At 39.4% G+C, this 72,089-nt stretch overlaps 4 protein-coding genes across 5 annotated transcripts; 1 reads left to right on the top strand and 3 right to left on the bottom strand.

The window, feature by feature from the left end:
• Nucleotides 1-5,488: 5,488 nt before the first annotated feature.
• Nucleotides 5,489-13,186, bottom strand: zbtb7a (zinc finger and BTB domain containing 7a; the record flags this gene model as incomplete). Its single annotated transcript, XM_079244469.1, has 4 exons — nt 5,489-5,924; nt 7,965-8,845; nt 9,708-10,267; nt 13,150-13,186. 4 exons carry the CDS (start codon nt 13,184-13,186, stop codon nt 5,489-5,491), a joined length of 1,914 nt encoding a protein of 637 aa, XP_079100595.1.
• Nucleotides 13,187-23,090: 9,904 nt separating this feature from the next.
• Nucleotides 23,091-33,901, bottom strand: map2k2a (mitogen-activated protein kinase kinase 2a). Of its 2 annotated transcripts, XM_079244501.1 has the most exons (12): nt 33,601-33,901; nt 33,201-33,334; nt 32,662-32,872; nt 31,825-31,971; nt 31,596-31,673; nt 31,079-31,130; nt 26,800-26,924; nt 25,950-26,163; nt 25,750-25,814; nt 25,599-25,660; nt 24,770-24,815; nt 23,091-24,659 (listed from the first exon to the last, which is right to left on the bottom strand). In XM_079244501.1, the coding sequence occupies exons 2-12, from the start codon at nt 33,287-33,289 to the stop codon at nt 24,549-24,551; spliced, it is 1,200 nt and encodes a 399-aa protein (XP_079100627.1). In that variant the 5' UTR covers nt 33,290-33,334; nt 33,601-33,901; the 3' UTR covers nt 23,091-24,548. The 2 variants fall into 2 exon arrangements, with proteins under 2 accessions (XP_079100627.1, XP_079100626.1); XM_079244500.1 differs by having other exon boundaries at nt 33,201-33,901.
• Nucleotides 33,902-34,829: 928 nt separating this feature from the next.
• Nucleotides 34,830-48,832, bottom strand: pias4a (protein inhibitor of activated STAT, 4a). Its single transcript, XM_079245491.1, has 11 exons — nt 48,797-48,832; nt 46,356-46,737; nt 46,152-46,236; nt 46,001-46,042; nt 45,690-45,780; nt 41,872-42,000; nt 41,016-41,121; nt 40,794-40,867; nt 40,545-40,705; nt 38,210-38,361; nt 34,830-38,116 (listed from the first exon to the last, which is right to left on the bottom strand). The coding sequence occupies exons 1-11, from the start codon at nt 48,821-48,823 to the stop codon at nt 37,842-37,844; spliced, it is 1,524 nt and encodes a 507-aa protein (XP_079101617.1). The 5' UTR covers nt 48,824-48,832; the 3' UTR covers nt 34,830-37,841.
• A 2,896-nt stretch (nt 48,833-51,728) lies between these two features.
• On the top strand, nt 51,729-53,278 carry foxq2 (forkhead box Q2; the record flags this gene model as incomplete). The annotated part of the gene is made up of 2 exons (XM_079245670.1): nt 51,729-52,205; nt 52,901-53,278. The coding sequence occupies 2 exons, from the start codon at nt 51,729-51,731 to the stop codon at nt 53,276-53,278; spliced, it is 855 nt and encodes a 284-aa protein (XP_079101796.1).
• Nucleotides 53,279-72,089: the final 18,811 nt, after the last annotated feature.

Below are 72,089 nucleotides of genomic sequence, written 5' to 3'. Positions count from 1 at the left end.
TTAGCAACACTTTGTTGCATTTCACCACATATGTGGTAACCTCCTTCGTATTACATTTCTTATTGTGGCCATGCAATTCCTAGTTTGGCGAACCAATATTGAACCATAGCTCTGCAAACAGTCCATCACCTGGGCTTCCTTAATGCATCCCTGAAAACAACGCTAAGCCTTCCCCAACCACCCGTGTTTAATCCTCTTCCCTGTATGCCAACCTTTGTATCCCCAGAGACTGAGCAAGACTCAAAGTGCAAACTGTCCCCTCTTGGCTGAGAGCAGCTAAACAGACAGAAGCCTGCCTGTCTGAAGGACCCAGGGCTGTCTGTGTAAGTGCCAGGGCCACGCTGCGCATAGTGCCGTACTGCATATGCTGCGCTCAGCTTGCTGTGCATCAGCGGCCTGATGGAAAACGCTCAAAAGTCAGGTGTGCAGCAAAATGACAAAGCAAAGCAAGCAGCTCACTCCCGCTCCCATTGGTCCCTATCATAACAGTCAGCCCACTCTGCTTTGTTTGATTATTACTTTTATCATGCTATCTTATACTTTGTTTTTTGGCCTTCTTGGATAGTCAGAAAGAATATTTGATAGCGCAGGAAAAATAACACATCAAGGTCAGTTTGGTGGAGAAACAAATACTTGCAATGTAATTTGGAGACTGCCTCAGTGTAGCCCATGTCAGAATAACCTTGGTCTGGGGCTGGGGATACACCAGTTGTGGAGCCATGGAAGCTGATAACACACATAGCTCCCAACTACTGGTAGAAACACATTTTACATGTAATTTTCCAAGCACAGTTAAATAAAACCATTTCAGTAGTCAGCCAAATGAAAATTTTAAAAAGAAAAAATTGAAAGAAAAGAAATCTAAAAAAAAAAGGATAAAAATAAAGTGTGGCAAAAATATTTCTTATTAAAAAATAGCTGAACAAAAAGCTACAGGTTCTCTCGATCCCTAAGGCACACTGAGGCCCTTGATAATTCACCGTCCACATAGTGGGAGTGAGCCTCACCCCCACATTGCCCAATACAACTATGTGGAAACATAAAATACAACAAGCTTAGTGCCGCCCAGACAAGGCCACAAAGTCACAGTCTGTTTCAGCTTGAGATCATTTAAATTCAGAAAGTGAACTGAAATCCCGCAATTCCGCAGAGGTCCATATCTTTGACAGTCTTAGAGAGGAAAGTCCTTTTTCTACATGAGTTACCAGTCCCTAAATTTAAGAAACGCTGGAGAAACAGTAGCTCCTCACCTTCACATCACATCTCAACCATCGGACCACAAACTATTCAAATGTTTTCAGAGAAGCTTCTCTATAAGTCTAGATTTTGTATATTTGTCATGTGTCTTAATATAAAACCAAAAAATATAATTGGTTTCCTTTTGTTACAATGAGAATTTCTTCAAGAGCCTTCAGATTAAATGACAAAACTCTGGTAATCCAACATAATATTGGTAGGTAAAATGTGAGCATGTGAATGAAAGCCATTTATTTCTGCTTTGGTATCTGTTGTTGCTGGACGTTATTTTTCTTAATTTACTGTACATGATTACTTTTTCTTACAAGGGGTTGGATGGACTCTTTAAGAGACCATTGAGCATTGACCACACAGCACTGTGTACATGGAAACTCGCAGGCCCCTCTGAGGTCTCCTGTCCTTCAGGACGAGGACATTTAACATTAGTGCAAACTTTTGCTCTCTCAGCTAAAGCACCATTACCAGTGCTATCAGGCTTTTATCCATAAACCCCACCCAAGCACTCCCCTGCCTCCCCCCACCCCACCTAACACATGCACACTAGCAACACACGCAATCACCCACAATCGTTAAGAAAAAAAAACAGCTGTAGCACAAAGTGTTTTCGTAAGAAAAGCGGGCGCACACAGAACAAGCTCCATCTTCTTAAACCTTTGATTCTACTGATCGCAAAAATACAAAGAGCGAGAGGAAGCAAACTCAAGTAAATATCTGGAGGTTTCCACACGTTTCTGCATATGCATTCAAGAAGTAGGCATCAGTGTGTGGGCTAGTCAAGGATGCCCACACTGGATAAATTATAGACATACTTTCAATGTCTGTCATCTACAAAGGACTTAAGAACAACAAGCTTTGGTTAATCAATAAACAAAAAAAAAAAAAAGGGGGGGGGGGGATATTAAGGTCTAATTAAGATGGCTCACAGGTCTCATCTGGTAAAAACTGCCACATTAAGACATAGCGGGTTTAAGCAGTTCATGCTAAGTACCACGACATGAAGATCACAAACCAGCCTGACATTAGCTGACAGAACTCACACTGGTTTAAAAGTGGGAGTCAAATTGGACAACATCCCTTGTCTTTGTTGTAACGGCAAAGGAAAAACATAAAAATAAAGACCTAGCCAACCTCTGACATTGACCAACAATGGTAAACAAAGATGCAAACCTGCATCAAGAGAGCTCTGAAGTAAACACACAAGTGTCCAACGCGTTGTTTTACAATATGGGTGATACGGTGCACCCATTAGAACAGTTGTTCCACAGAGAACACGCAGGTTTGAGAGTAGCTGGCGAGCAGATGGGGTAAATGCAAAGTTTGTTTATCCAGGCTTGTCCTGAGACCCTCTAGCCTGCCAGCCAGCAGTGCATGCTGTAGACACACACACACACACACACACACACACACACACACACACACACACACACACACACACACACACACACACACACACACACACACAAAAAAAAATCATGCATGTATACACATACAAAGTGCCCTTTCTTCCACATCCATCTCCTTCCATCCCCTCATTTATAAGACACAATCACTAAAAGCTAACATCAAGTGCGTTCAGTTACATGGATTAGTCTTTTAGGTCACAAAATCCAATGTGTGTGTGTGAACTCGCCAGGCCCTCTTGTAGCAATCTAAACTTTTAGATTGCCGGTTTGATCTTTTTCTTATTCTGGATGCTTGGACATTAAAACCTGAACAACAAACTCAACTTTACCACCGTGGGCATTAAAAAAAAGAAAAAAAGAAAAAAGAGGATTTAACTTTAACTTTAATTTGCAAACCATTGGTTTTAGAGTACCCGTTTAGTTGACAAAAGTGCCCTCCCAAGTAACAAAGTGCATTCATAACCTGCCTCTTTCCAATTAAGGTGCAAATGGACTGATAGTTCAACTACAGCACCACCACAGAAATAAATTGGGTGAGGAGGGGGGATCACATGTCTTTAATCAAAGGCTCATTGTGCTCGCATGGGGAAAAAAAAACCCCCAAAACATTTGGAGTAAGACAACTTGTATTTTTTTAAGACTACCAAATCCAATTGTATGGAATCACAGATGATAGAGACAACAATGTGAGCTCTGAGGCCCCCCCACCCCCCCCCCCCCCCCCCCCTCTCTCCTGAAGATACCTGGACGCAGTGTGCATGTGTATGAAACAGAGAAAGTGCACTGGGGGTGGCAGCTCAGGGTGCATGTTTGAACAGGCTGTGGCTGATTCACACACACTGGTGATGTGGCTAGAAGGACCCTGGTTGCCACACACATGAACAAATACAGACATGTACGCAAAGCACATGTACATGTAAACACACTCCCACGGTTAAACTGCCAGCACCAGGCGTCCTCCCTGCAGCAACGCCAGGCTCTAATATAACAATATCCCCTCCAGGCTGGTTCGGGGGCATTAGAGGACTACAGAGGCAGAGAGAGGGAGAGAAAAGGCCTGATTTGATCCCCTCCCGCCTGGAAACATGGCTGAGCTGGGGGAGATTATTTTTTTGGAATGCAACAGACATTGTGAGATCCCCCTCCCCTTCCCTTGTTCCCCTCCCCCATCAACCAGCTGCAGCTGCGCTCCTATTTGGCCTCCCAACTTGGACAGGTATTTATTGCTCTCTTCATCATTCAGGTTGCCTTACGGTTGTGTGGTCCCTAGGGCAAAAAGATTGGAATAAGCATGATACATAAACCTCTTCCGACTCCCTCCCCCAACACAAACCCACTTCCTTTAAATATACCATCCTCTTGCTCTGTTGGATATCTTTAGTAAAGCTGTGCAAACATAGAAAAAAAGGTGCTCATCCATCTCTTCTTCGTACTCTTTGTCACTCTCACTCCCTGCCAACTCTTTAACCTGCGGTTGGTTAAATGCTACCCGCGCCTTGTCGCACAAGGACAGATTCCGAAAAAACTGCACAAAGTTAAGCACATTCATTCATTCGACCTCCTAATCCTTTGGGCAGGAACTGTACATGTCAAGTGTTTAGTTTAGGACGAATAGGTGGCTAAATATTTTGTTTTCTGCTTTTTTTTTTTCATCTAACATTCACACAGTTGGTTTCATTCACCCACAAGCTTCACTCTGTGAGAAATATGACATCAAGCCTAAGAGGAAAAACGTAATTGGTAAGTACACCTCAGCAAGAGGGGCCCAATGCCATATCACCACCTACTATATATACACATGTATACAATTATAAAGTGTCAAGTACCCAAAGCAGTCAACAAAAAGGAACAACAACAAAAAAACAATTAAGACAAATCAAAAAGGGAAAATGCTGACATTGCAGGGTTGCTGAGGGACAAGAGGCAACGTAGTAAAGCCAACAGATAAACTGACAATGGTAGTGCTTCAGAAACACAAACCCTCCACCCCTCGAATTCCCTAGTCCTGCAACTGGCGAGCCTCCATTAAAGTGGATTTGACTCAATGTGGATTTGTTTTTCAATAAGACAAACCATAGATTCTCAAAATGCTTTTTTTTTTTTTTTTTTTTTTTTTAAGAGTAAGTAACACTTCAATCAAACCCTTGCCTGATTCTTTCTGGAACATTTAGAGGGGAAAAAATAAAAACTGTGGTGAGTTCTCCTTGCATATACCATATTGCGGCGATTTTGTTTCTATGGTAACTGTACATTTCAGACCTGCAAAAAAAAAAAAAAAAAAACCTAGAAAAAGAGTCGTTTTTACATTGGGAGGATTTGTCCTCGCTTCACCCGTACAGCAGCCAGAAGGTACATGACAGTCACCTTTCTTAGAGCTTGAAGGCTGTGAGGACAAAAACCAATAAAAATTTAAATCAACTGCATAGTTGCTCAGAGTTTCTTTGTATCTATCATACATTTGCCTAAGCACATCTGCCAATGTATAAAACCGCTAATATTACAAAGAAAGAAATGGCCCAGAAAGTGGACATCATGGGTGCATGAATTGAAGCGTTCTTTGCTCTTTAACAAATAAACCAACTCAAGTGCTTGAAAGTCTACTTTGTTTCCTAAAGTACAAGGAGAAAGAAATATAAAGATTAGATTTTTGTGACACCCTGATTTGGTTTATAGAGGAATAGTTAGTTGTTATGTCTTTTTTTTATAATTATTTTTTCTTTTTTTTAAATAGCCTTTGCATGTTTTTCTCCTCTCTGTTCAGTAGCCTGTTTCACAGGCGGTGCAGAGTGACAGTTGTGTCCAGCAGTGTCCTTGTCGCTCCCGCTGTTTCAGGGCCCTGCCTGCCCTGCTAGGTCCTGCAGCTGAGGACTGTGTACATGTGCTCCAGCAGCACCCTCCACCTCTGCTGCTGAGGATGCCTCAGAGCGCTTCCGTCCCCTAATGATACGAGGCCCAGGGCCGGTGTCGGAGCTGAGGCTTAACAGGCCCTGGGGGGCCTCAAGAAGCCCTGGCTCTCTCACTCGAGGTTTTCTGCCACGGCGGGAGGGGATGCCATTGCAGCCGTCCTTCTTGAGATGGCGGTGTAGGTGATCAGAGCGCACAAAAGTTTTAAAGCAGCTTGAACACTGATAGGGGCGCAGGCCAGTGTGTACACGCATGTGGTTCTTCAGGTCGTAGTTGTGGGCAAAGGCGGCTCCACATTGTGTACACAGGTAAGGCTTCTCTCCTGTATGCTTCCGCATGTGAACCTTTAGCTTGTCCTGTCTGAGAGAGACAAAAATAAACATTAAATGACAATATAAAAGCTTAAAAAAAAAAAAAAAAAAACCAAACCACTATCGACAGCAAGCAAATAAGCTCACGCCCCTCTGGACGAAGCCTTTACACATCATCATCATTATTCATCAAGAAAATATCCACTACGTCACATATAATTATAGAAAATGATTTACTTTATACACACAGATCAATCATTTTAACATGTTCTGGATTTTTTCATTTCTATTAATCTCTTGGATTTCTTCCAGTTCTGTGAGGGTAAAGAGTCCACTTGAAGATTAATAAAAATATAAAGTTTATAACCTATGTGGTTGCACACAAGAGCGCAGTTGTGGAGTGACATGGAGGCTCAATGTTCACTACGTCAGCAGGTGGTTTTACAGTTTTTCTTAACCTTAACTTAAGGATAACAAGATAATTCACAGCGCTCAAAATAAAAATGTTTGACACACCATTCCAAAATAAACAGAAAATGTATGAAGTAGAAGATAATGTGGGGAAGGCAATCACACCGCAGCAAGTTTTTATCCCTGAGTCATATTCTATTGAATTAAAAGAAGGCTTCACTTTTAAGGAGACCAAATAATCAATGTGGGAATTGTGATAAATAAGAGTTTTCCAGCAATTATATTCTGATCAAACCAAAACTAAAATATCATTTAAATAATCTTTTAGCATCCTGAAACTTTTTTTTTTTCCTCTCTGCAGCGATACGTCACCCACTAAACTTTATCAGGCTGTCTTCGCCTTCATCTGACTCTTGTCCTTCCCTCCCCCCTTTCACTCTTACTATCTCTCTAGCTCCTGAGCTCTTAAATCACATAACCTTTCTACAGCAAAAAGCAGAAGGCTCCTGAAGAAACGGGTGTAGTTAAGACATCTTCAGTTATACACACATGCTTTTGCAAGTGACATGTAAGTGGATTATCTGTCATACAAGCAAAGTGAGCCCACTGAAACCCTCAGGTCTGACCAAACTGTGACCTCAATAAAAAAAAAAACAAAAAAACAAAACAGAGGTGCGTATCGGTAAAGAGAAACACATATGTATGCAAATGCATATGCTCAGACTGTAGACTTGGAACAAAGTGACAGACTGACGGAGGTAAATTATTTAAGGGATGGGAGTGATTTATTACTGCGCAAGGCGAACCCTTAACACTGATCAAACAGGATTAAGATTACAATTTCCCCTTCTCATTGCTGGTAAAATCTAGCTGGAGGGTAAATTCATCTCGGTCTTCTCTACCTGCTATGTTGAACAAATTTCTGGATATTTCAAGCCTACTGCATCTATTTCCAGCAAAAGCCTGCTAATTAATTAATTAAAGGAATCATTTCAAGGAAAAGGAGAGACATCTGAATACGAGGAAATCATGTGGACTGAAGTCCCCTTCTGTAGACGAGCAGCATTTTTTTTTTGGTTTCCAAGGGACACACAGCAGATTGCATTAGAGAGGTAAAGTCGCGACGAACAGAGGGGAGGGGGTGGTGTAAATAACTCTGCTGTGGGCAATAATCAACATAAGATCAAAAGTTCACAATACTTTATTGGAGCACACATCCAGGGTCTGTATTCCATCTCTATATCAGAGCACTGCACTTTATAGCAGCTGTCCCCTAGATAACACCACCACGGCACAGCCTTCTTTTATAGGACCCCATGTTAAAATTCCAGGACTTTGCCATGAAAGCTGTCACCATAAAACAGACCTTTATGACAATCCAGCCCCCTCTGTCATAGCAGACACAATCTGTGTGCCATTACAGTAAACACTTGCCTATATGTGCCATTTAAAAATAAAAGAACAAACAAACAAAAAGAAAATTTGGTGCCCATGAACAAGATAAACATTTGGACACAAACGGCACTGCCTTCTTAATGCAAAGCTAAGGTGGTTAGTGCTAATACTCCAGCTCTTGGCTTTATGGTGTTTCCCACTGCAGGGCAGTTTGCCTACAGTGCCAGGTCCAAGACTATTAGTACATGTGACATGAGGTAGTCCCCTCATTAAATGGGCTTACCTGGTAAAGCGCACTTTGCAGATGGCGCATTCATAGGGTTTCTCTCCCGTGTGTGTTCTGATGTGGCGGGGTAGCTTGCCTGCACCTTGAATGACCTTCGAGCATATGGGGCACTTCTGGAAGGCCTTAGAGCGCATCTTCCTCTCTCCACCACCTCCTCCACTTCCACTGCCTCTCTCTCCAACCCCCCTCTCTCCTCCTGCTCTGTTCGGGCCTGTGCTGCCTCGTGACAACCATAGCGACGGCGTTACAGCAGCAGACGCTGTATCCTCATGCTGTGCGCTGCTAAAATAATTCAAGTAAAATTCCATGTCGGGATCGTCCCCATCTCCCTGTTCCTCCCCTGTTGTTGCACGCTCCTTCTGCCTCTCGATGGAGTCCATCATTTGCTGGAGGAGGGCACTGGCGGAACCACTCTTTCTCACCATGATCTCCCTACAACTGTCCTCCACTTCTGTCTCCTGCCCCTGCTGAGACTCAGGGGGGAGGTAGAAGTGACCATTTTGAGATGGAGGGTAGTATGATGACCCCAGGATTGCTCCGTTGCCTTGCACCGCCTCTCCATCCTCGTCTTCCTCTTCATCCTCGTCCTCCTGCTCTGGATCATGTGCAGGGGGTTGGGACAAGACGAGGGCCAGGGGGGAGTAGTACTCACTGGGGCCAGCAGGAGCCCCGTTGCTGGGGGCGCTCCCATTACCGTGATTAAAGTGCAGTTGTGTGGACAGGTCCCTGAGCTCTGGTGTGCTGCAGCTGCTGCTCCAGTGCGCCCCTCTCTGGAAGTACTCCAGGTATTCCCGAGCCCGCACTCGGTTCCCCTGCTCCTTGCCTCCTCTGCCTTTTCCCTCTTCATCTTCATCTCCATCTCTTTGCTCACTGCCCGCCTGGTAAAACGTGACAGAAACCGTAGACAGCACATAAAGAGAAAATAAAATTGAGCGTAAATTTGGGCAAAATGACTAAAAACAGTAAGAGTAAGTAAGAAAAAATATGTATATCAAAATCAGTGAATGTCACACTATGAAAGGCTGACTCAGAGACTTTAGTCTTCCAGCATGGAAAGATCACTATCAAGGTATCCTGGATGCACACCCAAGGGCCCACTAGGCTCATGGGTACAAGCACGTATAATCAGAAAAAAATAATTAGCAAAACACATTACTATTTGGTGTGTGTGTGTCTGAAAACAAAGAAGCCTGATCTTTTGTTGTTGTTGTTCTGTATTACTGATAAATCCTTTAACTTGTTGTTGTTAAAAAAAAATGTAACAACAGATGAGTGGAAAAACTGACCCGGAGAAGTTATAAACAGATGTTGGAGTTAGACATCAGATAATCACATAATATCTTTTAAGCTTCAGACGCAGCATATCACAGCTGCAGCTGATCATGTTGAAGAGCAGCAGTAATGTGCTGTGACTGGAGTCTGTGAAGTAGCATGTTGTCCTACAAATGCTGTTTGCTCAGCATGAGTAAGTGTCGAGCTAAACTCAAGCTGTGTGTGTGTATGACATAGTGAGAGACACGGATAAAGGCCATGATGTCAGCCTCACTATGTTAAGTATTTACTGAGGTGGACAGTATGATGACTGTATGCCCATTTTCAAAATGCATGAAGTAGAGGCACATTATCAGCGAGTTAATCCTGTTCTGCTGTGTATAGTCAGTTCCTATGTTCAGATGTAGTGTGGTTTATGCTACAATTGAATTATCAACTGTGACTTCTTGTATTGTAATAGTGTTGTACCGGCGGGGAGAGCACTTTGGTGTCCAGCAGGTGTGTACAGACATCCTGGACGGGTGGGATTTCCAGGAGGCGCGCAGCAGCAAGGATGTCAGCCACGCTGCTGTGACTGACTGTCAACGTGGCTGTGTAAGCAAAGTCCAATAAAGCTCCAAGAGCTTCTGCTGCCACAAAGTCGATGTTATAGATGTTCTGTTGGTCTGCAGCAACCCCTGAAGTGAAGAGCTTGTGGAAGTAGGAACTGCAGGATGCCAGGACGGAGCGGTGAGCTGGGAACTCCTGGTCCTGGGTGACCAGGAGCACGTCACAGAGTAGCCCACTGAGTCGTTGCTTGTTCAGGCTGCCCAGTACGTCTGCACTGTGTTCAGGGAAAGGAATCCCCACAGGACCTTCCTCTGCCTCTCCTGCCCCTCCTCTCCCTCCTCCACCCCCACCACTCGCTGTCCCCCTGAGCCGCCTTCCGCCCCTCCCGCCGGCTCCTGACGACATCTTCCACCAGCTTGCCGCCGAGCCGCCTAGCACAGCCCCCACCCGTGTATCCGTCCTGCCGTCTGTCCGTCTGCCTATCTGAGGCGAGAGGAAATGAAAACAGAGAAGAGACAAGGAAAAGATAAATGAAATAAGTTTATATATATATTTTATACAGCTACAGAAAGAGACAGGAACATAGATTGATCCTCTGAGCGTACCAGCATAAACCGAAAAAAAACCAAAACAAAAAACTTTCATTGGGAACAAAATTAAAAACTTAGTTACGTAATATATCGAAGTCAATTTGTGTACATGTTCAAGCTTTCAGCAGGTGAATACATTTATATCGTGTTTCTGTATGTTAGCTTTAAAATAATAAATATATGTACACACACACATTATATAAATATATATATATATATGTATATACACACACACACACACACACATTTATATACATAAATAGATAAATATATTAAATGTCTTTTGGTAAAGATATGCAAACAAACTGCAATGATATGAAAATACATTAAAACAGCTGTATAACAGACACATAACTGAACTGAACATAAACAGATGGTTGATGAATATTGGTCACTGGTTTCCCATCTAGTATAATTTTCTTTTACCTCATATGCTTGTACACATTCTACCAATATGATTTCCATCTAAACAAAGTGTGCAAAATTAATTTAATTTATAAAAGTTTCCATCTTTATGTACTGGTAATGCAAAATCCTTCTTTTACAAAGATGTATTGATATTTCCCAAGAGGTTTTTTACTTTCAAAACTAACTCATTAAGATAAAAATATTTCATCTCATTAAAAAAAAAAAAAAAAAAAAAAAAAAACTACAGGTAAAATAAAATTTAAAAAAAAAAAAAAAAAAAAAAAAAAGACTAAATTTATGCTGTAAATATGCCTGACCTGCAACTGAACTTTAGTGATGATTTTACATTTCACTCCTTTCAGCTGGCCTCAAGAGCCTTGAGACAGTGTCTTAGGTAAGTGGAAAGAAGCCATATGGTAGCACCACAGTGCTGCACATCACAACTGCTCATAATTTATTTTAAAACAGATCTACTGATATAGCAAGGGAGTTGGTTATTGACTGTGAAGCAAAAAGGTGTAAAAGCAATAAATGAGTTTCTTAATAAACAACTCAACCTTTGCATTTGGTCAGGTTTTTGCATGCAAAATGAAATAATAATAAATAATAAAATAAAAGTATATTATATATATATATATATATATATATATATATATGAAAATATTCATGCACCATATGAGTGTAAATGTGTGCTTCTTTGCATACATGATTATACACGTTTATATACACATCTATGGGTATGAGCATGCACTCGTGCAAGAAATCAAGTAAGAGGTCGTGAAGGACAGATAAGCAGAGGGCTGTGGGGATCAGAGTGCATGCTGGGAGCTGGGTTGAGCAGCCTAGGCACTATGTGTCAGATGTGAGCCAGGGAGGGAAGCGAGCGAGGTGGAAGAACAAGAAGGGAGTGGGGAACTGGATGGGGGGGGGGTTGCTGCGAGAGCAGACCCTGTGTAAAAGGAAGACATGCAACAAGCTGCAAAGGAACAGTATTAAAAAGGGAGGTTGTCAATCCGGTCTGAGCTGGTTACCCCACCCTGTACTATGTGCCAAGTTTTAGAAAAGGCCTGTCCCCTCGCTCACGTGTGTTTCTGTGTGTGTGTGGTGGTAGTGGGATTAAAATGATCGACTGAAGCCTATGCAGTGGGAGGGGGGTTTCCAGAGAACAAGCCATCCTCGATTTGTCTATCAGCGCACTCGCACACAAATGACAACAGCAACATCAAGGCAAACATCAATAATGCAAAAACTCACACGCACATAAACCCACGTAAAAACATTCACACTGTCCAACTCTCCTCCCCCCTCCATCTGCCAGGCACACCCAGCAGGGGGCAACGCTGCGGGGCTGTAGGGCTGCATTAAATGTTGCTGTCTACAAGATTCAAATGACACTCCTTCTTATCAGCCTTCCTGGTATGCTCGTACGCTACACCCCACTACCAAACCTGCCTAACCTGGTCGCCCATCCTCTTTCATACAAGGCTGCTGGCGCAGCCTCTTCTTTTCTCTCCTCTGCTATTTTTGGTCAATCATTAACAAATAAAGGCCTATCAGTCTCCACACCTGCGATACAACAACATGTCACATTTGCCCAGAGGTCAGCGGAAGGTTTCCTCTGACCTCTGCAGTTTGGGAACCAGGAGAGCAGAGCACAAGCTTGTTTCAGCATCTCCTCTCTTTTTTTAAACACAGGTAAAACATATGTACCCAACTTTTTTCACTAATACATAGCAAATCCTGAATTGTTCTTTTAATACTCACTGGATAGTTAGTTCCTTTAACTCAGCTTGACCGGCAGCTGACCACAAAGCTGTATTACCAATGATTTTACAAAGCTTTGCTGAAAAAGCAGACCGTCAGGCGCAGGAAGCACAAATTCTATTACCCAACCCCTCATCTGAATATGTTGAGGGAGGGGAAGGAGATGAGGGCAAAGACAAAGAGAAATGACACGGGAGGCAGGGAGAGCAGAGTGAGATGTGAGGAAAAGCAAGAGAAAGGGCAACCACATGGCTACGGTCGTGTCCTTCACAGGTGGAAACAGATCTCTGTGAGGCCATCTAGACCGGAGCCAACCTTCTCTTCTTTAGCACAGAGCTCTACAGCACCTGCACTGAAGCAGGCATTACTGCAAGCCTGCGTAGCACGCTATCCCCATACGTACACAGCTGACCCTGGGTCACGGCTTTGTGGGGTAAAGACGCTGAGCTGAGAAGAGATAAAACACACAAACACACATGCGCACATACACAACTTGATTCTGTGCCAGCAAAGCATGAAGGGACTACTCTGCATGGAAGAGCCACCTGTCCCCGAATAAACCTGCAAAGAACGCTAAGAAAGAGGAAACACAGCGCCACAAACCTGATCCTGACACCTCCTCGTGGCTTTAAACATTCCTTATCACTAATTCATGCCTGTGGGTGACAAGGCCTGCAGCCCAGCACAAAGCAGAACCGCAGCTGTCCGCGTCTGTGGCGTTCCACTTTCAGGGAACGACCTATTCTCTGTACTCAGACCACGAGTGCCCAGGCCTGCTTTGCAAGTCAAACAACTGCTTTAATACAGGGTCAACCCATCCCATCTCCACCTTCGTCACCTTCCTCTAACTCTACTCCTCGTCATCCCCCTTTCCATATATGTATCCAGCGATCTTGAGTAAAATCACTCTCTGTTTTGCAGTGGATTCGGCAGAACATGCATCAACATCTGCCATAATACTGAACCGCACTTGCCTGTCATCCACAAACACATGACAACAAGCCGTGGTGGGAGTTCGAGTGGTTTTTATTATGGCTGACATGTATCAGCAATGGAAGGTCTGCAGAATTTCCACTCTCAAAGTATCTCTTTCTTTGGCTGACACATACCAGTCATTCCTAAATACAAAGGGGAAAAAAACTGTTAACCCTGTGTAACCTCAGATGATTCCCACAGATGTGAATAAATCTGTTATTTTGACTTTTAAAGAACACAACCAAAAAGTAACCTGAAAACCACCGCTTTGACTGACAGAGTTGAAAAAACAAACGTCCCAGCTTGTCTGCCTTTTGCAACCATCATCCATCTTTCCCTCTCTACTTCAAAGCCTGACAATGTGTGATTGGCACAAACCTAACAGAGAATTGGGAGAGCAAACATAATTGAATTGATCTTTCAGTTAATGGACACAGAACTGTTGTTAATTTTAATTTAAACAACTTGTGACGTATGAACTGCTAATTACACTTTGAAGAGAAAAATATTACTGAATGCATTTTTAAACTCACTTTCTATTAAACTAATTTATATATTATAATAGGCTTGAGTGCATTCAAACACAACAGCAACACCATAATTGAAATGTATTACAAAATAAGGATATTAAACAAGTAGAAGGATTCTATAATCTCATTTATGCTCTTATCATTTCTCTTCCTCCTTTGCCTATGTCCCTCCAACTAACACAACTGTTTTTGCTGCTGTGCCAAGCTCACAACTGGTTGCAAGGGAATCACCTCACTCAGGTCAAGAAGGTTCAAGGTTAGCCCAAGAGGATATGTAAAGTAAGTAGAATGGGGAAGGGGGTGGTAGTTCGTAGGAAAAGTGGATTTTGAGTAAGTGCCACGGCTCAGTGACTCATTGCTGTTAATAGTGGAAGGAAACCTGATTGGCCATATTGGGAACGAAGCAGGAAGAGGGCATGTGGCTGATAAAACTAAACTTGCAAGGGCTGGTCTCAGCCTGGCAGCCCTCACTACAAACTAACCAGGAAGTGCTGCCAAAATGCAGACACAAAGCCAGAGAAAAGGTAGTGGGCGAGGCAGAGCATTAAACTCACAAGTTCACTCATAAATCCTGAGCAAATGGTGGCCTAGGAATCCAGCTCAGATGTCAATGATAAACTCAAGACACCTTATTCAGATACCTCATGTAACCTGCTACAATAAGAGGAACGGTAACCACCCTCAGGTTGGGCAAAGTTTAATCTGAGGAAGTTGACTGGGGGTTTATGATGTTCTTACAGTAGGTTCTGGCACAGAGGATGGCATCAAACAAATGAGCTCATCTAACCTTTCTCATTTAAACAATTTAACTAAAAAATGTAAATAAAAAAACCCCACAGCACTACTTTCATTCATAACAGTTATAAATAGTTGAATAAGTAAGCGCATGCTGCCAACCAGGAAGTAGAGCAAAACACGTGGCTTCAGAAACGCCAAAGCACCCCACCACACAGCAATATCCAGCATAACCACAGCTGGCTAGTTGGTCAGTCGGCAACCCAATGTGCCCTGGCTGCACCACTTTGTGCATGCGCAGTCCACCAGGGAAAGAGGACTTCCTGTGAGTCTGTGGCAGGCGTGTAACAGAACCCGCTCTGTTATCAGATGACCAGCTCTCTGCTTGCTCGATCTCTCTGTCCTTACTGTCTGACTCCCCCCCTTCCCTTCCTCTCATCTGTCGCTCTCATCTCATCATTGCTCCATCTCTGTCTCAGACTCTGCACTGCATAGTATCCACCACATCACCCACTTCCCCTTTCCACTGCTGAGGAGGCAAAGCTGCGCCGACCCACCCACCTTCCCGTGTCTCGCCATCCTTTAATGCAACCCAACCATCTTCTCTCTTGTTTCATTGCAAACCCAGTCTCTAAATCACCATGCAGTCTGTCAGACTGGTCACATATCCACTTCTGGATCAGTCATACAAAAACAACAAATGTTTGTTGTTATTTTGTAATGTTAAAAGCTCAGAAGAGGCAACCACTTTCAACTGCTTCATGTTTTTAATGATACTGAAAAACGCTCAGTGACGCTCAGTTCAAGTCAAGCTTTACCCCCTCTCAGAAAAAAAACAAAAAAATATCCTAGGCCTCCCTCTCCTACTCTAATTTGATCAGGTTGTGTTTGCCTCTCCATAATAAATGTCCCAGAAGAGAACAGAAGAAGCCCCTTTACTCCCCTCTAGTCTTCAGCACAACAACAGAAAAACAACAGAGAGGGGTCTGTCTGTCTAGCCAGGCTGGAAGCTGTGGTATACTAAGCAGCTGACCAGGGGAACCAAACATTAGGGGGAAGTGAAGCTACATTCATGAAGGAAGAAGGTGGTAAAACATTACCAACTGCAAGAAAAGAGTAAAACTTATACAAACGCAAATATCTTTGTGCGCAGTGATAGCACACATGAAGTGTAGCAGAATGAGCACAGCCACAATAAATCATTTGACCACTTAAATAAAACACTGAAAAAACGTAATCTGACAGTTACATGTACCTCATTGTAGAGAGCCAACTTCTCACTCGAAAATAAAGTCTCCAACTGCCACGGCGACATCACAAAACCTGTCCTCCGGGCTGCCTGAACCTGCTAGTTTTGGGCCATAGTGGTGTAGGCACAAACATACAGGAATATCAAACTGTATTCAGTCTCACCGCCAAATTGATGGGTGGTGTCTTGGACCTGCCCACAGCCACTGAAGTCCCCTGCAATTCCCTTGGAGTCTATTGTTGGTAACACAGACGCATACGCATGTGTGCACACAAACACACACTTGCACATACAAACACATATGGCGTCCTAGTTTAACCTCTTGCTGGAATTTACTTGAAGTAACTATACTTTTCTTTCATAGCAGCAGTTAAGAAATAGCACAAAGTGGGGCATGTGTAGCTGACAAACTTTACTGTAATAAATATATTTTGTGATACTAAACGTTGTTTAAAAAATAAATAAATAAAAATACCATCTTCAAAACTTAAATCTTTTTCTGCTTTCTGAGTGGAATTTTAAACACTTTCCCAGCGTCTGGGCGTCTTCGTGTACTTTGCTCTTCTTTTACTCTCTCTGTGCCCGCATGTTTAAAAAAACAGGTTTAACAAGTATGCAAAGCCAAAAAAATATGCATCTGGTTATCAAAGAAAGCAGTCAGGGTTGCTGTGAAGTCTAAACCGCCAGCCAAAAGGCAAGATTTTTACATGGCAGGAAGGCAAGATTACAATCTGTTTTTAACGAGATGCTGGTGAGGATGGAGGCGAGTGGACTGGAAGGAAAAGTTGTCGTGACACTGACCATGTTGTGAGCAACCAAAGAAAAACTGAAATCAGTCTGCAAGCAAATAAGCTCTTCAGAATGGTGCACAAAGTTACCTGAGCTTAAGTTTTATTTCAGTATTGCATGGACTTTGTTGAGGCAACTTATCCTAACAGTGAACTTCAGCTATCACAAGACGAGTCACATATTCTCCTCCTCATTAAGAAGAGATGTCACCAAGTGAGGTGACTCAAACTATTGCTCAACATCCCACCTGCACCCTGCCAGCTATCAGCACGGCCGCTCTTCTAAAATCAGATGATGTGTTTCTTGTGGAGTGACTTTAATGGCCCCAAAAGAAACTGCACCATAGGATGAGCAAAGTTTTTCATCATCTTGCTTGACTAGTAACAGAAACAATACCAATTAAACACAACAACTGATTTAAACCCATACATGAAACAAAATGCATAATCCTAAATGTTCAGCTGGAAAAAAAAAGTTAGTGTGAAGTGAACAGACTTGAAGACGGTGGCTTTTTCTCTTAGCAGTTTTCTGTGCAGCACCTTACTCTCAGCACTGACCCATTTGTCACTCCCTCCTTTATTTGCAAGTGGGTCAAGAACTCTGAACTCTATCAAGCCCCTTGTGTCTCACCCTCCTTCACCAACAACATCCAGTGGTGTTTATTTCCCTAGCTTGCCTCTCCTCTCTTCTCAGCCACAGTCTAAAGACACAGTATGTATGTGGATGTCTTTGTAGCACTTACCAAGTAGGCAGAAGATGTTTTGTGAGCCCTAACAGGCTCCCCTGCCTACTGGCCGTCCTGCTGCCTACGTCTCTGGGCAGGGCTACAGCAATACCAGACAGGAAACCTTTGAGTGGCCCTAGTCATACAGGCAAGCCCTTGCCTGATCCCACAAGACCCCACCACCACCAATTCCATCCCATCCCATCCCATCTCACCCCCACACCCCCTCCCCCTTCTCTATTTTCAGCCCACAACTCTGCTCCGCATCCCCTTGTCTCATTGGCTTGACTGCAGCTCACTCACCACACCTCCTGATTGGGATAGGCTGGCGGCTGTTCCCTTTCCTGGATGGCCAAGGGCAAGGCACTCTGGGATACAGAGTTCTGAAACCCCATTTGACCTAGTTTACAGCCCCTACTGTGGACTACGAGTCCCAGCTGTCTCTGCCCTCACCACCCCCACTATCTCCAAGCCTGCTCTAACGTAAGCACTCAGGGCTGAATTATACACTACAGTATGTTGCTAGCAGGCTGCCAGGTATTAAAGTACAGACCAGCCATCAAACAGGGCAGAGCTTTGTAGGGGGGGAGAAAAAAAGAAAAGCAAAACACATTTAGCTTAAACTCTTTCAGCAATACTGAAACACTGGATGTGGATTCTTTTATCAACTTGCATTCCTGAAACAATTCAGACATACTTGAAACTCCTGACCTAAATTGACTTATTTCCATTCTAAACAGTGCAATGCCACTCCAACATGCCCCGTGCAGACGGCACACAACCCTCCCCACACACACGAGCGTTTCAGTCATTACTGTCCCAAAAAGTTGTTGTCATTGCTCGTGCCTCGTCCGATATAATTATTTTTGGTTCCTCCTTCTCTTCGTTTCGTTCAGCACTCCCCACCCTCTCTTAAGAACCCCCCCCCCGCCTCCTCCTCTAAGTGCTTCCACCTGCCTGAAAAGTTAATGCCTTGTACACATCCTATAAACTTTATCTTAAGATTCCCCAGAGGTAAAGAGCTGCACAGACAAAGTACTTTAGGAAGATTTTAGAAAATGAAAAATGAAAAAGAGGAACCTTGACTAAGGACTGCTGCTGCGACCCACCTCTCCTCTCTGGCCAACCCCCCCACCCTGCTCTCCTTTCTGGCCCCCTCCCTCATTCTTCCCTCTCTTCTCTCCTCCTCTGCCCTGCTACCCCTGTGTTCGACAGGCCCAGGGCTGTCAGAGGGGGGATGACAGGGTCCCTTTAGCTCACCTGCGATGGCCGTGGTGGTGCTTGTTGTGGGTTAGCTCAGCCCTCTCCTCTCCTCCTCTCCAGAGCTCTCTATCTCCCTCTCACTGTTGTGCAGCTTAAAGCCCCGTATGCGCTAACCAAGCAGCAGCAGATCAACTCAATTCCCTTCCTGGTTTCTGGAGGGCAAAGAGGTCCCTCCCTTTCTCTCTCTCACACACACTCACACTCTCTCTCTTAAAGATACAGGATTCCCTCGCTATCACCTCCCCCTCCTCCCCCTGTGAAACAAAAGTGGAAATTTCTTTACACTTACAAGTGGACAGCTGTCAAAGTCATGAATTTTATGAAGTACAACACAAATCGTTAACCCATGACTGTCCACTCTGGTTTCACAGTGATTGCCGTTCCCACTCTAAACACTGGTATTTCTGCTTTACCATTCAACTGCTCTGTAACTCTTGTCTATTCTCACCCGCCTCATCTCTCACGACTCCTTTCCTTTTCTATGTAAGTCGCACCCACCCATCCTATTGCCTGAGGTCATGGTGTCCCACCCCAAAAGCAAGTCTTGGCACATTCCAGTACATACAGTAGGGGCTGCCAGCAACCCCCTTGAAACACACTCTGGCTCTGGCTTGGCACCGTCTTTGTTAACAATACCTGCCAAGCTCTAACAGGTGAGGACATTACTCATTTGAAAAATGCCTTAACTCACTCTGCGAACGACAAGTTCCCATGTGCAAATTTACAGTGCAGTTGAGATTGCACCACTTCCAGCTGCCCACCCACATGTCCTCTTACTGAGTGTAAGCCAGCTATTGTGCCATGGAGTGGGACAGAGAACCAATATTTGACAGTTGAGTTCCACCATCATCAAGCTTGGTGAATATATACAGAGTTCATACGATCAACATCATGTAATGACACTGCAGTAATATGTACCTTAAATCAACCAGATAGTGATACAATATTTGAATGAAAGAGACTTTCGATTGATATGCGTTTCAAAACATTTTACAATTCACCTGTAGAAATGTATGCCTACTTGTTTTATTGAGTTATTATCATTATTTTGTTTACTTTTTACAACATTGATCAACTTCCTGTTATTGGACCTTATACACATTTTCAATTACACTACAAACTGAAGACAGATGTATTATAAACATAAAAAGACACAGGTTGCCTCACACGGTAAATTACAGAACTGTAGTAGAACAGTAATTATGAATGCTGTTTTATCAAGTCAATTTTATTTGATCAAATACAGATGCTAAGGAATTTGTATATAATTAGAAAATCTACAGTTTCTTCATTCAACTCATTAAAAAATATATAAAATAAATCATGTCTGAATCTTTTTGTTGAAACTGTTTTAATTTTATATTTTATTATTTTATGATCCACTGGTTTATTTCGGTATTAACAAAATGAAATTTGACTTTGTGTCCCATCATTTGTTGTTTCTCGCAATAATCTGAACCAGACTGGCACTATAAAACACTCCGCCAAACCTCGAATGAGTTTTCCAGCAACATTTTAAGTATATATTTATAGATACACTTTGCAAAATGTTGCTGTTAACACCTACCTCTGACTTCAGACTTGCAGGTAACTACCGTAGTGCCACGGTGCAGCAAGTCCTGACACTAGACTACTTCTGCACAGATAACCTCACAGGAATAGAGGACTGTTTGACAAAAACTGGCAGTGACATATTGCTTGCCTAGAGGGCATTGTTCAGCACCGTCTGCAAATGAACAGAGTGAATTTCTTGTAAACTTTAGAAAAAGTTGCAGTATGTAGACATGTGATGCCCTCTCTACCTATAATTTGCTAGACTAAATGAAAAGAATACAGGTGAAATAGTTGTGTCTGGGTGTAATGAGAACTGCAGGATATACGTGTTCTCTAGGCTATATTTACAAAGGATGACTTCTATTCAGTTTAGTCTAAATTACCCACAGTCTAAGATCAAGTCAGATATTTCTTTAGGAATGTTACTGTTCAGTGCAATTCAAACTGGTCCACTTCCCTGCTAGACACCCTACATCTGATCTGAATTTGTCATTACTGAATGAATGATGGTTTTGATTTGTTTTAGCCAAAAGCAATGGTACTTCATAATTCATGTAAAAGCTTAAAACTAAAGATTTATATATTTCGTAAAGTTTAAAAATGCGATAGCAACTGGCCTATATATTTGTGTCAGTAGTGTGAAAGTGCTGGTGATTCTTATCAATGTCCAAAAATGCTTATTTTCCGACAGTGCTGAGTGAAAGGTTCATAGTTATCCTAAAACTGGGACAGACTGCTGCGTTTTGTCAGCACACTTTTTTTTTTTTTTTGAGGCTTTCTTCAGATCTATGTATAACCCATAAAGAACAATGCCACCATAACAAAACTTTTAATTCTTTTTTTTTTTTTTTTTTTTTTTTTACAAAGTGTTTTGTGTGTTTACTTCTAACTTAAGTCATAGAACTTGCTTGATACCCATCTGTCACATGTCTCTGTAAAGATATTCTGCCAAAGTCAGGGAACATAATGTACTGAACCAGGTTAGAGCTCACTCTTCTTTTCCATTATTAACAGCTCAGGTGCGGCTGTTGCGAACGTGACTTAGTTGTCAGAACAAAGAATGTACTGACAATAATTATCAGGCTTTTTTTTTTTTTTTTGGAAAACCTGAAACGAGCAGTTTGTCAACAGAGTATATTATATATATATATATATATATATATATATATATATATATATATATATATATATATATATATATATATATATATATATATATATCAGGAAACTTTGTTTGAATTTTTTAATTTTTTTATTTTAAAAGTAGGCTACCTATTAATCATACAATCACATTTTATAAGTAGCCCAAGCGTGTTTACTGTCTTAAAATGTATTTTCTTAAGACGTTGTTACAAACAGTAAGTTTAAGTATAGTAAGTGTTGCTAAGCTAACTTTGTGCTTTGTTTTTTCAATACCACATAGTATTGTCGGTCAACAAATTAAAGCAGCTAATAAAAAAAAAACTTAAAGAATATGTATTTTAAAAGGCGTCTTACCATTTTTATTCCCTGTAAGACCTGCATTTAGCTCGCGCGCTGTGTGTTATGTTCTTAATAAAGCGCTAAATGGCGCCATTAGTTTCTCGCCCACCTCACTGAAGACAGCTTTGGTCTGGAACAGACAAATATCCGCTGAAAGTATCCGCTAGTGCAGTTTATTACGTTTTTTTCCCCCTCTTTACTCTGAAGCGAGTATGTAAATTGAGGAACAAAAACAAGCACTATTTCCAAGGTGTTTCACAAATTCAAACGTGAGGAGCTTTTCTTCTTCATTCATCTTAGGGATGAAACCTCTCCCACACAAAGCTAAACCAGGGGTGTCCAGCTCTGGTTTTAGATATCTGCCGGTTTCAACAACCAATTCAAATTAAATGGCTCTCCTCAATGGTTGAACACAAACACGCTGACCCACTTGTCAGAATAAGGTGTGTTGCAGCAGGAAACACCCAAAGCCTGCAAGACGGTAGTCCGGAGGGTCAACTTGGGACACCACAGACAGCAACTTACAACCTTAAAAACAGTGTAGTCCAGGGTGAACGCGGGTGTAGGAGTAGACCTACTTCTTTTTCAGTCAGAATTGAGTATACCCACTTCTAAACTCCCCTGTGATGCTGCTTTTACAATTACAAACATCCCTACACATGTACTTACATCGCCCAACAGCTCAGATAAACTTACCAGTATGATCCACTGGTGCAGTTGGCCATCAGCTGCGTTAACTTCAGCCTGAACATAGACATTATACAGACTATATATATTATATATATATATATATATATATATATATATATATAGAGATATAGATAGATGGATAGATAGATAGATATATGAGCCTGTCTCTCTCCAGTCTGTGTGCCAGCACTGGTTTAGTTATTCCATAACTCTTCCTGAAACCGAGGAGAAGAAATGATGTGACGATGAGCAGATATACTGATGGATTTATGTAGAGTAGTCCTACATGTCACTGTTTCTGAAACTGCGTTTTCTGGGCTGCTTTTATTTTTTTTTAATAAAAGGGCAAAAAAATTTAGAATATACCCACTTCTTGAGGGACCACTACACCACTGCTTAAATATTCTGCAAACCAGTCATGATTTTGTTGTAAATATCTACTCCATTTATCCATCCATACATTCCCCTCATAGACAGACCAGACAGAGATTTCAGTTCTACGTGCACAGCGATTTATATATGGGGAAATAAACAGTGTGTAGCCTATAGTACATTCACAAATAACTTTTATTTTAATCTTTTTGTACATTATAACCATATCCAACACATTTTATATTATAATAAAATGATTCTTCTCCTTGTCATTTACATAAATCAGAAATTTGTATATTAAGACTGCAAAATAGTACTCCTGTTGTTTTTGTATTTAGCTTTGTACACAGAAGTGACAATGCATCCATCTGCTTTTGACGAATGCATGGGCGGGGGATAGCCATAAGCAGAAAGAATATAAGATCTAGCAAGACGGCAGGCTAGCAGGTAACACCACCACCATGTGAACCAACACCAACCTAGGTTAAAATATTACATCAGACCTTTTTGTACCATTTGGCAGATCTGGCATTTCATTTGAAGTCTTTATTTCACCAAAATTAATTAGGTGAAATCACAAAATAAGAGGGGGGGGGGGGGGGGGGGGGTAAAAACAGGATTTCAACCCAAGTTTTTATACAAGCGAGCCACTAGATTGTTTTTGTTTCAAGCAAAAGCTTGGAGTGCCACATGTAGCAGTACAGCAAAAATATAACTAAATACACTTCTGGGAAAAGGTACAGAACAACAAGAAAGAGAGATAAAAAGAAAAGTTAAATCAGTCAACGTGATTGAAAATTCATACTGACATTGCAGGGGTTTATGCTCCATAAAAACACCAGCTTACTCCCATCATGATCTCAGGAAACAAAAATACATGTACACTATTAGAGAGAACAAACCATGCCGTTTCATCTCACAAATACAATTTGAAGAAAAAAAAAAAAATCAGCCATTGAAAAACTTTAGTAGTCATGAGTACCCTCTTTGGTTTGAGACACTGTTTATAAGCTGAACTTCAGAATGAGCTCTTATTGACCAAAACGTAGAAAATGACTTCTTACACACCAAGTGTCCCACATTCTACTCACAAACTCGATCATTTCATTGGAAAGGTTTTTTTTTTGCTGAGAACTTTTTTTTTTTAGCATAAGTAAAATTAAATGATTTTTGAACCAACTAGCCAAATCCACCTCCTATATACCAATTTGGCTTGTGAGTGAACATGTTTACATTTTATTTGGCTCAACAAATCCTTTTAGCAGATCAGAAGAGCCCCATAAGCCACAAACTCTTGCCATAGAAGATTAATACAGATAATTCAACAACAAAACAAATTTCACTGAACATTCTGCTGACACCACTGCAGCCCTTCAGTGCTTTACATCCTCTGTAGCAGTGTCGAAACATGAGCTGTAGCTGCTCTCTACACTGCCATGGTGAAGCTGTGATCTTACAGTACAATGACTCAATAGGCCCTGCTGCTGGACATGAAATAAAAACTTTCACCCAAGAACAAGATGACAAAAACGAGAAAGAAATGTTTGGTGGGGTGTGTACATGTATGCAAAGTAATTTTGTATGCAGAGTGACACAGAGATGTGTCAGGGCAGTGCATTGTGGGGAGAGAAGTGATCACTCAGTGCCGCGGGTGGGAGTACTGGGCTGATTGAGGCCCATGGTTTTGCACAACCAGCCAGCAAAGTCCACTTCCTCCACTTCAGAGCGCTTGATGAATGTGTGACTCTACAACCAAAAAAAAAGAAACTTCTGTTTAAAATGGTAGTATTATAAAACAACCAATAGCCTGAAGATCAAATCATAACGCCTTCAAAAACCCAAGTTCAGGTACCCACCATCAGCATCTTCAGATCTGCCCTATCAGAAGGGTTTTTAATCAGACTGCAGGAACAGAAGAAAGCAAAACACATTACTGACATCCATTTCTAACATTCAAATTGAGATAAAACGAAGAACATTGAACAGAAGTTGCATAATACATGGTAATAAGCTCAGGACTTTGTATTAATCATCAAGCAAGCTGGATTGTTAAATCATTTGTCAGCTTTCTGTTCACAATTTTTAATGGATGTCTAAAGAAAGAAAAAAAAAACATTCCTGTTGACGCTGTTGGATTAATATATAAGACAAGCAAAGCTAGCACTATATCTCTAACACAGGAACAATATAAATGATCTAATATAGGGTTGGGGGACATGACCAAAATCTCATTTCCCGATATAGATAATTTCATATCTCCATAACGATATAAAATTGTGTAATTTTGTGTCAGTCATCAGTTACGTGTCAGATGTGCTTTGCAAATGCAGCGGTGATCTCCTGTCATCTGCGGGAACTATGGCCGTATGACGTTTTACGGGTAAATGCCTGTTGTAGAGATTGTGCCTGGAGTTTATTTTGAGCACTTTCGCCACCAATTGAAGCTGCTTTTGCTGTGTAAGAAAGTGAACGCAGAGAAAAATCAGTCTGTATTGTGCTGTGAACAACAGATAGAAAAGCTCATTTTCTTGAACTTTCTTACTTGGTGATTGTTTTGATCACTAATATAAGGGTGAGTGGTTCAACAGCACATCTTTCTAGGAGGTGACAAACCCAGAGCAATGATGTTTTTACTGCTACTTAAGAGTTAAAGAGCTAATAGGAGAACTCCTTCCCAGTGCTCACCATTTAGTCACAAAGTCCTGGAAGTCATTGGTGAAGACACCATGTGGCAGTTTAGGGGGAGGCTGGAAAAAAAACAAAACAAGTATTATACATCTGAAACAGAACAACTTGAAAGCATGCTAATTTTGCACAAATTAGTTATTTCTCAGACCTCATTCACAATATAGTCCAAAAGTTCGAAAATAGCCATTGCAGGTCGACTGTCCATCCCATGTCCTGTAGAGAAGGTGGTAAAACACATGATTTTTATCTTTATAAGGAAAAGTTCTTTTATAATAATAGGTTTGTTTTATTACAGTGTTGCAAAACTAAATAAATGAATAAAGTTGGTCATTTTTTGTTGTTTCATACCACTGACAGGCCTGCCAGGCGGTCTAGTCCTCTGCATGTTGATGTGAGGCTCTCCCTCTGCCCCATCCATAACAGCGCGTCCAAAGATGGCTTCCAGCTCTTTGGCGTCTGGTGGAGGGATGGGGTAGCGGCCGATCGCCAGCTCCACTAGGGACAGCCCCATGCTCCACACGTCGGACTGAACTGAGTAGTGAGTGCCCTGCAGTCTCTCCGGCTGTTAAGAAACACACAATTACGTCAGAGAGCGAGCAGGTAGTGCCAAGATGACAGGGAAGCTGGGGGGGGGGGGGGGGGGGGGGTAAGGAGTAGGGTGGGGGGTACAGGAAGTAGAGGCTATGGAGGAGAGGAATGGGAAGAGGTGGAGGGACTGTTATGGCAACATGTGAGGTGTGGTTAGGGTAGGAAGACAGGAAATGAGAGGACTTGCTGGGAGGGTAATTTAGGTTCAGACCATTTTAGTTTAGAAAGGTGAGCGATGACAGGTGCGTGTTTGTTTTGTGTATACAATGACAATCAGCAGCCAGGGCGCCGTGATAACCGTGATGCCTTGTTGGGATAGGATTTGAAAATGACAAATAAAAGCATATTGTACCACTGCACCCACCAGGTGTCTGAGACTGAAGGGATAAAAGGACGAGAAAGTGTGAGCACAGTTGTCTTCCTCATTGCCAAAGAGCCCTTTCCTGGGCACGGCCCTCACTTCTTGGCAGGGGAGTGAGGGAGGGCCAGAGGAAAGGAAGGCGGAGGGCGGGACCAGTGAACAAGAGCCGTGTCAGGAGAGTGGAGAAGGAAAGTGGGGATAGGGCCAGTGAAAAAGGGGTGGGGGCGCAGGCGTGCAGAGCTGACTCACCGACATGTAGGAGCGCGTTCCAACAAAGGAGTTGGCCATGGAATCTATGAGCTGGCCACTCACACCAAAGTCACACAGCTTGATCTCCCCACGAGAGTTGACCAGGATGTTCGAGGGCTTGACATCTATACAGCGGAGGGGACAAACAAACAATTTATATTACAGTTTCAGAGACAGTGGCTCATCCTTCCACATTTTGCTATGATCAATGACAGCAGTAAACAGTCGATAAGCAAGAAGAGTATCGTACCTAAAAAAAAGTGTCAAACTTTATTTCACTGTAGTGCTAAAACAGAATTTTGCAATTAAAGTGAAAAGAAATGAACTTTTCACAAATTCATTTAAAAATAAGAGTGGGTGAAAGCCTCCTAAATGGATGTGTGCAGTTTTTCTAAGTAGGTTGTGGGCATATAAACAACTACTAGCTTTGCCTTGAACCTGTGCAATCTCACTGTCTAATCCTATATGGACTCTGTGATGCTGAGATAAGGTTTACATGGTGGCTATATCATTCATTGCACGACAACTTGTTGCTGCTACTCAGTCTGGCTCAATCGGTTTGCGCTGCAAATGCATGAGGGAAGTATCTGATGCCTTTCTGGTTAAATTGTGTGATGGGTAAGAATCCTAACATCTGCAGGACCTAAAAAAAAATTGGAACAGTACTGCAATTCTTAGTTTTATAATAAAAAATGCAGTGGGGTTAAATGTAAAAACATGAATGTGTGTATGTAGTCCACATTATTGCATGTTTCACAAAAGGGCAGAAGAAAGTGCAGTAGAGATTAATGATGGAGAACAAACATAATATTGTGCATGGAAAGAAAATCTTAAGTGTAGCAAAGTACCTTGAGTGGTTGAACAGGTGCTCCATATGCAAAGGCTGTAAATTATTACAATTGGCGCAGGTTTAAAGGTGGAGTATGTAAGATTTTCAATATTTTCAAAATAAATTGACAAATAAAATAACTACAATCATAATTAGAAAGTTTTTTTTAAACATGTAGGTTCCAGTCTGTCCATATTTGATGCGTTATTAAATTACAAGTTTAATTAATGACAAATGACAAAAAGCACTTTTTTTTTTACTGGTAGGCAAACATTTAAGAAGGGTCTTTGTCATTAATTAAACTTGTAATTTAATAACACATCAAATATGGACAGACTGGAACCTACTTGTTTAAAAAAAAAAAAAACTATCAAATTATGATTGTAGTTATTTTTTTAGTTAATTTATTTTGAAAATACTGAAAATCTTACATACTCTACCTTTAAGGCCCAGCCTGAAGCACTTTACATGTCATCCTTCCTCTCTGCCCATTTTTCTGGCCAGCTACAGCTGAACAAAGGCCACTATAGCCAGCAAGTTTTTTAAATATATTTTTTAAACCCAATAAAACAGAAATATTCAGACCAGGTCTACCATGTGCTGTGATGGCTTCAAATGACATGCGCAACACCCTCCAGCTCTTTTTAAACCCTGTTATAAAGGAAGCAGAGTCCTACACAAACCCAATTCATCACCAAAAAACATCCTGAAAAAATAATGATGTATGGGCGAGTCTTGCAATCTGTCCTCTATGGTGTGTGACCCTCTCCCCTCTGCTACTGACCAAGGACATGCAAAGAGTAACTGAAAAAGAAGAAGTGGCATGAAACAGTAGAACGATTGAGGGAGGGGTCAACAGGGTGCGGCTGCTCTATAATCACATCTGAGAGGCTGTAATTACCGCCTGAGCTCTCAAGACAACTGCAACCTGGAGTACCACCGACCATGCAACACAGTGAAACGTTGCGTTCCTGCTCAGTGTCTGTCTGACCACATTTAAAAGTAGTTCTCTAAACGGCACACCCGTGACTCCTTACTGGTTTGCTGAGAAAAAACTGCTCAAGCTTAAGCTGGATTTTATATCTGCATAAGGTTGGTTATGGTGTCACTGTCGCATGCTCCGCGTTGGTTTGAGGAAGCTTGACGTGCAGCTGGCACATGACAGTGGGAGGTGGCACCTGACGTGACTGGTCAGTTTGTGATTACATGTGTCCGGATTTGTGGAGCTTCTCAATGAATTTGTGCAATAACCATGGAAGAGAAAATGCAATATGACGCCATTGCCCACGCTTGAGTGCAAGAGCACATTTCACAAGCATCTGCTGCACTGGCCCTACCATAGACAGTGTGCAAGTATAAAAGTATCACATATAAAGCTTTACACTAGAAAACAGAGTGACTTATAACTTCATTTGAATAGTGAATGAATATTAACATCTATCTCCATGACATATACAATACGCCCAAACATAAGCTTGCATTGTGGTGAATGTGAAATTGTGATTGGTTGAAGCATCTGTCTATCAACAGGCACAAGCTAACTTCATCCAATTGGATGATGTAGGCAGTATACATAAAACCATTAAGGAAATTGGACCAGCCATTGTTTATGGTTGTCACACCTAATACCCCAACCTAGCTACTAGGTTTATCATAACTTTTGTGTTGTTGCTTCGGATGCATAAACTGCATCTTAGCATGAAGGACGATCTCATGGTTGCAATCTCATGAAAGCATCACAGCTTAAAAAGAACAATCATATTTACTTAGTTGGTGTTTTGTACCCTTTTCAGAGTAGCAAATGCAACGCCAGAGACGGACTAGATAATGTAGTTTTTTCTCTCTCTTTATCTCTCTCTATTCCCAAGCAAATTTGGCCACTATGAGAAGGGCTGAGGTATGGCTCAGAGAGGGTAAATGTCATCAATTATTTAGTAAATTTAACAAATCTCTGAGATCATGGATGATGGGAAGTCAACACCCCTCTCAAAATGTACAATCCGGATTTTTATGTCACTGTGAAACTATGATCATATTTATTAATACTATAGTAACAACAACATATCCAAAAATATTTATGTTAAATACTACACTATGACTATAGCATTGTCGCAACAGATTTCATCAATTTTTATATTTTGCAGTGACTTAAGATCATGCACACACAATTTTGAGAACATCGTTATTTGCTGATGCTCTATTTAAATAATCCTCCATTTACCTATAGAACTCAGCATCTACTGAGTTGGACATTTTGTAGTGTTGTTTGACTACACAGTACAGAAAAAGAAAGTCCTAAGGTTCACCAATAGTACGCAAGGGGTCAAAATAGACCATGATGCATTGCAATGTAAAGCCAGCAGCTGACTCAATGAGGTAGAAACTGAAACAAATAGGACCTTATGGGAGGGGAAAAAAAAAAGTGTTTCACTCTCTACCACAGCAAGAAAATATGGAGCTGCATGACAGCTGCAGTTGATCAGATTTCCACCAGAACTTGGACCAAGTTCTTCCATGTGTTCCCTGTGAGCCATTTCTCCTGTGCAGAGCCGTCTCTTATCCCACATGCATTTGTTATGGTTGTGAAGTATGTGCGCTGAACTCACAATGCAATTTGTTTTGTAGTCTGATTCCTGTATTGGGTGGGCTTGAAACGGACCGAAACTTGCATTTCTAGACGGATTGAGTCTGCTTCTTTGAAACAGAATTAGTTTTGTGCATTCACATTTCCTCCAACAAAGTGGACTTTCTGAGCAAACGGACTTGGATTCATATAAAAAACGCTGATGTGAATGCGCCCTAATAGTAATGTCCATTGCTTAATACTCTCTTTGTACAATAACTTCCAAAATTGTCTCTTTTCTCCTCTTCTGCCAACTTCACACTTTGAAAAGTTATATTTAAATATGAACAGAAGCCAAATTTGAAAATTTTATTTTTTCTTTGTATAAATAGTAAATGTTAGCGATTTGTTGTAAGGTAGCACACTTTTTAAATATATGTATGTGAGCTGCAAATACAGTACCACTACCACTCTAAAAACAATTTTGTTTTGAAATATGTTAGAAAGATAATTTCAATTTATTTATAAGAGATAATTACAATTCAAAATTGGCATGCTAAGGGCCATGATAAATTTGGAGCAGCAGTCTGTGTTTGTGTAGGTGGATACAGCAAAACTTAAGACTTTGTGTAGATTTGTCTCAGTTCTATGCCAATGTTGTGGACAGATGTGCCAATTACAAGTTCTCAATACAAAACCATAAAACTTGTGCTATCAAGTTAGATTTGTTGTGTTTATATAAACACATTGCTAAATATCCAGAGCATAATATGCTGTGGCCCAATCTATCCCATCCACTACAAAGTCCTCCGTGTGGCAAAGACAATGTGGTGAGTGAGTGAACAAGCAGACAATCCAGCTAGCCAGAGACAAGAGAAAATTGTTACCTCTGTGCATGATCTGGTGCTTCTCCCGCAGATAAGCTAATCCTCTCAACACCTGGAAATGAGACAACAAACATCTTAAACTTGTACACACAAGGCACAATAAATCCATAGACACTTATGAAGCATTCTCTTGAATAGGTAAATAAAAAGATAAAAGGATCTTGAGGTAATTTCACTATTGCTCCTCAGACCTGATGCAAGAATAAAGTGAGCAAGATAAGGTAGGCCATACTGCTATATACTGACTCATAACATAACAGCTCAAATTAGTCAAGCAACACCACAAAAGAAACACCCACATTGCGAAATGCAACTGCATCGACGTATACATTTCAGATATACGTCCTAAAACTGAAACTAAATGTTCATACCAGTTTGAAATTCAAATGGCAGCTATGTTTTAAGTTTAAAAACGTATACAGTAAAATCATTAATAAGAACATAAATACACAGAAAAAAAAGCAAAAACTTTTTTACAGACTAAATCTATAGATTTTACATGGAACTGTGTACATACAGCTATGCTGACTTTTCCCAGGATTTCTTCTGGGATCCTTCTGGCTTCCTTAAGAACCTGGTCCAAAGATCCACCATCCTAGAGAGAACAAAAAGTAACTACTGTTTATTAGGACTTATAAAAGTTACATGGAAAAAAACACACCTGTTTAATAATCCTAAAGGGAAAGAAAAATACTAGCTTCCATTCCAATCATTAGGATACCCTGCTGGGGGTCTGTGTGTCTCACCATGTGCTCCATACAGATGCTGATTTCTCCATCACTGTAAAAAGCTCCATAGAAGCCCACAATGTAGGGAGAATTGCATTCATGCAGCACCTGCAGCTCTCTGATGATCTGGTTTCTGATGGCAGGCTTAATTTCTAGGTGGATCAACTGAGGAGGAAAAGATAAACCGTAAACTGTTGCTCAGATGCAGTTTTATCAATCAAAGATCACAAAATGAAAGGACAGTGTCAAGCTTTTTTTTGTGTGTTAAAGTCAATTCACACATTGATTTGCATAAAGAATGGTTCATTCCAAAATATATAAAACAAGTGCCCTCATTTCCAAATTTGTTTGCCAGACATTTGTGAAGTTTAAGAAGAAATTCAACCAACATGTCAATTAACAAAAAAGACCTGACAGCCTACAAGTTTGTGCTTGCTTGAGTTTAAACAGCCAACTCACAGAGTACATCATAAACTCATTAAAACATGTTTATATTTGGTAAGATACTGGCCGATAAGACAGTTCACATTTGAGAATAATTATTCTCTTCAGTTTTATGTTAAACTCAAACCAATACAGTTTACATTTTATAGTCTTCAAACTGAATGGAGCTTAAGAAAAAGGTAAGTTTTTTTTTTGCTATTGAGTGATGCAAGTCAGAGGAGCTCTATGCATGTTGGTCCACAAGCAGCAACACCAATGTGACACTATGATTAAATCTAAGATGCTCTTACACTCCCAAAACCATTGCTGGAATGTGTTTTGAGCCACCTCCCACTGTCATGCGCCAGCTGCACGAAGAATGAAGGGGGATGAAAAGAGATAAAGAAAGGCAACAAATGTAAAAAATCTCACCTTGCGAGCCATAACCAAACCAGATGGTTTGTGGCGGACCTTGTTAACAACCCCTCCATTTCCTGCACCCAACTCACATATGGGGTCAAAATCTTCATCCTTCAACTCCCCAACCTGGGCTTTCTGGGTGAGGAAGGCTTCTAGTCGTTTCCTTTGTTGTTCGTCTAGGTCAAGCTCACCCAGTTTCTTCTGCAAGGCCTCCAGGTTGGCTCTGTGAGAAGGTAACGTTACAATTTACAAACGTACAGAAAAAGAGCAAGCTGAGTCTCTTTGTTTATTATCTTTTTCTGCAGCAAAAAGAAACACACTGACAAAAAAAAAGACAAAAAAGGAGGCAACACTTAACACGCGACTCTTGAATTTTCATTACATGTTGATGCACTCTATAAAAAATTGTTTTTCTTCTTCTGTACTTAAGCAACTCAGGGCACTTTATCGTGCAATCTCTTCACACAAAACAGCTCAAATCGACACACCAATAGGCGCTAACTCTTTTAAGACAAGTACAACTAGTTTTGACTGATAGTGACGGTACTTACTCGGATGCAGCATCAATGGTGTTGGAGATGGCCTGCCCCTCGCCAATAGGTGCAATGATCAGAGGTCCAGGTTTTTTTTTGGGTGCCATTTTAATTATCACTAACGTCAATCACTTTCTCAATAACACGCTTTTCTGCAGTGAGATGAGCAGTCACTAAGTTAGACTCTTCCTTCTTCGAAAGTCAGTCTGAAAAAGCAACAGGATCCGCTCTAGACGGCTAGGAACTTGGCTAGCTAACGTTAGCAAAGTTAATACACTTTCAGTAGCATGTCAGTTTTGCTAATATGGCAAAAAGTGTCATGCCGAAAAAACTCGTTTAAAGTCGGAAAATGTTCCGGTTTATATAAGGGATTTGGAGTAGACGGGTTTCTTTTATCCAGCCTCCTTAGGTTATTTACCTGATGGTACTACCCATTAGCCACCTAGCTGCTATTAGCTAACGCTGCTAGAAAAAAAAATCGTGCCCTGCGTCTCTCCGTCCTAATGTGCAGCAGCGCAGTCACTTCTCAGCTTCCACCAGTCAACTATCCACCACGGTTTTACCGGTAGCTACACCGGTAGACCGACTCAGCTAGCTTTCCTGCAGGATCCAGAAAGCAATCCCCTTGAGTTGCAGTTCAGGGTGTGAGGTTTTCTATCGTATGAAGCTTTGCTGCTGACCGCTGGTGGTGCCTGAGTACAGGAAGCAGTAGCTGCCTGCAGCACAGACAGCATCAGACCTGTGACACCCACAGAAAGAGCACTGCACAAATAGCGCGAGATCAAAAGTCTGCAAAGTTCATGCGAGATATGTTACAATCGCAGGAAAAATGTATTTTATAGTACATCAAGTACTCTGGTTTTAATTTACAACATGCTCAGTCCAACCTTCTCTCTTCAGCAGCTTGTCCTGACATGAAGTCGGAACAGATATGAACAGATTCTGCCAAATTTTCTGGAAATTAAAATATTAAAACATTTTCTCCCAGCCTGTTGGAAAATGCCTGAAAGCTTTCAGAAATACTTGCAATATATAAACTTTAGTGAGTATAACATCTTTTTTTTTGTCTGAGTTGTGTTTATTTATATAATTATTTACTTTTTAAATTCATGTTGATAAAATGAAACATTTTAAACAGTATGTATTTGGTAATTTAAAATAGCAATTTATTTAAAAATGCAGAAATGCCCATTAGCACCCCCTACTGGCTACTGGAAGTAAAATATGCCAAACATAAAATCTGTTGTACTTAATTAAAAACTGTATTACTTGTTGGTCAGTTTTCTGGTAAAACAGTTATAACTTTTTAGAAAGCTAGACTTTTTTTTTTTTTTTTTTTAAATAAAAACGCATTTATTTAATGTGTTGTATAGCCTTTAGAATTGTGATTACTATTACTACCAAAACTAAAATACACAAATAAGTCTCAAAATTTTTCATGTAAATATTTCTGTCACTGCATCAAGAGACTCTGGGCACTGAGGGTTTGAAGGCAATGTGACAATATGTAAGGGCTGAGGATACACAAACTTTTAAAATAATGACAAACAGGTTTTTAAGAAATGATTTTAATTATTTCAACACGTCAATAACAGCTGTTAGAATACAATCATTTCAAAGTTTACAGTTTTATCATCAACAGGCATCAAATATGTCCCCGGATCTGAGCATTTGGTACAGGACAAGAAAAATTCACACTTTCAACCAGTCCACCCAGTTCCCAGTGGCAGCTGTGTTCAATGCTGCTGCCCTCAACAGCTCTCCTTCGTATGGTCTTTAAGAACAACTGGAGGCAATTAAAGGCTTAATAAAATATTATTTAAATTTTATTGTCTTTTAATATGAACATATAAAAAAACAAAAAAACAAAACATGTACATCATGGATTGAAAGCCTCTGCCCATGCTACCTTAAGCATTACTATCACAAAGAAGAGATGCCACTACAGAAAAGACCAAAAGAAAAGAAAAAAAGACCAAACCTTCCATCCTTTCAAGCTTTCAAACTTCCTTTTAAATGTTTCTGGCTCAATTCAACTGCAGCAACCTGCATCACCTCACCTTAAAAGATTTACAATGTGATGCTACATTGCAAACTTAGCATCACATTAAAAATGACATTTCTATGGAGCAATGCATTGAAACTTCCAAGTGCCTAGTTAAAAGCAGTTATTGATGAGTTTTTAATATTTTTCAAACTTTGGAGCATCTGATGTTGAACCTCCAACTCGGGGACAGGCACTTACTCCTATTTAGAACAAGGTGCCTTCTGTTATGTGTAGAGTCTCAAAATGTTTTGTTTTGTTTTTTTTAAATAATTTTGCAAGTCACAAAAAGGAGAAAACAGTTTAGGATTTAAATAAACCGTATGAGTGGATGCACCACAGCAATGAGGAAATGTTGCTTTTTTGTGCCTCTGAGGCAAAAATGAAAACCAAAATATGTTCCGACTGAACTGCAACATGGGGATGATAATTATGGACAGCACATCATGCAGAACTCCTTTTGAGTCATAACCCACCAGACTGTCGCACACTGGAGCAGGACTGTTCCTCTTGTTTTGTTTTTTTATTTATTTATTTTTTTACACAAGATGCATAAGAACTGGTCACAAACTTCTGGGACCCTTAACTATAACTCACTACGTGAAGGTCTTTCAAGTAAATAAGCATTTGAAAGTATCAGATGAAAGTGCAAAAGTTCTACCAACAAAATCAAGCCAGGGTATCTCTCTTTAAAGGGCAGCAAATGCATGCTTACAATAGTAACACAGGTGCAGAGGAATATTAGTTGCTAATCTACAGCAAATAAAGTCAGAGTCCATACCAGCAAGTAGAGATGACCTTTTCTACATTGAAAGGAGAGTAAGAGAGGTGCTGGATGAATAAACTCTGCTTAATCCAAACAGGACTATTTGTAATCAAATCAATTACTTTAAACTAGGTTTGTTTCCACTTAGTGACATGTTTGTGTGTGTGTGTGTGTGTGTGTGTGTGTGTGTGTGTGTGTGTGTGTGCGCGCGCGTGTGTGTGTGAGAATCGTAGTAAAGGACCCTGAATGGTGCTCCGACCCAGGCTGGATCTATTCAGTGGAAAAGAAAAGCAGCATTCACTAATAGAGTCATGGGTCTGGATCAATTACATGTCAACACCTAAATCTCAGCAGCAGAGGAGCCCTGATGTCTGCAACAAACAGCTTTAGACCTGCAGGCAAATGTTACACAATTTACTACAAACAACTGTTAAAGAGAATGTGAAGCAATTAAATTAATATGATTTGTTCAAAGCAGGACACAAATTGCAGGAGAAAAGTATAAACAGCACTTCTGAATCCTGTTGCGTTCAGTCCCCCCTGACTCAAAAATCATTCATGGGTGGAATAAAACAACTTCTCAGACTGAGCTTCCATCCACCAGCCAGCTCAGCTGGCCTTAAAACAATGGGCTGCAATTTACTCTACTGTAAAGAAATTAAGAAGAAAAAAAAAAAAAAGGCACCAAAACCTCATCACCATTTCCTATCAGGGAATTCTTACAACATTTTTGCTTTGGCATCTGTGCCATACTCTAATTTTAGTGGGTTATGTCCATTTGAAGTTATGAAATATTGGCCTGAATACATTTGAATAATTGTAGTAATGTTTCACCAAGTGGCACATTTCCTCCTACAAGTCTTTGCATCATTTTCGCTGAACAGTTTGCTTGGTATTCTACTGACTCACACTCCAACCAACACTGTTGTTGCAAAGGGAACACAGATGCATGAAAAAAAGGGAAATTAAAATATAGAAAACAAAAATGAAGGAAAATTATCTCCAGTGTAAATGGTTTTTCGAAAGTCTCGTCAATTCCTCTTTCGTCTTCCTTCAGCGCTACTCCCTGGTCAGTCTGCTAAGTTTTATGACTGAGGTAGGTTCTTTTTATTGTAGGACAAATTAAAAATGAGTCACACATTAACCACCTTGGTCTGCCCTTTCATTCGTAAGAGGATGTTCTCAAGGGGGGAAAAAACCCCACTTTGAAGTGTTGAATAAATTCTGTGAACAAAGAACACAACAGGAGATTTCAGTTTCCATCACACTTCAGATATCGCTGCCTTTCTCCAGTTTATTCTGACCTTTTTATTTGTTGTTTTTCACCTTCAACCAAACACTACAGAGGAGCCTCCATTTTTCACCTTGCCTGTTCAGAATAAGCGTGACAAAAGTCAGATGCAACCATTGAACGTCTATGACTAAAAGAGCCAGTAGTTCCAGTTCTATACAAAGAGGGATGGTGAGTGGGAATAGTCTGGAAAAAGAGCAAAGGTGATGGTGGCGCCAGTGGGATGATCAATCCATTTAACCCTGTTTAGCAGAAGCAGGATGTTACAGGTACTCACTGCACACTGCAGGATGACATTTGCCTGAAAAGGGTTGCTTCCAGTGGTGTACAGTAAAAAGAGGAATCTTCATCACTCAAGACTGCAGATTTATTGAGAGGAGCGTGTTTGAGTCTGAATGTTTAGTCTGAATTCAAACCAGAGCTGCTAAAAGGCTCTGATGTTTGAGCATAAGGGAGGGTTTGTTGCATCTAGCGGATTTCCGTGTTCCTGTCCTCACGTTTAAGCCCCCTGCCTCTCTGTCTCTGTGTGTCAGTCTCTGAGGGGACAGGGCTGCGGGGTCAGTATGCAGTGACCAGGTCCTTGTCGTAGTTGTATCGGCCCCTTTTGGGGGCAGGACTGTCAGCACTGTCCTCTGTGTCCTCACTGTCACCTCCAGCCCCACCCCCTTCTTCCTCAGAGGAGGAGTCTAGAGTCAGATCTACCACTACACCTCCTCCTGGTGCCACCGCAGGTCCTCCCGTGACACCAGTAGTCCCAACTGAACCACTTCCAGATTTGCCCGTCAGGCTGGTGCTGCTGTGGGCTGGTGAATGACCATTTGCTTCAGGAATGCCTGCATACAAATGTAATTTTAGGAAATTATCAGATTTAATCTACGAAAGTATTGGAGCCCTGTGAGAACACGATGACTGAGTCTGACACTTACATATATCGACAACAGGGTATTCAGGTGTGTGGCTGCGTTCTCTTTCTTTGTCCCTCTCCTTCTCATCTCTGATGGGTCGCCAGGAACCATCTGTTAAGTATTCAATCTCCTCAATGTCTTCACTTGTCTCTTTCAGGATCTCAGATAACAGCCTAAAGTAAAAATAAAAAGGGTTAAAAACATATCGCAACGTAGATTTCACACAAGCTCTGATTCATATACAGGTGCCAAACCCAAACAGAGGTCTGCACTTTTTGATGTCATTGCCTTTGTTGATCATGCTGCATACAATTTATGTATCCCAAGTTTTCCACAAACATTACATTCACAAAAGATGTTAGAAAATCTAGCAATTGTTGAAAGTGAGGCACTATTTCATTTCATGAAAAAATATCCAGTACAAGATCCCTAGATAGAGGTCTCTCATAAGTAAAGAAGGGCAGGTATTCACCAATAAACAAAAAAAAAAAAAATCTACAAATTGTCTACCCATTTCAGAACATTTCCCAATTTCACTGATTGATAATTCCTTCATCTTAAGCAAATATAAAAAGACTCTGAGAATCTGGGAAAATCTCTTTCATCAATGCTGACAAGCACAAGTTTTACAGCTACATATTCCCATTAAGATTTCGTCATTTTCAGGGATGGCCTTGCATAATTCAGCAGGAGATACAGCATCTATTGCAACATCACGGCTATGTAACAAAATAGTCCAGATGCTGGACTGACCTGCCTGAAGTCATACAACATAAAATAAAACAAAGATGACATAACAGACAAAAATGTGGCTGAATTAATCTGTCAAAGTTCCAGCAACTGGTCTCAGTTCACAGATGTTTGCAGAGAGTTGTTACAAATGGGATGCTACACAATGATAAAATGGTGCCATTTCAAGTTTTTAGAGGTGAGTTTCCCTTGAAATTTAAGAGGAACTACTATTTTTTGTAAGAAATAGTAAAGTCTCACTTTAAACATTTAATATGTCTTCCATATTTCACTGCAAATAAAATTAGGTTAAAAAATTTGCAAATTTTTACAATTAGTTTTTGTTAGCATTCCCCATAGCATTTAAATTCTTCAAGGTGGAGTTATGCAGTTGTCCTCAAATGTATTCATAGCCTCCTATTAAAGGAAAGGCACAGGTGTCCCAAAAAAGGGATTAAAAATCCACAAATTGCTTTTTAGTTGTGGTTCAATAGAAAAGATAAAACTATAATAAAATAATATAAACATGACATAACCAACACGGGTTAGGTCACTCATTTCATAACTTTCCATAACCTTCAATCAGACTTCTGCTCAACTCAAATTCTTCCACATTTTATATAAATTAAACAATACATTTTTTGGGAATCTAAATTATAAGTTTTTTTTTTAGTAAATATGGTACAAACACTTGTATATCGCAAGGAATGTTGCATATCTAAAAGTCAAAGTGAAGCACAATCCTCTCGTCATTTGGGATAGTAAACACTGCAGCTGAGAAAACAGAATATGAGAAAAATCGTAAAAAGGCCAAATTGGTGTGGATGAAATATCTTTTATTGCTTTTTTTTTTTTTTTGAAGAGCCACATTGAAGCTGGCCATTTCATCATGCTGTTTAATTACTGTTGTGCTGTTGATGGTTATTTAAAATCTACAAGAAATAAAGAAAGAACCTCAAAAATACTTTTGGGAAATTGTGGTGTTGCATTTTGTACCCAAAATAATGATTTATAAAAAACAAGTTTAAATCAGGAGTCACTTTGCAGTGCTGACAACATGGAAAGCTATCAAGCGCCTTGATAACACAAGCTTCTACACTAGAGCAGTGTTTTTCAACCTTTTCTGAGCCATCGTTCATTATTTTAACTGAAAAGAGGGCACACCACAAACCGAAAAAGCTGTAAAACAAAACTTTGTCCCCTATATTAACAATATGAAGTTCTTCTTGTCAAAATATCATGAAGATCATTTCCCATGGCACACGTGACAATTTCTCAAGGCACACAAGTATGCCACAGCACAGTGGTTGAAAAACATTGCATTAGAGAACACTGCTGCAACATTGATACAAGGCCATTTACAGGGAGTTTTGGAAGTAAAACAAACACACAAAAAAAAAAAAAACCAAAATGAAAAAAAACTCTGACATCCTTTTAAAAACATTCCAGACTAAATAAAAAAATGCTTGAAACTGGCGAGCAGCTCAACATTCATCTAAAGCTTTCAAGACATCTGTGCACTTTAAATGCTAAAGAGGTAAACTGCCTTTAACACATGCTTTTCAATAATAAATGCAAGTTTTCTAATAGGAAGATGGTGCTGCAAACTTAATACATGTGTGCTTACCCATCAATTGTAAGCAGCTCATATGGAGCAGGCTTGTCACAGACGGGACAAGTCCATGTGGGCTTCTTCTCATTCATCTGCAGGAAGAAGACTGCATCGAAACACTGAAGATGGGCGCAAGTTAAAACTCGACATGGTACACCAAGCCGCATCTTCACCAGCTAGAGATGAGAGAGGTAGAAGATTTTATAAGTTGTACACTTCAGAGACTTTTCATTGCTAAGCGTGATGTTTTGAACATATACTCACTGGACAAATAAGAGAAACTCTGAGGCCTGTGGTTGCAATTTCACTCTCTGGATCAAAACGAAGTTTGTCTTGGACTGAATAAATTGGAAGAAAATACTTAGGACATTTCTCTAATAAGTGGCCATATTTGCAATAAATACGCAGTCCAGTTTTCTGAAAACAGTGTTATGAAAATAGTCAAAATCAAACACTTAGAACATTAGGCTTAAATGTTGCACTTACTGCGTTCACGACAGCGTTCTGCGCTCTCAACAGAGCAAAGCTTCAGCTGATTGAAGAGGTCTGCTGCGGTGAAGACTCTCACTAAATACACTGCCACAGAGTAACGCTAAAAGCAAGAAAACACAGGTTGTCATTTTAGAAGTTGCACATAAAAAACAGCCTTAATCGAGAATTAAAAACGTGCACAATAAAACTCTTAAATTTACCATAGTAAACATATTTATCAGAAATACAGAAAAATGACAGCAGAGTTATATGCACTACTGAAACGTGATACTGTACTCCGTAAAACCATAATGAAAATTGAATAGTTGAAGTAATTCTTTATAGCAGAAAAAATTGGTTAGTTTGACACTAAACTTGTGGTTTCTCAGATGGATGAGTCTTCTGAAGGAGTTTGTTGAGCTAAAAATACAACTTTGTCAGCATCATGCTTTAAATCCAGCAGGACTCGAGTGGTTCATGGTCCACAAGTAATCAATTAACTAAATAATGTGTACCAAATAGTCATTCTGCAAGTTTTTTTTTGCTTATATATTCTCAGAACTTTAATTGCATGAGTAAAATATTTGCTCATTAGCCTTTTGTGATTTGTTGGAGTTTTAATTACTATGTAAAAAAAATCTCATCTTACTGGAATTTTTTTCCACTGGCAGATTGCTCATGGCTATGAAAAAGCTTTAACAAAAAAAGAAAAAGAAAGAAAAAAAAAAAGAGGACAACAAAAAATTTGCAACAAAGTAGGGTATAAGAAATATTCCAAGTTCTCCAAGTCCCGCCAGCCTCTACAAAGTCTGGAATCTGTAATGAGGAGCTGGACCGATCTGCTCAGCTATGGGATTCGTGTGACTCTGACCTTGCCGAAGTTTCCCCAGGTGATGGTGACTCTGTTTGTGATACTAGAGAGGTGTAACCAGGGAGTGATGTTTACAGGACGACAAGGACGACGAGGTTCAACACCAGGCTTATTAGATGGGTAATATCCCTGTAAACACACAGAATTAAAGACTATATTGAGTTACAAAGTCCCATACTCAGGAACAAAAATGACCCTAGAACACAGTCAACATAATGTACAAGTCTTGACAAGCAAGATTTTCCCCTCAACACCAACAACTTGACATAAAATTTGTCTTCAGAAGGAATTTATAATTTACAACAGGCGTCTGGCAGGCCTTCTGTTTTCTGTGGCTCGAGTGTGGGATGGATAGAAACTAGAGATAAGACAATATTGGTATGAAGTGCATTTAACTGTTTCAGAGGTAGTTGTAAACCTTTTTTTTTGCCCTTTTCATTGATGATAAAAAAAGAAAAAAGGAAAGATCCTGGGTCAATGGTTTCAATGAACAAACAAGAAAATTTTGCAGGAGTTTTAAAAGTCTAGCTTTTATCTGTCCATTGTTTATCTTGACATTTTAATGGGAACTTTAAAGGTCATTTTGTATGTAGACAAACCATGCTTCCTACAAGAATTCAGACAGGAGTGCATATTGGAATATCCAAACGATATGTGCATAAATAGAAAATACTATTAAGTTACACACACACACACACACACAAAAAAAAGAGCTATTGCATCAATTGAGGACAGCAAATCTCACATCAGCTTGTAATTTTAAACTACTAACACTGATCACCATAAAAACAGTGAATGATAGCAGAGAAAAGAGTATTACCATTAACTAGGGGTGGGACAAAACATGAACGCATTAATTAATTAACTAATTACACATAAAAAAATTAACCCATTTAATTGTGGAACGTTTGTCTTGCACAACTTCCTGGTGCACCGATTACACTGATGCACACAGTACCCCTCTGCATCAACTTAGGAACTTTGGTCCTACATTTAGCATTTTTTAGACCCCTTTAGTGAGTCTATTTTTAAAAAAAAAAGACATTACCTGCTTTTTCTGGTAATATTGGGGACTTTTGGTGACTATCATGAAAGAACGTGCTGTTTACTCTTATTTGTTAGCAGCTGCGGCAGCTGTGTAAACTCGTCCCCGTCCAAAAGAACCACAAGAGGCTTAGTTGTTGCGGCCAGCTTCAAGCTGCAGTCAGAGCAGATGGGGATCACCTCTGCTGCATGACCAGACTGAAGTTCACACTGACTGATCCCATCCTGTTTTATTGTCTGATTTTATTGGCCATTAACAAAGAGTGTGGATGAAAACATTTTAAAGTTGAAATTTCTGTGACATGTTCTAAACTCTCAATTAGAAAACAGCTGGAGATGTTAGTTAAATTATTTTAAATGAAAATAAAGAGGTTGAGTTTATAATGCTGGAGTTTGTGTTTATTTGATTTATTCATCCCATATTTTAAAAAAAAAACTTTAAAAAATGTCGCTTTTGGGGACAAATATTGTTTTGTGAATAATTACAAAACATGTAATTATTTAGATATAATTTCTTATGGAGCTCCACTCCTATAACAAACACATATTTACAACTCTTTTCCAACCAGATGTTCAGTTATAACTACTGCTAAGTAATAATCTGGAAATTGAAAGTACCAACTATTAGCTTGAGTGTTCCATTTATTTCCTCCAATTGTTCAGCAACAAAACAGTGGCATTTTTTTCATTTTACTCAAATGCACTGTGATTTTATCAGTGGAAAGTACTATAAACATAAAAATGACTTACAATAATTAAGTATTGTAGGTAAATACTATATACATAAACATTACTATAACTAAATGGGAACAACGCTGATGCACATTTTAGCCTAGGAGAAGGAGTTGTCATAAGGTTCAAATATTGAATTTATTATAGTTACACGTAATACATTAATGTGTAGAATAGTACCAGTACTATTCTAAAATCTCCAGGCTTTTTCAAGTTGGAACTTATGTGCCTTCCTTGCATGTTGAATCATGTGTAAAAGTGCAAAGTTGAAATTGGAGAATGGGGTGTTGAAACTGATCTACTGCCAATACATCTCAGAGATGGAAAGGGAGAGGCTTGTGTATTAAAACACATCTAGTCAACACTGTGGAACCCACTACTTTGACCAACAGTGCTGTCATTTTTCAGTTGATTCCACTGACTTAAAGCTGACTTAATATATGCAAGAAAACATTACGACATAACAGAGCTCCCTCTTCTGGGCTTTTATGTATATCAAAGACAAACATTAGCAAGTTTTTATTTTATTACCTCCACCAAGGAAGTTATCTTTTTTATCTGTCTGTTTCTTAGCAAATTTAAGCAAAACCTATAATTCTGATCCCCCCCCCAAGAATGTGTCTTGGTCCAATTTAAATTTAATTTTTTTGATTGATCTGGAAGGAAATATGGACACTGCAATTTTTAAAAAAGGATTTTTCACAGAAACTTTGAGATAAGCTGGTCTGCACTCTAAGTGTTTTTCTAAGTTTGTTTATTATTATTTTATTTGACCTTTATTTATTAAGTTAGTCCAGTGGACACATGCAGTCTCATTTTCACGAGAGACCTATTTTGGAAAGACTGAACAACATTCAGAAATGTATTTTTCTTATATTTGAAAAGGGCATCTAATTCTGTTACGCCAGGATACTTTAGAAAACCAAAAACAAATAGCTCTACACAACAGCATAAATGAATAAAGATGTTGGCATAAAGGGATGCGGCATTCATGTAAGAAAAGTTTCAGTTTTCAGTCATTTCTTAAGAAGTAATTTAGTGCCTAAAACTCCAATAGATTTATTTATATTAGCAATATTTCACATTGAAAACTAGAAAATATATTTCCAAAATGAAGCACAACTGTTTTGTTACTCTAAAAAATTATCAGATTAAGATTTGTATTAATCCATCTGATATTGTAGTTCTGTAAAAAGTCACCGTTTAACATTTCTTAAGGGCTCTCAATATCACAATACTTTTAATATCAATCTAAAAATGTGTATGTATGTATATATTATATATATATATATATATATATATATATATATATATTTTATATATATATTTTCTTAATATAATATATATATAATATATTAAGATTATATTAATTATTATATTAATATATTATTATATATATATATATATATATATATATATATATATATATATAAAAATAATAAATAATATATAATATATATATATAAATAATATATAATATATATATATAAATAATATATAATATATATATATATATATATATAATATTAAGAAAATCCTTATATAAGTGTTAAGCTTCCCAACATCTCTTAAAAAGAAACAACATTTTATAAGTCTCAGAGAGATCACCACAGTCTTGCTAATTTGTCGGTATCTACGGGTTAGCTAACCAACATTTATCAGAACATGGCTCTTTTTCATTTTCTTAAGATAGTCAACATAGAAAACCCATAATATTTTCCCAGTTGTGAAAAGACATCATAGAAGGATAACCTCTTATGGTAAAATACATGCGTGAAGAGGCAGCTTGAGAATTCTTCAGTCATTTCTAAATTCATGTTTCAAAATGGAGAAATAGCTACAGATAAAACATTTTCAGGTTTTTTTTTTCCCGATAAGTGCTTTTAGGGCAGACAGAAAAAGGTGGTGTAATACGCAGAGCAAGCAAGATAAGGGCTTTCCACATGACCGAGAAACTTATTCAACAAGTTCAAAAGTAAAGCAATTTTTTAGATTTAACTGTATCCTGAAACTGCGGCACATATCAGAGTAAAGCAACTCACCGGGACATGACAGTAGGACTGGTTGACTTTGACAGCAATGTTTGGAGGATATTGGTCCTCCTGAACTCCAATAGAGTCTGAGTAACAGATTCTGCAAAAAAGATTGAGAAGGAAAAAAAAAAAACCAATAGTATCATATTAATAACCAATAGGTTGAATGAAGGATGAAAAAAGGTTTAATTTAGATACATTTACACACATGGCAAAACTACATTTCCTCTCAGGTATGAGAAATTCTCACAGACAGCATAGTCCAGAGGAAGATTAAACACATTTTAAAAAAGATGATTGAGAAATATCATCAACGTTACCTAAGAACCACTTGGATTGATCGGATTCCTGGACGAAGCTCACTGTGACAGAAAAACAGCCACAAATAAGAATAAGCATCAATCTCAAATAGTCAATCTAACTAGCAGTGAAGAAAAAGTGTAGAACTTTCAGAACATTGTTTAAAATCACCTTGCATTTCTGATCTGGTCTGCTTGGTTTGGTGTTAATTCAAAGATGCATTGACTATCTTGCAGTTTGTCATTGTTCTGGGCAACTGCACAAAAAAGGATATTAAAAAAATCAAAGCAAAATCCATTATAAAAACAGTACAAAGAACAGAAAACAATTATGAGGATTGTAAAATTAATATAAAGACAGCATATCTGTACTCACTTAGCTCTGTTGGTGGCAGCAAGGTCTCTAAAGTTTGGTAGAAGGGCAGTGGGACCAGCTTGACTTCTGCTGCAGGTGTGGGGAGCGGTTTGGATATGCCATTGAGGTAGTCTGCTCCCTGAGAGGTGGCATTGGGGGAAGAGCTGAGGGATGAGTACGCAACCGGGACACCCTCTGGACGCCGCGCCGCCAGCCAACCAGATGTTTTGGGAAATCTCGACTCATAAAGCTGCCTGACGTTCTTCAGCAGTTCTGGGCTGTACTCTGTTTGTACCAACCGCAATGCACGCCCCACCAGGTCCTGCTTCAGCCCACTTTTGCTGCGACCCATTGAGGCCAGCAGCGTCTGCAGGTCTGAGACCCGGAAACTTTTGACCATGTTCTAGAGGGAAGACAAAACAGAATAACATTAATAATGTGGAATCTAAACAGCAATGCCAGGAATAAACAAAGGTAAACATTTTCTTTTAATTGAAGAAGCACAAACTCCCTGACTAAAATATAATCATCACATAGTCAGTGGTTTCATTTTCTCTAAATTCATTGCTGACAAAAGTGTCACTTCCAAAGTATGACCACTTTTTATCTGTCCCAAGAATCAAGGTACATTCTCACACACCTTGTGGTCTCTACAATTAATAACAGCAAGTCTATACCTTAGCTGCTTAAAAAATTTCATTCATATGAATATAAAAAAATACACTCTTCAAGCACTACTGATGCATTGTCCTATATTAGGCTGCACACAACCATTTATAATTAATTTATAGTAGTATTGAGATTTAGTGGGACATGGCAGCCCATTAAACTAAAACCAGCAAAAATTAGTATCTGTTATTGGTTACTTTAATTTTTAAAAAGGCTTGAAACTGCCTTATAATGAGCTCACTAGATTAAGCGAACAAGGGTTGGGCTCATTACTTACATTACAGCAAAATAATTGTTTACAATAAATTATGCTATCAAAACAAAGTCCAGGGGCGTAATTCTGCAACAGAAGTCAATGCTTTATTTACCAACAACACTGTACCCTGGACTGGGTAAAAAATAAGGGATCAAAGTAAAAATGTTTAAAGGGGGAGTCTTCACAGGATCATTACATATAATTAATAAGATCCACAACATATGCCCCCTTCTACTGCTATGATTTGATGACATATAGTCATTATGATTATATTTAACCTACTAGATTTGGTTGTGGACAGCTGCAACTCCAAACAACATATGGCTGTAGGCACATTCTGCTTTGAGCCACAGCACATTGGATAGACAGCTTAAACTTGAATGTGTATAATTTGTTGGATTTACTGCATGCAAGTACCAGTTATAGGTGCATAAAAAATTATTTAGAACTGACAAATTGTGGGGTGGGGGATTCATCAAATGCACAGAACAATATTGAGCAAAAATAATATTTTATTACAGTATTTCTGTCTATACATAGCCTGCATGGATATCAGTGCTTGAATGATGTCTTATCCTTCTTCTTTATGAGGAAGTACTGACTTTTAACAAGATTTTGTTTGAAAAAAAACAAAAAAAACAAAAAAAAACAACCTAAGAACAATGAATGTGGGATCTGAGCACTAATACAAAAACAAAGGCCTTTTGCAAATTTAAAAGTACTCTAGAGGTGCAGTATTGTATATTTAACATGCTTCTATGGTGTACCTTCTTTTTCATAATTTGTAATTTTATATGCGTGTTTGTTTTTGACAAAAACCATGCAGCTTTCCGGAGGGCCGTATTAAAAACAGTAACCTGAAGCGCATGGCTTAAACCAAATGTTAATGCTGGACCTCTGATATGTTACTGCTTTGTATGCTAGTGTATACTCGGAAAACTGTGATGTATGGATTCAATCTTCACACTAAAGTTGCTGTTCGATTGGCTCATGGTGAGCTCATGGTGGCTATCTGACTTGGTGGCTGCACCACCAAGTCAGATAGCCTGTTATGATTCCTACTTGAAGCTTGTGCTACCACCAAGCTAGCCTCTCTCCAGACTGGACCGTCGGCTTTCAGGCACGGCCAATAAACCATTTGACAGCTGAACAATTTTCAAATCTAAGCGGCTGAACTAAACACACACATATCTGCCACCCATCAGCGTAAAGTGCTGTCACACCAGGAAGCGTGCGAACAGCAAATATCCAGATGCTTCTATGGTGGCATCATTCATTTTCGGTGTCCTCCTTCGGAGCCAGCGTGATGCTAGCTGAAGCAACGCACTTGCCTGGTTAACATTAACTAGCAGGGTAGCTACATTAGCACCATGGGCTAGTTCGTTTCGTCGTGATTGTAACACATCCCCGTTGTATGAGTATACGCTCTTAACAATATGTACATACAACACGCAGTTACCCTACATCTGGGGTGACTTTCAGCTTATACTCCTGCGCCCGTCTCCCATCAAACGAAAGCCAACCAAGCTCTACCTACCATCGCTTCCACCAGTTCGGCCGCCATCTTCGTGCAGCAATACCGCGAGAGTCAGAAATGACGACTTGTCTTCCACCAATGAAACGTTGAACCTTTTTTGATTGACGGGCAACTTTAGCCAATCACAGTGTAAGTTCCATAAACATCTAAAGCGCTATATTCAAAACAGGCGGCGCTATTAGGAATTAAAGTTATAGTACACCTTTTAAAAAATACTCTGAGGCAGGTCTCCCTTCCTAAATAGGCCTCAGTGGCCACTAATGAAACCACCTGTCAAAATATCTTGAAATTTACATAGTTTTTGTTTTATAATGTTGAGATATTTTGAACCCACGCCTTAAAGATGGTTTGAATCCAACGAGGTTGTAAAGCATGCCATGCCAAGTGGATAGGGTCGGATGGGTCGTTTAAATCCAGTCCGAGCGAATAATTCCGCTTCAGGTTCTGCGTCCAACCATCAGACATTAAGGTAATGCTTTGTTTGTGGTATTTTCATTACTAAGTCAAAACGACTAATTGGACAAAACACCCCGTACACCGACGTCAAAGCACAGGGCAACGCAACCCGGTCTAATGCATTCATGTGACGCTGCGCCATGATGTTTATATACAATTTGAAAAGTGTGTTAGGAGAAATGCACAGTCCCTTTAATGATCCAGCCCTGCTTTTGTAATTGCTCCTGTGTTAGTGAAGAATAACCTCGTGGAAACCGAAAAGAAAAATCCATTGATGAATCTACAATATCATGTAATTTGTGGGGTTTGGTTTCGACTTAGTTTGTGGACATAAATTGAGAATAAAATCAGCATATTTTCCGAAGCAAATTTATTTATCAGTTAGAAAGTTTATCAACGCTTAACTCAATTTATAATAAAAACTTTAACAGCAACTGTGAGATCCCTGCTTCTAGCTGTACACTAGTATTGTTAATAAATTTATATGAATGAAAATCCCGATTTAATGTAATATCTACTGTAAATGTTACTTTATTATCATATTATTTGTTTTAGAATTAATTTAGTTATTGGTTCATAGTTTTATTGATGGGATATAAGTAAGAACACAAATACATATACTGGTAATGCAAAGTGGAAACTGTCAATGCTCTGCTTAATCATGCTTCTCTTTCCATTATTCTAACAGAAGAGGGCAATATGGTACATGATTTAAACTGAAGCTGATTTGATTCACCTCTTCTGTCAAACTGACAAAGTATGTAGACAAAGTATGCTGTGTTATTGTACAGTGCAAATAATGACTGCTGTACACATAGGTGGGTTTACTTGATCTAATTTGGAGATTTTTATTCCCATCTCCATAGTACATGGTAAGTTGATCAGTATAGTTAAAGTTAGTTAATGTTTTAGAGCCAAATGACTAAAGACTATCATTTGGAAATACCCACAGTTTTTTTTTTTTTTAATTTAGAAATTTTTGCAACATTGCAGTTGTTAAGTGGCATTTTAGATTTAATAATTTCACACGGAGGTGGGATGCTGATTTGCTGAAAAACTTGTGCATCAGAAAATCCAACTGTTAGTTAAAAAAACAACAACAACAAACAAAACTGACTTTAATTCATTTTTAAAACTCAATAAGTGATGGTCCTGTCATCAATTTAAAGACAAAATCCATTACTCATGTCACTGTTCTGAATTGGCATCTGAGGTGTATATTTTTATGCCAAATCTTTGAATAAATCATCAGAACTGTGCAACTAACCACATATTTTAAAAAGAAACCTGGATCATATGCTGAGAAATACCAAAGCAGTCCCTTAGACTGTTTTCCATTAACCTTTTAGATAAAAATCTCTAAATGACACTGACTTAAAATGTGTAAAGTTCAAGCCATGCAGTGATATAACATTCTTAAGGAAAGAGAGACTAAAAAAAAAACAACCCACATTTTAAAGGTAAATTTTAAGAAGAAAAAAAAACAGGATAAACTAATGTAGAGTAGTTTCCAGTGGTAATTTATTTTAGGTATAACCAGTACTGACATATTACACTGTATTTATTGATCTTTATCAAACACAAAGTTGTTGTTGTTGTTGCATGATAAACATAAAATATTTCTTATTTCTAATAGATAATTGGTAAAAATTAAATTTTATTGGGAGTAACAGAATAAAGGTTTGTGTCAATATCAAGAAACTAACCAACCAGGATAAATGACCACCCCTGCCCAATAAAGAGATGCAACTGAACTCCAAATCACTGAACTTGACTCATTAATTGGTGCTGTATGGTAACTGAATTAATTCTTTGAACAGCATCGCGGACAAAACAACTTAAACAGGATAATTCTGGCATTTAAAAGGTCTTTGATTCTACAGCACCCATCCTTTGCACACCACGTCTTACTAAATCTTGAGTGTTTAATCTCCCATAATTACAAAGATTTACTAAGGTTAATAAAAATAATCCGCCTCAATTCAGACCCCCTACCTGGACCTCCGCTGTGCCTTCTTTGCCCCTTTCTGTGAGGGATAAATTCACAGTCATATAAATAGACACCTTCACAACTCTGAAGCACAATTCTTCGACACAGGAGAAAAGACTGTTCAACACCTAAAGAGAAGCTTCAATCAACTGTTTTAGAAAAGACGAAAAACTCCAAAGTTCGTAAAAAGGAATACAAAAAACCGGAGCCATTTTTAGCCCTGACGTCATTTCCACGGGTCACGATTGTGCCAAGCGTGAGCGAGTCAAGGTTAACAACAGTTTAGAGGCTCATTTTTATCTGTGATCTTGTCAACAGTGAGACTTCGGCGAAGAATCAAGTGGTGCTGAGGCATTCGTTTTCTGAAAGGTCCTATTTTTAATAGTAAAAACGCCATGCTGTGAAATTGAGACCTTTTAGAAGAGGCATTTTCAGCGTGGAACCAGACAAAGATTTGCAATGAGTCTGAAATATCTTAATTCAGAAATGACAACGCAGAACAGCAGTAGCTGCAACGGAAGCAGGGACAGGCTGGGACTGAGCTTTACTATTGACTACCTTCTGTTCAACACAGTGAAAGGTTCCAAAGAAGAAGCAATGGGAAGTGGTACGACAGAGCAGACGGAGACCAACATGCTAAATCATCAGAATCCCAAACTCGAACAAGTGGGGAGTTGTTGTGAGAAACAGGGGAAGCGTCTACATGAATCAGAGGCAGATACAGAAAACAGCAAAGCCAGTGAAGAGGAATGTGGTGAAGAGCAACAAGAAGAGGGGGAGGAAGAAGTGACGACCGACACCACAACATCTATAAGCAGCAATTTTGAAAAATCTATGGACAAACCCAACCAATCGTACATTGCACTCATCTCCAAGGCAATTCTGGCGTCTGAGGAGAAGAAACTGCTGCTATGTGACATCTACCAGTGGATAATGGACCACTACCCTTATTTCAAGAGTAAGGTATGTCATTGCTAGTCATTGATTTACACTGTTTACTTGGTCAAAAGAAATCCACGTTAAAGTTTCACATTGGGTATGAAAGAAGAAAGGAAGTAAAATTTGGTGATAATGTGAAGAAAAGATAGTTATATGAAGGATTGCTGTGTTTATGGGAGTACTCCGAAATGAATGCTCCATTTTTACTCCTAACACAAATACGGCAAAGGCTGTCACAGGACAGAAAACAAGGTAGCCTTTTTGCGGACAACTTCAAACAGTGCTGAATTTGGTTACAAAACAAAATAAAAAAGAAATAGCGATGATTTTCTAAAGTGAAGTGACCTAGTTTGTACAGGTAATAGGTTTCGGCAATTAGGAGTTCACGGAGGCAGTAGATGATCTTCTTGTTGGCGAATTCACAAATAAAGTAATCCTGTTGCTAGGTTGCAAACTGCCTCTGCCTTCACCAGGTGCTACGACAGATTGGATGTAGCCTAGCGGATTAAAGTTGATCGCAGATTGACGCACTAGGAAGGTAACCGAGGGTGTCGTGTGTTACTGCTATCGTACACACTCTTGACACATTATGGCGAATGCTGGCAACAACAGGGCACGATGACAACCTGAAGAGGATCATTGACACTTAACAGCCTGATGAACCTTTTGTTTGCGTTCAGAAGTTTTTCTTAACTTTATTTATTTGCTTTTTCCAACAGGATAAAAACTGGAGGAACAGCGTGCGTCACAACTTGTCCCTCAACGATTGCTTCATCAAAGCAGGCCGAAGCGACAATGGCAAAGGCCACTTCTGGGCAATTCACCCTGCAAACTATCAGGACTTTTCTAAAGGGGACTACCACTGTCGAAGGGCGCGCCGGAGGGTACGCAAGGTGGTTGGACAGCTTCGCCTTTCCTCCTTGACTTCCTCCTACTGTCCCACCACCCCCACCCACCCCCACAGAACGGTCTGTTGGTGTTGTCCTCAGGGTGCGGTACTCCCTCTGTCCTGCTTGGCGCCCAGACTCTACTGGCCGTGGTCCAGTATACAGCCACAAGTCGGGCTCCATCTGGGCCTGAATGCTTCAGTTCCTTGAGTGTTTATATTGTTATGGTGTTAATATACTTAGTCACTTTTGAGTAAAAAGGAAGCTTTATAATCTTATGTGGTAATAACTATATCATCGCTTATGGTTGAAATAGGAATTGACACGGTCACACCAACATTATATTCTTCATTTAAGAACTTTCATGACTTGAATAAAACGTGTGCATTTTTTCAAGCTGCCCCATTTCTTTCTTTTATATTCTGAATGTTTTAGGTTATTTTGTCATAGTTTTAATAAATGAGAATCCACTTGAACCCTGTTTTTTTCCATTTGCTTTAGCTTTAAGATGGATTTTAAGATAACTGAGGGGTTTTTTTCAGTTTAAGTTGAGAAAAAAAGATCAAATATTTATTAAAAACAGGTTTTGAATCAGAAATGAACCAACTCCCCTCAACCTGTTTAAGGAAAGGATTATGTATGTCCAGAGTCCCCACAATGATAGTTAGACCAAGATGTGTGTATGTATATATATATATATATATATATATATATATATATATATATATATATATATATATATATATATATATATATATATATATATATATATATATATATATATATATATATATATATGAGTGTGTGTGTGTGTGAGTGCAGGTTTTGCTAAAAGTGAGCCCACTGCTAAAATACCACCCGGTGTTAGATGCTAATTAGTTAAATCTGTCGGGATGCAAAATCTTTTTGCCTTTAAGAGACTAAAATCAGGCTTTCCAAAGACGACTCCCAAGGAAATGAGGCCAGATAATCTCAGCAATCCCAAATAGTATCAAGAAATAGGAAGCTTATCACACTGTGTAATCTGCAGCCGCTGCTGCAGAAAGACGGGGATCATGGGAGGTCTTGGATGAAGAGAGCAGAGGAAAGGGAAGGAGGAAGGGATTGAGGGAGGGGAGGGAACAGTGATTTATTTGAGAGATGGGAGGGCGTGAATAAATATGTTTGATATGTCAAATCTTTTTCCCTGACAAATATAAACAAATAGCCAGACACAAAATTAGTACAAGAAATAAAAACATGATATCAACATGATATCCTCTGAATTAAATATTTTAAAGGGCAACAGTAAAAGTGGATAAACTTAATGTTTAACTAATTGATTGTATTACATTTATCTTAAATTTATGTTTTAAATAGCAACTGAGACACACTGCTAACAGTGCACCAGATATGATAACATCTAAACAGATTCAAAATTTTTCTTTTACTTTGATCACATAGCTGTAGGTTTTTAAGAGGCAAATTTTTTTTAATGCTTTTATGTTTATATTATATTTTTATTTATATTGCAAAACTTAGACAACAACTACAAAATTATATTTATAAAGAGTACTGAAATAATCTACAAACTAGGTTTTGAATTAGAAATAAGCATATTGTCAATGTTTCGGAACAATGCCCAATAGTTTGACACATTCTTAGAAAACAGTTTTTAAAGTTACATAATTGATAAAATCCTTGATGCGCTTACAAAAAGAAGTTCTAATAGAGAGCTTATATTATGTATGCAAAAATTCCTAAAGCTATAAACCGACCAGTGCTTCAAAAATACAATGTTTTGCCTTAGCCCCTCACTTCTCTAAGCACATAAAATCCCTATAATTTACATAAAAACAGCTATAAAATCCAACTACAGCTGCTTCCAAAGCAGGAACATCAGTGTTGTTCTAAGATGACGCCAAAATATTGAGAAAAAAAGAAGGAAAAAAAGAGATCAAGTCAATTTTAACCTATCAGGCTGCACATCAATAGTGAAATTCCTCTCTGACTTGCAAAGGTTGGCATTTACATCCACTGGGCTGCAGCCTAAGAGGATTAGATCATACATTGACTTTTCTGAAGTTTGTTTGTCTCAGTGCATGTTGGCTTCTTATTTGCAAATTATTGAATATTTGAATAAGGGAGTATTTGACATTAATTTAGATTCTGACTATACAAACAATATGTCAGAGGGATAAAACCAAAAAGAGGCAGAGAGAGCAGGTGTTATTCACAACACTCAGTTTTTGGTGATGTTCATTAGAGCAATGACAAATCCATCTAATTAATTTTTGTTCACCAAATCTTCCTATTCAATGTCAGCAGCTAATTGGAGACCTAATTTGCTTAATTCCCATGAACAGGTCTCTGCATGAAATCCTCTTCAATTCACCAGCTTTACGGCTTTATTTGGTTGCATATGTTTGCTGTACACACACTCACACATACACAGACTCACACACACACCAACGCTCCACTCACATAGTTCATTTTTGCATAAGCAAACAAAGCAAAGTGAGCAATTATTCAAATGACAAAATAACAATACTGAGCAATCGGGGAAACACACACACACACACACACACACACACACACACACACACACCAGAACAGTTTATGATTGTTTTCCTGTTTCAGCAATATAAATGTCACAAACACACCAAATTGTAATTAACCCCCGTTTTTTAAGGGGAATCAGATTGAGGTCATGAGCTGTGTGTGTGCATTCATATGTGCATGTTATTTTGTTAATCTAATGAGATGCGTGGAGGGGTGCTGGGGGGCCGTAGATTAAAGCCCAAAGATTTTTTGCTGATTAGCAGAGAGTGAGCTAAGAAGATCAGTCCTGCTGAGATGGCGTTGAAACATTATGGCCGAGCTTTAATGCACTACATTTACAGCGGCATTCCAAAGCTGATTCTTTTAACTTATATGTAACTCAGTAAATTTACAATAGATGCTACAAGCAGCAGATCACACAGACTGAACCTGTATGTGTAAACAGATGAAGGAGGAAAAACTTGAAAGAGGAGAGTTTACTTTGAGGGCAGGCCAATCTTGGTTTCCAGTTTTTAACAACTACTGTGTATGTGTGTGTGTGTGTGTGTGTGTGTGTGGTTTGAGATAATTTAATTAGCTGAAGGAAATAAGTGTACAAATGGCATCTTAACCTTTGTCTAAATTACTCATATTAACTACATTAACCAACATTACAATGGGTTACCTCTCACAGCACTATTTCACTCAGTTTATATCTAAATCCAAAGATAAAAATAGCTGAGAAAAAAAAGGTAATCGAATGGTACTTTATTAGAATAGAATTGTATTAGCTTTTGATAAATAAAGCTTTAAAAAAGATGAACACCTAAAATCTTTTAAACAAATATTTCCTCTCTTAAAAAATCTTGAAAATCTGAAAAATTGTCTTTAAAGTGGTAAAGCAGACTCAAAAATACGTTTTCTATATTAATCCTTACAATTAAAATATATCTTGATTTTACAATATTATAACTAAACCAGGAAGGCTAGACTAATCAAATGAAAACCTCTAATGCACAATAGAGTACTGTTTGAAGGACTTTATTCAATCAATTATTTGTCTCAGAAGTTTAGTCGTGATGCGACTGCAGCTGAAAACGCCTCAATAGGCCTGAAGGCTGGCGGAGCCCAAATTGCAGGTCTATTAGAAAGCATGATTGCATAGAAGCAAGTAGTATTTAAGGCTTAAGAAGCGCTACAGTTGAACCAAAACCAGCCACTATTTTCTGGTTGGGTCCCACTATGAACAATAGCCTGGCGTTACCTCGGCTTCAAAGGCTCCATAATAGTCAATCGATCAGAATGCGGGGCGCTATTCTGCAGATTACTGTTAACAATAATTTGCCTCCCAGTGCACCGTTGCCATCTTTGAAGCAATGTTTTATTGCCTTTTTTTTCCCATCTGCATCTGTCATCCCCGAGGTCCACTGTTTGATCTCTCCCCACCAGTTCCTGCCTCCCCGGGGTCGCGTTGACCTGTTGATTGGCAGCTGCGATCAGACATATGGTGGGACGAGGCATCGACCGGAGCTCCCCGGAGACAAAAGCAGACTAGTGTTTTTTTTTTTTCTCCACTTCTTCTCTTCCAGCGCGCCGAGGAACCGAGCACCAACACCGAGGAGGAGGAGGAGGAGGAGGAGGAGGAAGAAGAGAAGGCCATATCCCACCACTAGATGACGCAAGGTGCACGAGTATATTTCCAGCAGCGTTTTCAGTCATTTACTGAAACCAGATGGCAAACTTCTCCCATTGCGTTTATTATTCTGTTGGATTAACCCAGCATTTACATGTAATTTAGTTAAAACAAACAAACAACATAACACACAATGCAACAACATCACCCCCCTTAAAAACAAACAGACAAACCAAAAAGCAACAACAACAAAAACATGTATTTCATGTTGGAGCTTTTACCAATTAAGGATTATGCATTTATTTTTAAATGGTAATAATCTATTTTATTTCCTTTGTTTTTTATCATTCCTTCTGTTGTAATCCACATTAACATGAACCCAGAATATGGTGCTGCAAATCTATTTAGGTTTTCCATTTTATTTTACGTTTTGTTCTGTTTTGCTTTTCACTCCTTTCATACAAATTCAGTCTTTGATAGATTAATTCCTGTTTGGCCAGTTTGAACATCTGTGGACTCCAGGAATTTTACACATTTAAGATAGTTTTGAAATAGAACATTATTAGTGGCATCACCAGGCCACTCAGATTTGAACAGTACTCTTTTTTTTTTATCAGCTTATCTAAAATTTAAATTATTGAGTGAATGCCAGATAGGTGTTTGTGAAATGGTCCTAACTGGATACAACAAGGAGACCGTAGAACACTGCTACCTTTTGGCTCTCAGTGGTTCCAGCTGCACATGTGGATTTCCACACCTGGAAATCTTGGGTTTTGTAAACAAAATCTGCCTGATTCCCAGTTCAGGGGCTGCCAGGTTGGAAACAGTTGTTTCTCAGCGTTGTTGTTGGGCTTTTTGGCTTTTATCCAAGTTTTCCTTCCACGAAAAACACTAGAGATGGGATCTTCATGTGTTTACGTATGTGTTTCCCTGTGCATGATTTTAGCATACAGAATGCAGAACACCCCCATCTCTACTCTTATGTTGAGCTGAGAGTTGCCATGGTGATGCATCCCTGGCCAGGGTCTTGCAGTGATCCCCAATGACCCTCCATGGTGACCTCTGACATTTAGGCCTTGGCCAGGGCCAAGAGGTCAGCAATGACCAGAGGGCAACAAGAGCACTTCCATGATTGGCAGTCTAACACGTTCACCGTTTTCATCTGCAGGGCTCACCTTTCTCTAGTCTCCACCTCTCATTTGCATTTGTAAAAGAGAGAAGACCATCAGCTGCATGCGGCTGTTTTCCATTGCATTTCAGCAGGTAGCCTTCTTCATGCTCACGGCGATGCAAGGCTCAATATTGTATAATTTGCCCTCAGAGCTACATAGTCTGTGGGCTTGTGGTTTCCCACCTCAGTTTTGTGCAAATTGTGATGATAAAATGCAATCAGCAGCAGACTAACATCCTGTATCATGACGGTTATGATAGTCGTAATGATCATCAGTATTCCCATGGCTCTTGCTATCCACTGTATGTGAGAAAATTTATAGTTCTTTATGTGATAGCGTGTGTGTGAATGTTGGTTCATTTCTGAGGGGGAAGGGCAATGCACCACAGCATGGTTCTTCTCATGGGGAATAATTACAGAATCGTGGGTACTAAAAGTCATGTGACCCTAGCCTTCTGCTCCCAAATAATTTATCCCCGCGGCTGATAGCTCGTCAATATCAATTTATTAATTTAACAGTTCTGGGCTGATAAAAGGTAGTGCACACAGTTAGGCTGCTGAAGCGGAGAATAAGGATGAATTTTACAGTGCAAGGGTGTGAGGGGAAGGAATGAGGGAGAGACTAGAGGACAAAGCGATGGGGGAGAGAAACGGCGCAGTACTGATCAATGGGAACTCAGAGGAGAGAGATGCATATTTGCTGTGCAAAAAATGGACCACCATCACTCATATTCCAAGGTTATTGAACAAAAGTTATGAAAATTAATACACTTATTATCACCTTATTAAAAATTAAGATTGAAGACATTGCTCTCATCGTATTGATATTCAAATGTCTCCAATATATTGATCGAAACAACCCAGTTTTACCCCAACCTCTTCAGGTGAGCCTTTGCTATTACCCTGGAGGAAAAAGGTCTGTTTTGCATGACGAACGTTTAAAGATTTTAATTTAGGACTCTAAGAAAAGTCTTCAACACAAGCTGAGCACCCTTAGAAATGATCCCTGGAAGATGCCTCTTCTAAAGCAAAGATACTCCAAGTGTGACCTCTACATGTGAGCCCTTTTGACCTCCTGGCACTTCCTCTGCATTTTGATTTTTTTTACAAAGGGTAATGAATATACATCTAGAATAAAGCAAGATGCATATATCACCCAGCTTCCACCACAATACAGCCAACCTGGAAGCGAACCTATTCCCAGAGCCATTACATAATATCCCTGAAGGAGGCTAAAAGGTATTTTAACAAGACCCACTGCTCTACAACCTTTGACCTCTTTTCAGTTGACCTCTAGCTCCTAACCCCACTTACACTAGCCAGTGACAATGGCATTTCCAGGTAGAAGTAAAACAGAGGGAGAGTCTTATTTGAAAATAGATGCATAAAAAGATTTAACGTTTCTTTTTTTGTGTGTTTGTGTGTCAAAATCTGACTGACACGTTCAAATTATAGAGCTGCCACTCAGTCATTTTTTTCCCCTCTCTTGTCCATTGAGAAGTGCAAAGAGAAGAAGCCAAATAACCGCTAAATTTGACCACTTATTGTTCTGTATGTCTGTGTATTATATAATCCCCCCCAAGTCTCTGCAGGCTCCAAGGCTCCCCTCGCACGGACAATCACTGTAGTGGATTCTCCTTGGGTCTTTGGAGAGCTGCAGGGTAGCTAGTGTCAATAGAAGTGGAGTGTGTGAATGTGAGAGATGATAGACTGAGGTTAAGAGGTGTCAACACAGAAAGAGAGAGGGCTCAAGGACTCTTCACTCTGGCACTCTCCTCAACCTCTCCACTGATTAGCCGCTCTAAAGACGCCACAGAGACAGACGCTTCACACAAATGGACACACCTTGCTGATCCTTGGATATATATATATATATATATATATATATATATATATATATATATATATATATATATATATATATATATATATATATATTTATAAATCTATTCCTCCAAAGTCACACAGTCATGTGAGAGACTATATTTCATCTGTGCATGTCTGTTTGTCAGATGCACATCAGCTCTGAGGTGTGGAAACCTGAAGATGTGTTGTTCACAGGCACGGAAGCGTTCTGAAAGGTTCTAGCAGTCAGGGATGGATTTGTTACACCTCTGATGTGCTGTATATGTTCAGCCAAGTGTAAGACACAACAGTGCCATCCCACAGGGCTTTGCACCTGTCAGGTGCTGCAGTGTAACATATAAACTGCAGAACACACACTGACATATATTGTCGCTCACATGCACACACACCGCTGCTTCAACAGCACTCATGAACAGATGTATTGGGATAAAATGTATATAGTCTAGGGTTCTTCACATTTGTGTCTCTGATTTACTTTTAGAAGACTGACAGCATTCAATTTGGTTATCCTTTTCATAAGGGCACATTCCTCAGAAATATATATATATTTTCAACCCCTTTAACAAAGCTCCAAGTTACAGGAGCAGATTTTGATGTGGGTCCAAAAAAGTTTCTTTTGGTGGCTTTAATAAAATGAAACAAATGACTGTTCTGTAGGTTTCATACAGATTAAAAATGAAAATGTATCTAAGTAAGTGGTCTAAATAGACAATCACCTACAGGTATGTCCAGTAAACATACCAGTTTTGCATGTGTTATAGTGGTACAAAATGCCTGATTGTAAACCGTCTGCTTCAAAACTGCAGTTAAAATTTAGATATCTCATAAAACACAATGAGTTGTAAAATATCTTTTATTTAACTATTGTTTGAACCTGAAAGCCTTGGGATGTCAGCAGCATCCGGCTTTTTGTCTCTACAAGAACCCTTATAAAACTGGAGGTTAGCAAAAATATAACAGTACTAGCTTTACAACTTTATACATCTAAAATTAACTAGCTTCAAATACAATTTTCTAAATGTGCTCTCCCATTTTCCTTTGAATGTTTTTCTTGTAAACAGAGGGGTGAAAGTGGTACCAGAGCCACCATGAGAGGTGACCTGATGTTACCATGTAGAGAGATGACATCTGGTCTGGCTGTGTGGTCAGTATAAGAAAGTAAATTCTGGAGAATTCTATGTTCCAACTTTAAAAATCATCAGGAAGGAACATTTAACCTGTGGTCATTTCTGATTCCAGTGTTGGCTAGGAATTTGCATTCTTTGTTATAATTTGGCACATTTACTTCATGCATTTTTGTACTAATAACCATTAACATGCACAGTCCTAATGAAATAAGAGAAAAAGACTATTAGGGAGGAAAAGTCCAAGTCTGTCTGGACTCAGATTTTTGCAGAGCTTTAAGGAAGGGCAGACCCATCACTCTTTCACATATTTAATTCTTCTCTGTTTTATGGACAAAAGTGTAATTTAATTTTCCTGTTTTCTCCCTTTCCTATATCCTTATGTTGCTTCCTCAAATACCTAACCTAAATTACAAGTTACAGGGGATTTTTTTTCCAGTGAAATGTGCTCACACCAAGCGTTTGTTTACCTTTCTGATGAGTGGTTAAGAAATGCTACTTGTCCTCTGAGAACACTGATAGACAACCTTCTTCTAACAGTAGATTTTGCTGATTGGAGTTTTGTACTCTTTATTTAGCAATTTCTGTATCTGTGATGAAGTTGTTTTTCTATCACTCAGTAAACAAAGGTTGATGTATTGATCTTGTGATGGTGTGGTTGCTTTTGGTCTGCCTGATCGTGCTTTGGATACAACTGACCCAGTTTCCACAGTGCTTTAGAGCTCCACGCTCTGCCCTTTTAGAAAGCTTCAGTCTTGCCATGATTTGATGCTGAGAGAGCTCCTCTTTCTTTAGAATAACAGTTTGACGTTTGACACTTTCATTGAGTTCTGATGTCAGGTTTCCCATGATCGCAAAGTTACTTAAAAACAGTGGTAAGCTGGAAACTTAAAAAAACAAAACAAAACAAAAAACCAACTATGTTTATAAGAGGTGAGCCGGTTCTACAAGCAGGTTTACATTAATCCTTTGGGTGCAGTGCTTTGCATGTATAGTATTTACCTAAAAACAGTGCAGAAGCAGCCTTTGAAACCTTGAAAGTATGAACCCAGCAACATGTTTTTAAAAAGTCAGGTCAAGGGAGTTTTTACCATTGTGTTGCATCAACTCAGTTTTAACATCACTGTAAGTTTTTGGGACCCGAAGAGCCTCACTGTTCAGAAAAATGAAAGAAATATAAAACACCATAGAAATGTTCTCCCATCCTTGCTTCATTAAAAGATTTTAGCTTTAGTTAACAGCCTCATTTGTCAGAGTTTTTATTTTGTAATGCCCCAAGTGTGTTTTAAATGGTTTTAAGTCTGCACAGTAGGCTGGGCATTTAGTATTTTGACTTCTATTTTCCCTAAATATGGAGCGTGCTGTTGTAATAGGTTAAGAAAGCGGTTCGGTCTTGTCTTGTTTATTCCGTCTTACCAGAAAAAAGACATCATCTGAACGGTAGAGAAGGTTGCTCCAAGATCTGCAAACTCTATACAGCTACTGTTGGGTCTTTGCAGATGTGCAAGTAACACAGGACATGTGCATGTATAGTTTGTCGCCTTTTTAGCAATGAAGAATGACATCCATGTTTTTTTTCTAACAGAACTTCAAGTTTTGATTTGTCAGATAAAGAGATTAAGACACAAATTTCCTCTTTACCACATTTAATATTTAATGAGCTCAGACCAAGAGTGCGGTTTTCATGAATGCTTTTTATCTTTGAAAGCACAAACATCACAAACTGTCAGTAATGTCTGCAGTTTTGTCCTTTGGTTGTTAAAAATTCAGTAGATCATTATGAACATAATGAAATCACCATATTTATTTACTGAAAATTAAGAAATGTTGTTCTTTCTGAGATTTGTTCATTTTTTCCCCACACGTGTGCACGGTTGTTTAAATAAAAACTAAATCCTAAGAGGCTTTAACAGCTTATATTATGTACAAGCATCATTTTTATTTTTAAAAAAAAAAAAAAAAAAAAAAAGTTCAGGAAATTTTCTAAACAAAATAAACCTTTATTAAACAGACACAAGACCACAGTGTTTTTTACTAACCACCTCATTTGTGTTTGGAAAATGTAAGCAATACAGAGTGTAATGTTGGCAGTATAACAAGTTTGCAGGATAACAAACAAAGAACAAATGAATAGTAATGCCTTTCTGAAAAAAAAAGATCAATTATTAGATTATTTAGTGAGAGAAGGGTGCCAGATTGGGCATGAAAAGAATTTTTTAAAAAGGCTCAAGCTTTCCAAGATTGTGGCTCACCACTGTGCAAGGCTTCATCAGGAAATCATAGATCAGTTATAAAATCATATTTAGCAATCCAGAATTACAAAGGACTAGTCCTTTGACACCTGCAGTGCATAACATTGTACAAAACTCATTAAATCAAATATACCGCCTACAGATTTAAGCTTATTTCAGACAAACAGAAAGACAAGTCTGTGAATCCATGTTGTCGTTGCTACAGGATGCAAAAGAAAGACATTTGGTCCGAAATGTGAGGCATGACAAAGACTGTCCTGGTCATTATCACCAAAGAGTAAAATGTCAGTGTGTGTGCTTTGGGGATTCATCAGTGTCCATGTCACAGATGCCTGCCTGATTCACTGATGCAAAGGTAATGTGGAAATTTTGGACTAGACATATGATTAAAAAAAGGTGATGTATTTTAGTCAAGACAAAGGGAGGTTTGTTTGTATGGCAAGATTTAATGTACAAGACAACTCACATTGCTTTACATTAAACATTTAAATCAAGGCATAAAATAATCACTAAAATACACATTGAAACATTTAATTTATACCTGGAGGCCCGGTCTGTTTCAGGAAAATAATCCTATATATCTTTCTCAATAAGTACATCAGTGTGGCTTCACAAACAGAATGGATCTGTGCATGTAGGCTTGACTGGGCTGCCTGCAGTCCAGATCTGTCTTCTTCAGAAAAACTATATGGAGCATCAGGAAGACGATGGTTAAATTTCAACTTTCAGCTCTTGAGCACCTAAAATCTTGTGTTGAGCAAGAATAGAAAAAAATGGTTCTTTAAGTTCCCAAAAAATTAAATGAGTAAATTACAAGGGAGATTGGTGAAACACGATTGTAAGGAGGCCTTTATGTATCAGCTTTTCAGTGTGTTGCTCATGAATTTTTCAAGTTTATTTTAATTTTATATAAAAAACTTTGTCAGTGAAAACACTGACAATAGTTTCCTTTTAAACAGTTCAGACAAGTGAAAACATGACAAAGGATTATGTTTTTACTGCATTTTTAAAAAAGTTTGAAACTTTCTGGTAATAGGGTTTTCATTCTATTTAACACCTCACTTGCTATTATAAACATCTCTTTCCTGCATCGAGTGGGTGCAATGCATGTTATGGCTTTATATTATTATCTTTTACAGATCATTTACACTAGAAAACTCAAAATATCTGCTAATTCTACACAGTACTGTTATATAATCTTACAACTTTCGGAAAAGGCTCAACTATGCAACACTTTGTCTTAATTTTTGTTTAATATTGTCTAGCTATTTCACCTGATGCTGCAAATTTGTCATGAAAAAACAATGTGAAAATCTTTTTTTTTAGAAAATGTTATTTTCTAAAAATATAAGTACCTGTGTATTTGAATGCATCTTCCCTATGACCCACAGCAGACATATTTGAAACGATTAGATTGACAAATTTGTCTATATTTGACTGTCCTCACACCTAGAGTCCACCTAGCTGCTAACATGATAACCTTTGTTCAGCCACTAACTGATACCTTTTAACTCAGTAAGACTCAGTAAGAAAAAAAAAAAAAAGGATTGTGATCTTGCAAATCTCAAAAGAGTCCAGCTAACCCTAAAGGTCTACACGTCTTACTATTTCTTTCTTTATTAACATCCCTATGCCATGCCTTCACCCTTCATTAGAATGCACTCTGGCTTGTTTTGCGTATACAGTACTTCATTTTGTCACCTTGGCACTATTAACACACCGCATACTGAAAACCTGCCTAGAATTAGAGTGTAGTATTGATTTGATTCAGAGAAGTGATCTAGCTTTATAAAAAATGTTCTATTTGAACTCCTATTTGATTTTTTTTTTTTTGCATCAGTGCACTGGTTCTACACACTGTGTGTGTTACAAGGTTATTTAATTCGGTGTTGCTGGGCTCAGTCCTGCTTTTCTGAGCTACTTAGTACTCAGTGTTAAGCTTAGGTGATACTGGTGACATGCACTTTCACCAGCACTCTTAAGGATAAAGCAAATGACTGCTCTTAAATGACCAGAAAAAAGAAGAAATAGAGATGTAATACACACACAGCGTGGGCTAAAGATTGCAGGATGTGAGAACACTGCATGAGTCAATACTCAAATGAAGAAAAATGCTGATGCGAACACAGATATATGACTCATATCTGTAAGAGTTGACATGCAGGCAGGTTCATGAATCTTAATAATCAGAGATGAGAATCAAGTAAGTTGAATGGCGTTACTGAGATATGTCAGCATAACAACATAGGAGCATTTAAAACAGACTATCCCACTGACAGCGATAGATGTAAGACTCTTACCAACTGCTGCCAAAAGACTGTATATCTCTCCCATCCCCTCCTTTTACACCTGAAACCCTGTGAGGTAGAAAATAGGGAGATATGAGGAGGTGGGGATGGAGGGAGATAAGCTGAGGTGGAGATAGAGTCAGGTGAAAAAGGTAAGGGTCATAGCACATGCTCCTCTCGGCCTTCTCTCACCAATGTTTTATTAGCCCTGTCAGATTGTAATTTGCCCAACGGTAAACATACAGAACGGGCTTAATTAAGAATTTTTCAACGGGGATACGGTCAAGTCCGGAAACATTAGCGAGATGCAACCGGGTGTCGTAAAGATTGATTGAGACAGAGGATGGAAGGACGTGGATAGAGACAAAGGATGGAAGGAGGGGGGTGGGAGTGGAGTGTATGCTACAATGGAGGGGTATTCTTGTGTTGCTCAGGGCAGTAGGGTGAGATAAGTTTGGAAAGATAGGGACAAATGATTTTTAATGCATTAACAACCCGGCAGTGTGAGGCAATAACAAGGATGAGATCGGCGTTAAAATGTTTGACATCCTGTTTTGAGATCAATGCATCCCGGACAGGGCACACAGACCTAGGTCGCGTATGCACCTCAGCTACCGGCACAGATAATGCACACTTGCATGCACACACAGCAGTCTTAACAGGGCACAGAGCATGTGGGTGGGTGCATGAGTTAACAGCCTTCAAACCTCAGGGCAATGTGTAGGAAATAAAAAACAATACCTATATCCATAACAATATCCGCAGGTAAAAGCATCTTTAAATCAAAACAGAGAGAGGGAGCATCTGGAGTCGATTGTTGAGAGCTGTGCGGACTGTGCAAAAGGCCAGCAAACTAAAAGAGTAATGAGGCTATCCATATCTCCCCATGGGCCTTAAGTTTGCATTCAATACATTATTTACAACTGAATTTTTACTGAGGTATAGGTTCCTCTCAAGGGTGTTTACAGACTGGTGCTCTAACTGCTTTCCATTGCCTGCAGAGTTGAGAAACATTTAGAGTTAATGCTTGTTTTTCATGTTAACAAGCCAATGTATGTACGTGGGACAAGCATATACTGTCTTGCTGGACATTGTTGTCGAGAAACAACTTTTAGAAGGTAAGTATAAAAGCTTCTCCGCATTTGCCAGACAAAGATTAATAAATTTTAGATCACACTCACTTTTTGTGCAGTGACAGGCCTTCTATAAAGTTTGATGCTGGTTTTAGTGTAAAAAATGGTTTCAGCAAACTAAATTGCCTTAAATGATCTTAAAATGCTTAAAATGATCAAATCTTTATTACAGCTGAGTGAACAAGCAACATGATGTTATCCCAACAAATGTAACTGGTTCCATCACAAGTTTCATCTCAGCCTATTCTGTCAAAGAGGCACATCTATTCCATGCCAAATTATGTTATATATCATTCACATGCAAGGCTGACATTTTTGTAAGCTTTTCATTTTATTTACATTGAGATTATGGCTCCCAGTTATCCTTCCATTCATCCATTTTCTTAACTGCTTCGTCCAGTTCAGGTTTGCGGAAAATGAAGCCTATCATAGCAATCATCGGGCAAAAGGCAGAGTACACCCTGGACAGGTCGCTAATCCATAACATGGCAGCACCCAGTTATTTTAACTATTAAAATGCTTATAAATGACACACAGAAATAGCAGAAAATGGCCAATTATTTATGGCCATATTATTGTTTTTTGTATTGTGACCACCTATTAAGCAGCTTTGACATTTGAAACACAATTTAATGGTTGCATAAATGTGGAGTTTAGCCGTGTTTACAGTCAGTGCTGAACGCTTAGCGATTTCCAACCAAACGCAGGTAACAAATTGTTTATTTCACAGAAAGGAGCATGGACAATTATGTTTTCCATTGAAAAAAAATCTTTCTGCAAGGTTTAAATAAGTTTTCTTGATTCACTATCAGAAATGAGGTATTGTCTCAGTTTAAAAAAATTCTTGCTTTCAAGGTAAACATTTATATACATAAATCTCATATAATCACAGAAACATTTTTAGTTCCAGCATTTGGGGAGTGAATTGTTTGTGTGTGGGCTTTTAAAAAAAAGCATTGTCTTCAACAGCAGATCTGAAGGATTTTTTTTTTTTTTTTATAATATGCCCCCTTCCTCCTCCTCCTCCTCCTCTTCCAGCCAGAATATACAAGCTGCTGTAGCCTGAGAAGTCCCTGCTCCCTTTGTCTTTGTAGTTCAGCATCTCTCGTCCAAAATACTGTAACTTCTGGGAAACCGGGAGGTCTCAGTTCTCAGTTCGGAGAGCAACAGAAGCAGACTCTTTCTCCATCTCTTTATTATGCTCCCTCTCCTTCTGTCTTTGTCTGCCTTTTCAAATAGACTATTTGTCATCTCTGAAATAGAGCATTTTAAAAATTCAACCTGGAGCCAACCCCCACCCTAACTCCCCTCTATTCTCACTCTCAATTCCCCAGACTCTGGCCAGCAACGATCAATAGCCTATTGATCAACTCTCTCCATTCCCATTACACACCAGTGCCAAAAGAGCCAACCATTTTCCATGAAAAGCTGATGTGGGCCATATTTGCAATGGTACGGTTTCTCTAATTTCAGCAAGTTATTATTAAATGCGTACAGTCAGTGAGTGTGTTGGTGCTCTGTGATGCTGATAGGTGGGAATGGCTGAGTCTCTCTCAGGATGCAGTTACCTTTTAATTGAAAGGTAGTGCACAGAGGTAAAGTGGAGTATGGCTTTTCACTTAAAGCAAAATGGGAAAGGTGAGAGCATTACCACATACGTGGAAAGTAATTCTTTTCCCAGTTGTTTCTACTTCATTTCTCTCCCCCGCCCTCCGTCTTTCTCCTCTCTTTCTCTCCATAGACAATGCTACGGGCAAAATCAATACTGGAAAAGGAAAAAAAAAAGGAAGGCATATTTTTAGCCTGTTATTATATGAACTGTATGAGGAAAGCAGGGTTTGTGGGAATGACAGAAATGCCAAGGTGCTGATAAGAGAAAGATTCAGTGGGAGAACTACAACAAGAAGTGAAGTAGTGAGAATGATGGTGGTGCTGGGCCATGTAAGAGAGAGTGTAATGGAGATGGATCAAACGCAGGTGGAGATAAGATGGGGTAACAGTGAGCAAATGGCTGATGTCTTGACCAGCAATAACGTTTGGAGTATGCAGCAAGAGAATGGCTGCAATGACATTTTTATGAGAATGTGAGATGAAGAGCAAGCTCTTGCCCATCCATCTATATTCTTATCTCCCCATTCTTTGCAACAAAGTTTTATTTTAATGGTCTTTGTTGGCTTCTTACATCAGTAAATTAGCGTTTCTTTTGGCGCTTACATGGAGAAGTCTAAATTGCTCTCATTGTGCAGCATTATAGGAATGCTGTACCTTTTTGTGCAGCTTTGCTTTACCTCTGTGCATGTTGGTGCTCTCTGTGGATTACTGTATACTCAACACACAGTACACAACAACGTGCACTTTCTCTCCTGCTGCCAATGGCTTTCTGATGGACTCCCTCACCCTACTCCCCTTCCAGGCTCACTCCTGTGCTGTTGTCAGTCAGCTCGAGCCCTCCTTCCATTGGCTGGAGATGCTATGTTGATCAAATGGCGGGCTGTCCAATTGGGCAGAGAGCTCACTTGGGGGAAGGAAAGGATTGATTTATCTGTGGTATTAGGAGATCAATTAATCCCCATTGTGTGTGCCAGCACAGATAGTCCAATGTGTCTTATTTGGTATGGCTTGTTTCTGCTTGGCCAAGATAAGAGTCTCTCCCATCACTTTGCTCTATGAACAACAAATCAAATCAAATCGAAAAGGATGACGGCACGCAGAGGGTTCCTCCCCAGGCTGTGGCTGGCTGATCACAATAAGGATGGGCCATCAATATGAAAAGTAGTCTGTAGAATAAATGCTGCTCATTCCTGGGCTGAGATGTCCGCCCTGTTGCTATGACAATGCAAGGTGGGCATATAAACACTTTGACTAGCTTGACTGTTCTCATGACCTCTATTTATGATTGATTAATGGCATTTAATCCCAACAGCATGCATGGAGCAAGAACTGCAGACTTTCATTAGTTAAAAGGAATGCTCACATTTGGATACTTCTTCACTAATTTCCATCTAAAATTGTATTGATTTTACCTTAAAATTGGATTAATTTTCCATCACTTTGAAACATTAAAACCTTCTTAGGACTAGATGTTTGCACATATGAGCGTGCGATTACAACTTTAAGAAACATTTGTCATTCGTTGAACTCAGCATCGTTATGTTTTGGACGATTGGTTAATGAGGAAAAGGTAACTTGAATATACCAACGTTAACTTCTGATGATCATCTTTTGTGATTTTCTGAAATTTAATAGACGAAACTCTCCGTGAAACAACAAAACATGAGATTGGTTCATCAATACTAGAAGTAACCATCAGTTGCAGTGCTTCATGCTGCATCTTATCTGTATATGATGCATACAAGAAACATTGAGAACCCAGGAGAAATGGAAATAAAATGCTGTACTGCACATTTCTGAGTGGGAAGGCAGTCAGAGCCAGGGGGAAAAGGGAGATGGGTCAATGGACCAATACTTGCCGATACTAACTCCCGGATGACGGTGAAAAGAAAAGGTAAGAGAGACTGGGATAGAAGTGGGTGCTAATTCCTACTTTTCAGTTTAAATAAAGATTGGAGCTGGATAAAAGCCATTAAGGGAGAAATCAGACAGGGCATGCTATGTAGGACAAGAGCTGACTGCAGGGAGGTGAGTGGTGGGATCGATACTCAGTCGATGCGCTCAACACCCAGCTATACACACACACACACACACACACGAACACACAGAGGGGCATGTGGTATTGCCGGGCATCTGCATGTTTGTGTGTACTTGTGTGCGTGCAGCAATGACTAATGGAGAAAGAGAGGAAGCCCGGGGAGAAAGAGCACTTGCAATATACAATTAACTCTCTTTTGAGTGAGGGAATATTAAACACAGGCTGTTTGTGCAGACTGTAATTTGTGGTGATAAAAGTATTAAAGCAAAGCACTTGGACAAAGATGGAAGGGTGGACAGCTGCATAGATAGATTTATTTTCAGAGGCACGATACAGTTAACAAAGATAGATGTTTCAAAAGAGCGCCTTCAGCCCAAACTGGAGCCTCAATAGGACTGCAATCACTCTGCATTCTGCCCTTCTCTCCTCTCCCTTTCTCTTCTTCATTTCTCCTTCTTTCTTTACCTCCCCCTCCCCTTTTCTGTCTCCCCCTGCCTCCCTTCCTCTCTCACCCTCTCTCTGTAGAATTGATTGACTATGTCTCCTCAATCCATCTCTCTCCCTCTGTCGCTTAGCAACGGGTGCTCTATCGGGTGTGGAGGGTGGGAGTTTCACTAGAGGAGGGGTGGGTATGGGAGGAAGAGAAGGGTGGGGGGGGGGAGGCTTAGTTGAGCAAAAGCCAGTTATACTTGATTCCACATTTATGATACAAGGAAACATGTTTCCATTTCATAGTTTGTGTGAGAGGTTTTACAACTTGGCTGATAAATACACACACAGATGTATAAAAATACAAGCTAGCAAAATGATACTGCAAGGAATACCAGTTATTCCATCTCCAAATACACATGTGCTGCAGTTGTAGCAAAACAGGAAAAAAAGAAAAAAAAAACTGCTTGATGCTGGAGCCAGGATGACTAGTAGGTCATCATTTCTGTTTTGTGCATCTGAATGTTGCAGATCCAGCCAAGCAGTCCATCACTTTCCCTCAAGCTGTGTCACTGTTTCATACAGTGAGCCGTCTCTGTGAAAATTCAAAAGCATAGCGGAGTGAGCCTGCACTTTAAATGGAGCTACGCCTCCGCTTTTCTGTCTCCACAAAAAATATGAGAAAGAAAGGATGAAAAAAAAAAAGCTCCCACCATATTTTGGCTCATAAGTAACAACATTTTAAGTACTTTTTTAGGTCAACCACTTCTGCAGAATTACTATAAAAGCTTTTCCCTCATTTTTTAAAATTTTTTTTATTTCTGGGTAAACTTATGACAATAAAGTTCAGAAATTTCAACAACTTTCTCACCTGAAAATACCTACTGAGATTGAATATCTGAGCATAATTTGAACCATAAAACAGAAAGCAGTCTGAAACCCTGAATTCACGTGCA

Source organism: Telmatherina bonti (assembly GCF_933228915.1).
Source record: "Telmatherina bonti genome assembly, chromosome: 8".
Classification (NCBI taxonomy): domain Eukaryota; kingdom Metazoa; phylum Chordata; class Actinopteri; order Atheriniformes; family Telmatherinidae; genus Telmatherina; species Telmatherina bonti.
Note: the sequence above shows the minus strand (reverse complement) of the source record. Positions and strands in the feature narration are given on the sequence as shown.

What these genes read in the sequence shown, in the direction of transcription:
- map2k2a (XM_079244500.1), bottom strand. Translation starts at nt 33,289, where the DNA reads ATGGCACCCAAAAAAAAACCTGGACCTCTGATCATTGCACCTATTGGC. An exon ending in GAACGCGCTCCTACATGTCG is followed by an intron (nt 26,164 to 26,799) that starts GTGAGTCAGCTC and finishes GTTTCTTAACAG; the next exon opens with CCGGAGAGACTGCAGGGCAC. An exon ending in TGGACTATATTGTGAATGAG is followed by an intron (nt 25,661 to 25,749) that starts GTCTGAGAAATA and finishes TTTTTTTTCCAG; the next exon opens with CCTCCCCCTAAACTGCCACA.
- pias4a (XM_079245491.1), bottom strand. Translation starts at nt 48,823, where the DNA reads ATGGCGGCCGAACTGGTGGAAGCGATG. An exon ending in AGAACGCTGTCGTGAACGCA is followed by an intron (nt 40,868 to 41,015) that starts GTAAGTGCAACA and finishes CAATTTATTCAG; the next exon opens with TCCAAGACAAACTTCGTTTT. An exon ending in GAGCTGCTTACAATTGATGG is followed by an intron (nt 38,362 to 40,544) that starts GTAAGCACACAT and finishes TTTTTACTTTAG; the next exon opens with GCTGTTATCTGAGATCCTGA.